A 72,089-nucleotide genomic window follows, 5' to 3' on the forward strand; every position below is an offset into this window, starting at 1 on the left:
TTAGGTGTTGTTTGCACTGAACTGGGTTAACAATTCTGTGTTATTTATCATTCTGTCATTTTCTTTCAGTTTTGATAAGTGATGTAAGTCAGCAGATATTATAACATCTATCTTGACATTGTGTGTTGTTAGGACATTTGTTTTGACATATGTTATAAGTGCCAGAATTTCATTACAAATATAATTATGTCATTTTAACAGTATCAAGTTCACTAATCTCTAATGTAAAATCTCTTCTAATATTAAATTTTACATTTCATAGTAAAAAGAGACATGTATTAAGAAATACACTGATAAAATCAATCAAAGATTTCAAAATAAATCAATCAAAAAATTCTTCTAGAGTTATTCTCATAAACTAATGGGTAACACTCGAATTTAACTTATCCTTCTCTTAAAGAAATGCACCAATAAAATGAAGATACTCTGATGCAAGAAACAAGAGCAAAAAGAATTTATTAGGACAACGTTTATTTTAGTGCACTACTTGTTTGTATTTTAACAACAAGAATACACATATAATATTGTTTCTTTTTAGGTCATATTTCAGTCATGCAATGAAAACACAATATTATGGACAATTTTTGTCACCAAGCAGTAGTACTTAATTGGAAACTCATTTCCACTATTTAGCATTAAAAATGTCTTAATCCTCAGCTAAATTAGTGTTCATTTCGTCTTCTAAAAAGGCTCAACATGGAGGATAAATATACTATCAAAAGGGTTAATATGGAGTAGTGAGTTGGAGCACAAAAGGTGTGTTCTAGAGGTTTATTTTCAGCCAAGTCAATGACCCAGTGCACGCCTAATAGAGACCCACATTCATCAACTAACATTTCTTTAATAGCCTTTTTCACATGCTTCTAAATATTGTGAGATCAGAATTAGATCATGTATTCATTGCCCTTTACCCACAACTTAATATTAATAAGTTATAAGACATATCATCTTCTAAGAGATACTTAAATTCATAGCTATCATTGAGCATTTACAAGACAAACTAAAGTACATAATCCAAAATTTAATAGTTAAATTGCAAGTTAAATAGAATTTCATACAATTTTTTATCACAGATGAATTGTAGTAAAATAAAACTTTTATTTATATAAACACAACCATAACACATGAATTTACACACAACCAATTATATTTTTTTTTATTAATTAAAAAATTGAAATAAAATCGTCTCTCTCTTCCATTAAACTAACCACTTCATGATGACAATTAAAGACGAAATTAAATTTTTAATAAATTTTCATTTTTTTTATTTTTTTTTTCATTTTTTATTGATTGTTCCTAAAAGTATGAATTTAGGTTCGTATTCATAAAAGGATTTCGATAAACTTTAGTTAACCAATTTTAGAAAACTTAAAAAGGTCCAACTGAAATTACACTCAAATCCATTTTTTTGTTTTTTTCTGTATAAATTTGATATTCTTTACAAGCAACTGTATAGAGTAATCCATCAAATCAAAGATATTACAATGGACGTCAAAGTTCTCACTCAAGAAAATCGTATCCAAAATTGAATTCGACCAAATATCTTTTAGTAAGTTGAAAGAGATCTCTTATTATCTAATTCGAGTGTTTTGGAACCTCTGTTTTTCTTTTAATGACAAAGAAATCAAATTACAAATGCACACGAAAGACGAAATACTTCTTACACATACAACTAAAATACAAGAGAGCAAAAAAACACTCCAAAAATTTTGATTGAAGTTGTAGGCGGCCACATTCCAAAAACTTTGATTTTATTATTTTTATTATTTTAGTTCATTTATATTTTATGTTTTTGAACAATTCAGTTTATTTCGTTTTTTTATTGAACAAAGACAAAATTTGAACATATTATTTATTTTGTCTAGGCACATGAAATATTCAAGTTTTCTCGAATGCATATATAACCATGATTTTGGATATTTTGAATATTCTAAAAATCATTTAAAAAAAATGAGATTATCATTTTTTGTCCATGATAAACAATGAGATTGTAACAAATTAGATGATTATATAGTTGTACAAGTCAGATGTATATGAATTTAGATGATACAGGTTGATGACAAATTAGAATCAGCTGCATTATAATCAAAGGTTTTTTTTTTTTATAAAATACTTTATTCAAAATTTAATTTTTATGTTTATTTATAGGTGATAATATATATATATATATATATATATATATATATATATATATATAATATATGAATTTAATTAGAATACACTGACGGTGTAAAGAAGTTTTACACCGTCAGTAAATCAAAACCGTTAATCTATTGGAAGTGTTTGACATTTATTTTAATTTTTTAAAAAGTAATATAATTGAGTGGTTGTGATGCATTGATAGTGTAAAAAATTTTACACTGACAGTGCATAGCAATTAAACTCATAATATATATATATATATATATATATATATATATATATATATATATATATATATATATATATATATATATATATATATATATATATATATATATATATATATATGGGATGTAATCAAAGTTCTAATTTGATACATCCCATTTATATATAAATATATATATATATATATATATATATATATATATATATATATATATATATATATATATATATATATATATATATATATATATATATATATATATATATATATATATATATATATATATATATATATATATATATGAGAACCGAGAAGTACTTTTAATAATAACCGTATGATTTAAAATCAATGTTCAGATTTACTTTAATGTGATATGTATTTAAACTAGAATCTATCTATTAATTACTGTCTCTTAAAATTTAAGTAAAATTTGAATCATTGATTTTAAATCGTACGGTTATTATTAAAAATTCTCAGTTCTCATAATAACTAAATTTCTCATATTTATATATATATATATATATATATATATATATATATATATATATATATATATATATATATATATATATATATATATATATATATATATATATATATATTATGATTAATGCATTATTTCGTATGTATGATGTAAATATGTAATGGATATGATGAAGGTAATGTTTCTTTATTGAGGAGAAATCATTTGGCTAAATAAAGTCTAGCTAGTGAGAGAATGATCTTTAGATAAACCCCTTTCCACAAATGTGAAAATTGTTATTTTTGAAAAATTACAACCCTTAACCTATGAAAAAGAAAAACTATGTTCATATATGTCTTAAAAATATGTGAGCATTAGAAAACTGAAAGGTATATCATAGGCAAAGTTGGGGAGAAAGGATTCAGTAAAAAAGAAAAAGAAAAAGAAAAAGCTAAATATGTAAAAATTAGTGATCAAAAGAAAAAGAAAAAGAATGATAGATACTTGGACAAAGTGAAAAAGTAAAGAAAAAGAAAGGAAAGAAACATGTCATAGAAAAATAAAGAGAATTTCTTCACCCACCTCCTAACCTTCTTGCTCACCCCTGGTGAATTTACAACACTACCCCTTGTTTCGGAAGTTCATTTCCGAAAAGGTACTTTTTTTTTGAAAAAAAGGTGTTTTCGGAAATGAACTTCCGAAAACGTGTTTTTTTAATATAAAATATTGATTTCGGAGATGCATCTCCGAAATAAAGTTACATTTTCAGAAAATGTGGTGTTTCGGAAGTTCATCTCCGAACTCACCCCCTTGGAGGAATTCGGAAATGCACTTCCGAAAAAAGGTCTGGACAGAAGAAAAATAACAAACAAGAACGATTCGCTTTATTTAATCGGATGAAGACGATGGAGGAGACGCTGCAACAGGTTAGAAAGTCCTGATCCTCTAGAAATCCATACCACATTGTAACTTACCAACATAATAAACAACAACAAAAAACTTATGAGCAAACTATACTTACATCATAGTGGTGTAGATCCTTATCAGCCACTCGCAACCCAAAATGATTAGCACGAACTTGAATTTTCCTTCCCAATTTTCCTTCCCAATTTTCCTTCTGAGACGACGGAGCCGACTCTAGAGTAGCCTTCTGTTTAACTTCGACAGTCAGGCTCTCGATGGAGATCAGAGCCGAACTCAAGGAAGCAACCGGCGCTGCGACAGATGGAACAAACGGCGCTGAAACAGATGGACGAACAACCGGAGCTGCAACAACAGACGGAGGAGAGGTAACTGGGGCCGGAGCATATGACGGAGGAGGTGGATGTCCGGAGGAAGAAGGATTGGAGGTACGTCCACCGCGAGAGCCACGGCCACCACCACCACGGCCTGATCCTGCAGCATTGATGGATGATTGTTGAGAATGTGCAGGAGATGGTTGACTCCGGCAATTTTCGGGATGATTTCCTCCACCGCGGCGAGACATTGTGATGAAAGCAGTAACAAGAGATAGAAAACTTTAAAGCAAAGAAGAAGACTTAGGATCGAAAATGATTTGGGATATTTTGAAAGAAAAATGGGTGAGAAGCTTTTAAATAGGAAAGTGTTTTAGAAGTTAACCGTCTGAGAGTGGTGGGGAGAAGGAAAAGGGAACTTCGAAATTTCAAAAGGTTTTTTATTCTTTTAAATAGGGCGTGGCTGTGGAGCTTCCCAATTTTTGTTACGTAGGCTTTTAAGTAGGAAAGTGTTACCACATTTCTTAGAAGGTAACCGTCTTAGAAGGCTTACGTAGGCACATGTGTCCACATTTCTTACCTGATCAGGGGACGTCATTACAAAAAAATCAAACAAAGGGGTGCACTGGGAAAGTCAAAGTTCTATGTTTATAATCCAGAAGATGGATAGTGTTCGCGGCGATGAAATCCAAGAATCTACATATTGAAATCAGAACAATCCAAAAACTAAGATGATAAATCCAATACAAAAACACTGTGCGATACAATCCGAAATCAGAACAAAACAAAACAAAACACGTCAAACAAAACAAAAACACGTTATTCTGCCCGACGAGCGTTACAAAATACACATCAAACAAAATAAAAACACGTTATTCTTCCCGACGAGCGAACTCCTCCGAATGAAGATAATTATATCAATCCTCATCCCACTCAGTATCAGAACCATCAGCGTTGATCACGCCTGAAGACTGAGTCTGCACGTCCGAGCCATGGACCCCCAGGGGACGAGAAGCAGAACCAGTCAAAACCTTCTTCTTCTCCTTCACCTCCTTCACCTCATTCACCTCCTTCACCTCCTTCTTTGAAGAACCCTTTCTTCCCTTAGCGCCACCCATTCCTGCGTAAAAATGAAGAAAGAAAGGTCCATGAGACCTCCTTTTATAAAAGAAGAAAGGGACACAAACTTCAAAGAAACAGGCACAATAAACAAAGGCGTTAAAAATAAAGTACTTGCAAATTAAAACGGACACTCCCTACCCTCTCTAGAAGACGCAGTCCTGCGTGCTGGTTGATTGTCTGACATGTTCCTGTAAACAATTGAAATCGATTAATATGCGAGACAAAATAAAAAACAAAAAAATTTGAACTTCTGATACATTTCGGAAGTTCATTTCCGAAAACTGGGATGGAGGTGTTTTCGGAAATAAACTTCCGAAACACCCCTGCGATGGAGTTTTCTGCAACTTCCATGGCAGACCCCTAAACCAAACTTCAAACCAAATCAAAATGCTTCTAAACAACCTAATTACTACTAACAACCTAACCATATATCATTTATGCAATTAAAACCCTAAATAACATGCATTTGAATAATAGATCTAAAAATTTCAAAACTTACAAAGTGTTAGGATTGAGGGCTTTTGAATGTTGTTTAGCAGTGTGATTGGAGCCTTGGTGCAGCTTTGGAATTCTGTTTGCACAAATTTTCGCCTTTGCCACTTTTTGTTTTGATTTAGGGTAAATGATTGGGGGAGGGGGAGTGTTTTGATAAATCTGCAGAAATCGCAGTATTTCGGAAGTGAACTTCCGAAATAATGTTTTCGGAAATGAACTTCCGAAATAAGTCAATTTTTTCAAAAAAAGACGCTTTCGGAAATGAACTTCCGAAGCAGGGGTATTTTGGAATTTTCGCTGGGGGTGACCCCCCATAGGGAGGTGGCTAAAGAAATTTTCAAAATAAAATCACCAAAAGGAAGTTATAAGTGAATAAAGAAAAATAAGTTTGTATTAGACTTTTCTCGAACACAACGAGGTGTAGATTTTGTGTTTGTTGTAGGAGACAAATTTTCTAAGGTGACACGCTTCATTGATTTTAAGAAGATTGCTAATGCGTCCAACATAGCCAAACTATTTTTCGGGGAGATTATGCGTCTTCATAGGGTTCCTAAGTCAATTACTTCAAACAGGGACACCAAATTTTTCAGTCATTTTTGAATTACTCTTTGGAGATTGTTTGGAACTGCAATGCACATGAGTTCTACAGCTCATCCTCAAATAGATGGATAAACGGAGGTAACCAACAAAACTTTGGGGAATATGATTCGGAGTGTTTGTGGGGACAAGCCGAAACAATGAGATTCGGTTTTGCCTCAGATCATATTTGCTTACAACAATGTTATGCACTCAGTTACAGGAAAATCACCATACTCTCTGGTTTATACTTTGATTGATTTGGTTAAAGAAGTTAAAGAAGTTGTCAAGGCTAAGTTATAAGCTATTGGGAAAAAGAATAAGAAAGTTGCTGATAAACGCAGAAGAGTTAAAATTTTCAATGTATGAGACAACATAATGGTATACTGGGAAAAAGAATAAGAAAGTTGTTGATAAACGCAGAAGAGTTAAAGTTTTCAATGTATGAGACAACGTAATGGTATATTGGGAAAAAGAATAAGAAAGTTGCTGATAAACGCAGAAGAGTAAAAGTTTTCAATGTATGAGACAACGTAATGGTATTTCAGTGTAAGGAAAGGTTCATAGTTGGTACTTACAGGAAACTGCAACCACGCAAGTATGACCCATTCAAAGTGAATAGAAAGACTAATGATAATACTTACGTGGTAGCTCTCATGGATTCCATGAATATATCTAATACTTTCAATGTTGTTGACGTTCATAAATATCAAGCAGATGAGGCTCTTTATCAATAAGAGAACTCGAGGTCGGGTTCTTCAGGGGTGGCGGAGACTGGTGTAGGAAGACTGGTTGCGTGTATAAAAAATAGGTTGTGCATCGAAAAGGTTCAGTAGAATTTTTGCAAGTTTAGTATTCAATGTCAGAATGACTATTATTATTATATATTTCAGACTCAAAAATAACATTTAAATAACATTTGACAGATTTATCATTTGCAAACTTACGTTTTTATTCTAAATTTAATGTTTGCTAATTTGCAGTATTTTTTTAATGTTCATTTAAATGAATCATGTCAAACTAAAATTGATTTCAAAATTTCTGATTAAATTCATAAACCACAACGATTTTAATATGGTTTTAACTTATAGAAAAAGAATTGATTAATTAAATAAAATTGTTGTGTTTATTATATTTTAATCATACTTTATACTAGAAAACTTGTATCTTCCTACGAAAAGACTTCCTGTCGCAAAAACGTGCCGCCGAAGGCTTCCCCTGTCTCGTATCCACCAACTCCAATGGGAGGAACAATCATTGCTTCCTAGAAATAGATATTTTCCTTCTCCAGAGTATGAAGCAAATTCAAGATCGGTGGAAAATTTTCGATCTAATTAAGATTTGGTGTTTCACAAAGTTTTCAACAAAGGAGTAACTATTATCATGGTGCATGAGTATTGTTGCCGACCAAAAAATAGTTTGACTTTGCTGGAATTTTAATTTGAAAGAAATTGAACCCACTTTATTTCTTTAACTCACAGTGTTACACATCATCATCATTACCTTAATTGAACTATTTTGAGAGACAAATTATTTTAATTGACGTTAACTTAGTTTAGGAGAGAATATCTTATCACACATCTTGAATCTCTCATCCGTAACGTGAGTTGTCAAAATTAATTATTTGTTTTTTTATATGTATCTTCGAAAATATTTTTTTTAAAAATAATTTTTTTAGGTGCATTTACGGAAGTGTTAAAACATAGAGAAAATCCCAAATTGAAATATTCCGTAACTATATCTACGAAAGATTTTGAAAATAGAGTGTTTCGTAGATGTACTCACGTAACATTCTGTTATATTTTCAAATTAACTACATTTCACTCCTAAACTCCAATTATTTTAACAAAAATGAAACATCAAATTATAGTAAATCAAAGTAATTGGAAAACCTCAATTGTACTACTTTGATATATTATAATTTGATGTTCCATTTTCATTATAAAAATTGAGTTTTGGAGTGAAACAGAATTGATTTAAAATTTAACAGAATATTACGTAAGTATATCTACAGAACACTCTATTTTCAAAATCTTCCGTAGATGTACTTACGTAACTTTCTGTTATATTTTCAAATTAACTACATTTCACTCCTAAACTCCAATTTTTTTTTTTTAAAATGAAACATCAAATTATAGTATATCAAAATAATTGGAAAACCTCAATTGTACTACTTTGATATACTATAATTTGGTGTTTCATTTTTGTTATAAAAATTGAGTTTTGGAGTGAAACAGAATTAATTTAAAATTTAACAGAATATTACGTAAGTATATCTACATAACACTCTATTTTCAAAATCTTCCGTAGACTTAGTTACGGAATATTGCATTTAATTTGGGATTTTCCCAATTAATTTTAAATTTTCCTAATTAATTGAGGATCTTCCCAAGTTTTACTATGTTTTAACGCTTCCGAAGATGAACCTACAGAAAAAACCAAATTTTTAAAAAAAATACTTTCAGAGATATATCTACAAAATAGAGAAGCATATATGAAATGTTGTCAGGTGGCTAAGAGATTCAAGGGGTGGATTGAGAAATTCTCTTAGGAGAACTAGTTGTATTTCTTATATTTAAAATCTTAAATTACCAACCACATACAATTATCTACTTCCTCTAATTCATTTGAAATTTTAAAAAAATTCATGTTTAATTTCTGTATTGTTTAAGATTAAAAAATATTTGAATAAAATGATAAGCAATCTCTGCTAATTTAATAAAAAATCCTATAGTTGAATTCAATCGCAATAATGTTAGAGAGAGCTTTGGCGCTCATTATTATCCTTTATGACTCAATGAATTAATCTTTGCAGTTCTGAACTGAAGATATTCAAATTTGCAAAAACAAAAATCAAATGTTAGATTAAATAACTTTTTCTTAATTTAACTTTTATACTTGACTTCTCTTTGAGAGTTTCTTTTTTTAAGTGGTAGGCTGAAGTCTAAGGGCGTTTTTCTTTGATAGGACATATCGTAGTCTGGATTATTTGGAGGATCCAAAATGAGAGTTTTTTCTAGTTCTTTAACAAACGTGAAAGATGTGGATTAGAGTATTATTTTTTAGCTTAAAAATGGGTTTTGGATAAATTAGTGAAAACTTTTACTCCTTCACATAATGGCTTTAGAACCCTAATTTTTTGGATTGATCGATAGCAGATCGAGATTATGGCTAGGATGAGAGTGTGTGTTCCTTTTTCTCTTGGTGGTTTTAGATCCGGTGTTGGTGGTCCATATGGCTTGAACTCTAACTTGATATTTCATTGGAGTGTAGTTCTTAGAGGAAGATCATTTTTCTGAAGTTTACTTGAGATGACTGGTTTGTTTTTTGCCTTATAGCTTTTTCTTCTTATTTTTGTATTTGTTTGGTTTCTTTGTTGTAGATTTTAATACATTGTGTGCCAATCTCCTAAGCTATGTATTTTATTTGGGCTATTTACCCTTTATTCGTTAATATATTATTTTGTCTTTGAAAAACATTAGGCAAATAAGAGGTGTTGGGTTATCAATCGGCTTCCTTATATTCATTAGTGGTAATTAAAGGATCTTCTTCTCCTCCCAAACCCTAGCTGTCGCCACTTTTCTTCTTCTTCTGTATCCCCTAGAGAGGGGTGATTTAGGATCAATTTGATTCAAAATCACCCCTCTAAATCGTTCTTGTTTCTCTATTAGTTAAATAAGTGATTTTCACATATATTTAGTTTTTTTTTGTGTTTTCTATGTGTCATTGTTTGTTTTGATTTCCCGTCTTTGTGCGGTGTATTTTGTTTTTCTGTCTTTGTGCGCAGTGTTCATTTGTTTCAGGTTGAAAGATGAGTTTCGATCTAGTGCAGATCCTATCTATGACTTTGGTGCCATTAATGCTACAGATCTGGAGACATGAATATTTCAGACATTTCAATATAGTGTTAGCTGAAGATTTCGTTTTGCAAATATATGGTTCTTCGAAGAATAAAAATTCGAAGAAGAGATGGTTATTGATGACCATCGTTTGAAGATAAGAAAATGGCTCCTGATGGCCATGCTTCGAGAGTGAAGATTTCTAAGTCACAGCGGAGATGATGAACACTGAAGCTCATAGGAGTGCATGTCTTCGAAGACTTAGGCAAATTTCATGAAATATGTTAAAGTATTACTAATTAGCGTGTTTTCGTAGTGTTTTAATGTTAAATACACTGCCACGCGTCGAAGAAGGACTTAGGCGGGAAGATTTGAAATTCGAAGACGGTTTCGTAACTGTCTAACAACAGATGGCATCCCTGGAGTTCTTATGAGAAACGTGGCATTAGATTAGCGTAGGGCCATTAAGGTCGAAATTAGTATAAATAGGAGTCTTAATGTTAGGATTCTGGGTGTTCATTTTGTACAAATCACTCACATATTACTCAAGTATCAAGTGTTAAAGAGAAAGAGTTCGCTGAGAAATGTACGTATGACACCACCATTTTAATACATGTGTATTCCCTTTTCGTTTTCAGATATCTTTTCAGTATTATTGCATTTCATTTACTTCTTGCCATTTACATTCTTGCACTGTTATTTTCATGTCATTTACTTTTGAAGTATTTAATATTTCTGCAATTTTAGATTCTTTGCACTTTAAACAGTTTTCGTTTCATGTCTTATTTTTACTTACCCTTTTGTTGAAGTTATACTTGCATATAACAAAGTCACTATCAAGTTTATTTGTTTTATTCGAAGAAACTCTTATTGACAAAGATAAATCATAACTATGGTTCGAACGACCATTAATAACAATTTTTTTGACTATGTGTCCTAGGATCAATCTAATCGATCCTGCGAGTAACCAAATCATATTTACTTATAGTTTGGAAGACTAGCAGTTGTTTACCGGAAATCACCGTAAACAAATTGGCACGCCCAGTGGGACTGTGTCAACCAGATTGTTTTTAATCAATTGTTTTATTTTTGTCTAGAAAATATCAAGACCTTGTATGAACCTTAGGAACGGTAAGTTAACGAACAGTGCACAACCGATTCCCAAACGAAGGTACAACAAGAAAATGGTTGTCACGACCAGTGCAGGGGGAGATCAAGATCCCCCACAAGGTTCAGGATCAGGCGCAGCAAATTCGACTTCCACTCAAGGAGCACGGAATATACCAGGTCCAAATGGGTCAAGACCTGCAGATAATTCCCAGACCATCCCTGAGAATAATACAGGACCATTAGGGACTGTTCCAGTTTCAGTGTCGACCACTGCACCTTCATCCACAAGCGCAGAGGATATACCGTTTTCCTCGACAAATGCTGCAAATAACTTGTTTAGTCAAGGCACAAACTCTGCTTTCGAATGGAGGCCAAATAACCCATACGGAATGTCATACCCATATGGAACAGGCGTACGAGGGGCTGGGCCTACATATGCTACAACTAATAATGCGACGTTTTCGCCAAATGTTGGTTCAGTGGGTCGAAGTGCACACAACACTAGTTTTTCTACCCAGATACCCATGTTTACCACAAGTAACCAAGCAGCATTCCGGCAAGAAATGGATGCAAGCAACCATGATATGTTAGGGGCTTTGGCCAAAGAGTTGGCTTCAATTTTGAACCCACTAGCGACGAATATTGCTAGTACAAATCGGGAAAACGTGGAGACTTTCCAAAAGATATCATCTCAAATGAATCGAATGGCAGATTTCATGGGAGTGCCACCACCCAGAAGAAAAGACAAACAACCTTCGAATCAAGAAGTGAGGCCTGTTTTGGAGCGTATACAAGATGTGGATCCCCCATCTAGGACAGCCACTAGGGATGTAGGCCCCTCACGAAGAACAGAAACGATCGAAGGAACTCAAGTGATTAATTTAGAGGCTTCGAATCAAAGAACCATTCCCATTCGACAGGAAACGGAAGAAGAAGAGCGACCCAGATTAAGGATTGTGGGTAGGAACGAACATCCAGATGAGATTGTCCAGAGAGTCAGAAGGGAAAATCTGGCTACGGAAAATAACCTAACTGCCATGATAGAAAGGGTTATGGCCAATAATGGCCTTAGTACTGGACTTCGACGTCCAAACTATACGTCCCCCATATCAGATTACATTATGCAGACAGAATTGCCTAGGGGCACTAAGGTACCTAAGTTTACAAAGTTTTCAGGCGAAACTAGCGAGTCAACTGTGGAACATATTGCCAGATATTTGACAGAAGTAGGGGATTTAGCAGGGAACGAGGATTTACGGATCAAATACTTCCCTAGTTCGCTAACAAAGAATGCGTTCATTTGGTTCACCACTTTGCCACCAAACTCGATAGATGCATGGGCATACTTGGAAAGGTTATTCCATGAACAATTTTATATGGGTCAAACCAAGATAAGTTTGAAGGAATTGGCTAGTATTAAGAGGAAGTTTACAGAACCAATTGATGATTACTTGAATAGGTTCCGTCTGTTGAAATCTAGATGTTTCACAACTGTCCCAGAACATGAATTAGTCGAAATGGCTGCGGGGGGGTTTAGATTATTCAATTAGAAAGAAATTAGATACTCAGTATCTTCGGGATATGGCCCAGTTAGCATATAGGGTTCGACAAGTCGAACGCTTGAAGGCAGAAAAGGTTAGGGCAAATAAAAACTATAAGAAGGAAAGGGTAGCGTATGTCGAAGCAGAGGACGCTGGTGATGAGTCTCTTAGCGACTCATACAACCCTGAAGAAGTCGAAATAGATGTGGCTGAATTAAGAGAAGCGCCACCTTATGCCTGCAAATTACTCAACCCTGCAAATGGAAAAAACCCAGTAGAAAATGATAAGAATGATAGGTTCCCTAAGAAAACTTACACATTCGACATCACCAAATGTGACGAGATATTTGATTTACTAGTAAAAGATGGCCAAATGATACTGCCTCCAAATTCCAAAATTCCTCCATTAGAACAACGAAAGAAGAGAGTTTTTTGCAAATATCATGGTTTTTTAGGCCATAAAACTTCACAATGTTTTCTTTTCAGGGATCTAATTCCAAATGCTATCAAAGATGGGAGGTTGAAGTTTGCTGACAAGACCAAGAGACACATGAAGGTCGATACCAATCCTCTGAACATCGCTGATGCTAGCCTCTGTGAGCCAGTGGATGTCAACATGGTGGAGGCATCTGAAGTCGAAGGTGCAGAAGCTAAGGCAGTGTTCGATGGAGAGCAGGCTACTGAGAGTCTGAATAACCATATAATCTTCGATACTGATGTCGAAGAATCTCCAAGGACAGAGATAACTGAAATTTCGAGGGGAGAGAACAGCGAGGCCACTGAAGACCTCAGAATGAAACTCCAGAAAATCCAGATCTCTGAAGTTCCTCCAGCAGTCGTTAACATGGTCAGCGCCAGACGTCCAGTTTCTGAATTTGGTGAGTTAGAGACATGGCTAACAAGGAAAAAAGGGGGTATTGAAGTTCCTTTAAGAGGAGAAAGCTTCAAGGACTACCTTTGGGGTTCTCATGAGAGGAACGGTGGAAAACAATGGATGTGTCCAAGGTGTTCGATCATGCTGAATTGAAGGGTCGAAGCTAACTTCGAAAGGGCTCGACGCGAAAGATGGGAACACCCAGGGAGAGAACCAAATCCCCTACTACAAGTGTACCCAAGGATGGAGGAGAGCTTAGTAGGATTTTTGGTCAGATGTCACAAAGGCAATACTGAAGTTGCACTATGTCCCAGATGTGGGGCAGTCTATGACGAAATGCTGGAACGATCCTTCGAACGTGTGTACTGCTACATGGGTCGAGAAACTCAGGGGTTGCGTCCTAACCTATACGGTTTCGACATATGGACTCCTACGAAGAGACCTGATAGTCCACACCCCAGGGCTCGAAAGGTAACATTCAAAGTCCCTGCAGATGCACCCATGGATAGATGGGTGCAAGCTGGTGCAAGAGAAAACAAATGGCGGAGTTGGGACCAAGGAGGAAGAACTGCAATGGCATACAGGAAGCAATTTCAAAAACCAAATCGAGAGGTGTATCGATTGGAGAATTACAAAGGAAAAAATCCTATGTCCCGATCCCAGTGGAGAAGGCATCAGAGAATAAAAAAGGCTCAAAAGGAATACAGGCCAAGAGAAGCTGGAGAGTCTAGTAGCAACCAAGTCCCACGCCAGGGGGCAAAGTCAGACAAACCTCCAGTGGAACGCAGGCTATTCGAAGCTGAAAAGATCTTGGATGAAGAAGAAAAGATGCATTCTAGTTCTTGGAAAGAAGAAGATTGAATGACAAATGACTTTGATTCTGATGGAGTGTCATCCATAAACCTCAACTGCAATGTTGTGTCCGTGCTTCCTCATGAGTTCAATCAGGAAACGGCAGTTGAAGACTGCGAGGAGGCTGACATCGAAGAAATGGCAAAACACAGACCTGTGTGTTATTATGTGCTGAATAACGGTGCAGTTGAAGAACAGAACGCTTTCTTCGAAAGGCCTGATGAAGGTATGCGAAATCATTTGAAGCCACTCTATATCAGGGCCAAAATTGAGAACGTTGGCATCAATAAAGTCCTAGTTGATGGGGGAGCAGCAATGAACCTAATGCCTCAATACATGCTAAAAAGAATTGGTATGTTCGATAGTGATATAAGGCCACATAACATGGTTTTATCTAACTACGAAGGCAAGATAGGACAAACACTAGGAGTTGTTCAGGTCAATTTGACAGTAGGCTCAGTCACGAGGCCAACTATGTTTGTGGTTATACCAGCAAAAGCAAACTACAACCTTTTGCTTGGTCGAGAATGGATTCATGGAGTGGCAGCTGTGCCCTCAACAATGCATCAAAGGGTGACAATTTGGAGGGAAGACGGTATAGTAGAGAATATCGAAGGAGATCAGAGCTACTATATGGGTGAGGTTAACCAGGTTAATAAAACTAACTTCGATAGGAATTTGGCAAACATAAGTCCTTGTCATGCGGCAGAAGAGATGTACACCCCAAATAAGAATGCGTTGTACTATTTAACTCTACACCCAAATGGATTCCAGTGGGATAGAGAGATCATGGATGGCCCAGCAGATCCAACACCATTGGAGAATTATCCAACAGAACGGCCGACAGGCTGGGACGATGACATTAATAATGTCTGAGTTTTCTTTCTTTGAAAAGATTTCGGCTTATGTGGCCGAGAATAAAAGAAAGGCGGCTCTCGAGGCCGAACTATCAAATGCGAAGATTGACACAGGTCTAACCAAGAAGGAAGTCACAGATTTAGAGATACATATGAATTCCAAATTTTCTGAAGATTCGTTTCAAGTCGAAAGAACCATAAGAGAAGAATCGAGTCAAAGGTTAGATCCAATTTACGATGAAGAGCCTTTGGGATTCGAAAAAGATCCAATGGCACCAAATATAAAGATGTTAGCTCAAGATCCACTCGAAGAAGTAAATCTTGGAGACAAAGATCAAAAAAGAATAACATATATCAGCGCGAAACTAGAACCAGAATTAAAGGCAACGGTCATCAAACTGTTGAAGGAAAATAAAGATTGTTTTGCTTGGGATTATGACGAGATGCCTGGTCTAGGAAGAGATTTGGTCGAATTAAAACTACCAATAAAGGAAGGAAAGAAGCCTATAAAGCAGACTCCTAGGAGATTCGCGCCAGAGATTCATTCGAAGATTAAAGCAGAGGTCGAAAGGCTTCTACGCTGCAAGTTCATCCAAACTACAAGGTATGTTGAATGGATTGCTAATATAGTGCCTGTAATTAAAAAGAATGGTTCATTAAGAGTATGCATAGACTTTCGTGATCTTAATGCAGCCACCCCTAAAGATGAGTATCCCATGCCTGTGGCAGAAATGCTAGTAGACTCAGCCGCAGGCTTCGAGTATTTGAGCATGTTAGATGGATATTTTGGATACAATCAGATCTTTATTGCAGAAGATGATGTATCCAAAACGGCGTTTCGTTGCCCAGGGGCAATAGGTACTTACGAATGGATTGTAATGCCGTTTGGTTTAAAAAATGCTGGGGCAACCTATCAAAGAGCAATGAATTCTATATTCCATGACTTCATAGAAACATTCATGCAAGTGTATATAGATGACATTATGGTAAAATCCACCTCAGATGTAACTCATCTCAATCATCTGAGCCAATCATTCGAAAGGATGAGGAAACCTGGCTTGAAGATGAACCCCCTCAAATGTTCTTTCTTTGTGCAAGCAGGTGATTTCTTGGGTTTCGTAGTCCACAAAAAGGGAATAGAAATTAACCAGAATAAGACGAAAGCCATAATGGAAACCAAGTCTCCATCAACGAAGAAAGAACTACAATCTTTATTGGGAAAGATAAACTTAAGGAGATTTATCTCTAATTTGAGTGGACGCACACAAGCCTTCTCACCTCTACTGCGGCTTAAGCAAGGAAAATTCGAATGGAATGCTGAACATCAAGAAGCTTTTGATAAAATCAAGCAATACTTGACTTGTCCACCAATTCTATCTCCCCCAAATGGGAAGAAGCACATGCGCCTATATATTTCAGCTTCAGATAAAACAATAGGCAGCATGCTGGCGCAAGAAGATGATAACGGCATCGAAAGAGCCATTTATTACTTAAGTAGAGTACTCAATGATGCAGAGACTAGATATACCGCTATAGAAAAACTCTGTCTTTGCTTGTATTTCTCTTGTATCAAACTTAAGTATTATATAAAGCCAGTTGATGTTTATGTTTCGTCTCATTGTGATGTTATTAAGCATATGTTATCCAAGCCTATACTGCATAGTCGAATCGGTAAATGGGCTTTAGCCCTAACTGAATATTCACTAATATTTCAGCCTCTCAAGGCAATGAAAGGTCAAATTGTGTCAGACTTCATTGTCGACCATGCAGTAGCTGAGAGTCATCAACAATATGTGGGTTTAAAACCTTGGAAGTTATACTTCGACGGTTCAACGCACAGAGAGGGAACCGGAGTTGGTTTGTTGATAATTTCTCCTGATGGAATTCCAACAAAGCTCAAGTATAAAATCGAGGGTCCGCTATGCTCCAACAACGAAGCTGAGTACGAAGCATTAATAGCTGGACTTGAAGCTTTGTTAGAATTGGGGGCAACTAGAGTCGAAATTAAAGGGGACTCTGAATTAGTCATTAAACAACTGACAAAGGAATACAAGTGCATCAAAGAAAATTTGATCATGTACTTTGTCATAGCAAATAGGCTACTCAAGAAATTCGAATATGTGGAATTAAAACACGTATCAAGGATGAATAACCAAGAGGCAAACGACTTGGCGCAGTTAGCTTCAGGATACAAGGTATCAAAAGAAAAGTTAGAAGAATTGATTGAAGTAAGAGGGAGAGCAATGTCTACTAAACTTTTCCCAAGTGATCTGGAGAATTCACAGTTGGGTTACGCCAACAAAGGAGAATTTGAAGTGCTAAACATAGACTCATTAGCAGATACAGATTGGAGGAGTCCAATAATAAACTATCTAAAAAGCCCTTCGACAGATACAGACAGGAAGATAAAATATAGAGCCCTGTCATATTTCCTTATGGGAAACGAATTATTCAAGAAAACTCCTGAAGGGGTATTGTTGAAATGCTTAGGTGAAGCAGAAGCATACTTGGCTCTGTCGAACGTACACAGTGGGGCATGTGGTGCACATCAAGCAGGACACAAAATGAAATGGCTTTTATTTCGTTATGGAATGTATTGGCCTTCCATGTTAAAAGATTGCATAGAGTTTGCAAAAGGGTGTCAAGAATGTCAAGAACATGCAGGTATCCAGCACGCCCCAGCAAACGAATTAAGTACAATAGTGAAACCTTGGCCTTTCAGGGGATGGGCGTTAGATTTGATCGGAGAAATTCACCCTAAGTCGTCTAAAGGCCAAAGATACATATTAGTAGGAATAGACTATTTCACAAAATGGGTCGAAGCAATACCACTAGCAAATGTGGATCAAGAGGCCGTGATTGAGTTTATTCAGAAACATATTATATATAGGTTTGGAATCCCAGAAAGTATAACAACTGATCAAGGTTTGGTCTTTACTGGACGAAAAATGCAAGACTTTGCCAAAGAAATAGGTTTCAAGTTATTTACTTCTACACCTTACTATGCTCAAGCAAATGGACAAGTTGAAGCAACAAACAAAATAATAATTGGCCTTATCAAAAAACATGTGGGAAAGAAACCCAAGAATTGGCATAAAACTTTGGACCAAGCACTTTGGGCTTGTCGAACATCTCCAAAAGAAGCTACAAACACAACTCCTTTCCAGTTGATGTTTGGGCATGATGCAGTACTCCCAATCGAGATATATCTACAGTCAGTAAGGGTACAAAGACAAGCAGATATTCCTCCCAACGTATACTGGGAGTTAATGATGAATGAGTTAGTAGATTTGGATGAAGACAGACTTCGAGCGCTGGAAATGATAAAAAGGCAAAAGGAAAGAGTATCCAGAGCATACAACAAAAAGGTGAAAGGTAAAACGTTTATTAGTAATGACCTAGTTTGGAAAGTTATTTTACCTATAGATCGAAAGAATCAAGCACTTGGTAAATGGTCCCCGCACTGGGAAGGACCCTTTCGAATCTTAAAGGTATTTTCGAATAATGCTTATGAAATTGAAGAGTTAGCAGAAGATCGTAGGATCTTGAGAGTAAACGGAAAATATCTAAAGAGATATAAACCAAGCATGTACGAAGTAAAGATTGCAAAAACGTAGACATTCAGGGGACTACGAAAGCCAAAATGGTCAGACATGTACCAAAGTATATGTGTTGCATTGATCAAAATGGCTTTACGATCAAAATAGATGGTAAATTAAGAAAAAGAGTCAGAGAAGCACCAAAATATTTTGTCATTGAAACATAGAAGTACAAGCATTACAAAAAGAGATCCGGGGACATGACCCAGGAACTCCTGAAAATAAAAAAAAAGGAAAGCATAAAAACCTAGGGCAAATATTGGCTAATTAATCCTCTGATCCAATCCTTCTAAGGACAGCACAGGCAAGCTTTCAGCCTCGAACATGTCCATGGATCCAGAAGTGCACATCCGCCTCACGACACCCTTCTTAAGGAATATATAAGAGAGGAGTCTACCATACGGAAGACAGGTTACGTTTCCCTGGCCGGCAGTAGCCACAGAAACGGCCTCAACAAGCCCTTTGAAAATCATCAAAGGGAAGTTAACCTTCTTCCCTCGAAGACCACAGAGAATAAACTCCAAGTCTTCGACCATGATGTTGTTTTCGTCAAGCCTCCGAGGACGGAAATTACCCACAAGCATTTGATGCCAGATCCTGATAACCTTGGCACTGAAAGGATCGTTGTCCATGAGAGTCCTCAACATAAGATGAGTAGTCATGTTGAAGCTGTTGTCATCAAATGTTTCCCCAGAGTTGTTGCATCTCATCAGGTTAGCAATGGTGGTGGGAGTGATGCTGAGATGAGCGTGTCGAACCTCAGAAACTATGGTGGTCCTCCCTTCAGGATCTATGCGTAGAGACGCAAACATCCAGAAATCTGCAAGCATGTTGGGGTAAACAGGACCTTCCAGGATGTCTCCAAAATAGAAATCCAGTTCTTGGTTAGCAAAGAGATTGCCAAGAGTGATGAAGTTGCTATCAAGTTCATCCTCACAAAGTTTGAACTCCTTCTTGATAACAGCCTTTATGTTGTTGTAAGAGAGAGGCGCAGCCATTTTTTTTGAAAAGAAAGTTTGAAGAAAAGGTTTCTCTCTTCTGTTGTTAGTGTTTGAGGAAATGTAAGAATGGAGAAATTAAAACGATCTTAGGCCTTTATATAGACCTGAGGTAATGAAGGGTGGTTTAAAGTTTTAATGATTGATTGGACTGCGGTTTGGTATTCCAAAAAGGGAGTTAAGGCTTCCGCCGTTTCCCGCCCTTAGAAGTTGAAAAGTAATCATGAAACTGATGCACGCACGTCTCAAATGAGCGTTTTGAAGAAAGTGACGTCACTGTTTAATAATGATTACGGCTAGAGAAGTAGAAACGTCAGGTCTAAGAATAAAGATACTGCGAAGAGTGGTCGGGGTTATGTGTTGCATTGATTAGAATCACTGTGGAAAATCTGAAGATATATATTTTGGCAGAATATGAAAGATTTGCTAAAAATAGTGCTTGCGAATATGGAAAACATAGACGAAAAATAGAGGTCAAGCATACAGATAGATATTTTTATAAAAGGTTCGATTACAAAACAAAAGTGCAACAAAATACAGAGTTCGAAGCAGCTAGTTGAAATCCCCAGGGAGACTATTTTTGATCTTCAAATATTGAGTTTCCCATGAAGACATACAAAGTTCGAGTAACGCCCGGTGTTTCTTCAATCCTTCAATCTCTGGCACTAAATTTTGTGCGGTTTCGAAGTGTTTAATCCCCAATTGCGCCACTGCAAGCAGATCTTGTTGATTGGCCTTTTGTATGGTTGCCTGACAATTCTCAGCTTCCTTTATCTTTTCTTCGAGAGCTTTTATCTCTTGTTTCCAGGAGTTGATATCCTTCTCATAATTATCATATGCCTTCTGATTTTCTGAATGTTTAAGCTTGAGGGCCTCACCTTGTTTCGTTGCATCCACAGCAGAGTTCCATGAAGAGTCATGAAAGGCTATTTTTTCAGATAGTTGCTTTTCGATATTTTGTTTTCGAAGAATATTAGCTTGAAGTTGTTCAACTAGAGAACCTAGCAAAACAATCACCTCTGAAACTTCTTTTGAGACTCGAAACAAATCCACTTTCTTCAAGAGTTGATTCAAGTTATGACTTTTAATAGGATCTTGGCTAAGAACATCCACAAGATTGACCCCAAAGAATCTTTCTTTTATCTGTCGAAGGAGGTCAGGAATGTCTTCCTTGTCACCAGATTCTACAAGGAAAGCTGGAGAGATGTCAAGTTCTGAAGGCGAAGTAGTATTCACATTCATCATAGCTTTGAGAAAGCTGAGAGGATCAATTTGCTTAAGCTGTTCCAGTTCCGAAGGAGTGGGCTTCGCAGGGGCAGGCATCGAAGTTGCCCCAGGAGTAGTTTCTGTGTCAAGAGTTGAAGTTTCTGGAGGATTGTGTTTATCTGGTTTAGAAATTTCCTCCATAGCATCTTGTTCGGATACAGTATCTTCACTACCACGTGGTTGTGGATTCACGTTGTCACTACCTGAGAATGGATGATTTTCTTCCAGGTTTTTATCTTGATGAGTAGCTGGGGATTCGTCAGTGGATTGGCTTTCTTCGACTGGCTCATTAGGTAAGGTGGTGGTAAGAGGCCTGGCATCTTCAAAAACTGGTGAGAGAACATGGGATTTATTTTGGGAAATATCTGCATTAAACAAACCAGACTTGGTCAGAACGATAAGGCCTTGAGAAGTTTATCGATGAAAGTGAAAGAGTTATGATTACCTTGAGGTTTATTGACATTAATGGTGAAATTGTAAGTCTTAAGACCTGAAGTAGCAGTGCCAGTATCATCCTGCAATGACAAGGTAAGATGTTAACTTAATCATGTAGTTAAAATTATGAGATGATTTTGGGTTGAAACCCAAATACCTTGGGTGGAATATTGTCTGGACTTGAGTTATGACTTTCGACAACGAAGGAATTACTGGCAGTTTTTAAAGGTGATTCCTCAGAAGACGCCTTGTCGCTAGGAGAAGCAACTTTGGAGGAACCTAGCCCTTTCTCTTTTCTCGAAGGAGTAATAGCTTTCTGTCTCTTTCTATGGCCTTGCCTGGTACCAGGAGGAGATTTGTCTTCATCATCTGAGACAACTGTTGAAGAGGCTTGTCGTTTCGAACCTACCGGGGGTTTCGAATTCTGGGAAATATAAAATTGAGTAAAATAAGCACTACTCACAGATTATATGAGATTAATGATATAAAATGGGTATGTACCGTGGGTTTCTTGCTAGTGGCAATGGAATCACTCTCACTTGGCTTGTTACTTTTAGATGCCCCAGAGTCCTTCTGTGTAGGAACTTCTTTAATCTTCTTTCTTCGAGCAACGGCTGTAGTTGAGACTGGAATCAGTATATCAACAGAAAAAAAAGAAAAGTCAGTCGAAAGATTGACCTTCAGGTATTGGGGTCAAGACACGAACATGTTCAAGATCTATATGAAGATGCCCTTTGAAAGTATCTAGGGTATGCTTAGTCGGAACCACTCGATCAGTACGTTTTTTAGTACTTTCTTGGAGATCTTTTAAAACGTTGCCACACACAAACCAATTTGGAAAAGGAGGGCTCAGAGCCACACCAAAAATCCGCACTTGGTAGTGGAGGGAATTTTGGAGGATTAAGTTTGAAAGCCACTTCATAGCGTAGTTCTGGTCGAACATGCGAGGGCAATTTTAACTTATCCAGTTTGGCGGAAAACTTTTCGCATAAAATAACTGCAGCTTCACGAACGGTCCGACTAAGATCATCAGGCCGATAGATAGTTTCAAAGAATTTTTGAAAAGCTTGGATTTCTTTAATATGAGTCGAGGTACCTTTGTGGAAATTCTCCTGCACATCATCAAAAGCTGTAGTTAGTTCTTGAGTGAGACTATCGGCGTCAAAGATTTGTGAAGTATAGTAATCCGTCCACCATTGGTGAAAGTCTGGTGTGGAGTAAAAGGCAGGTTCGAAGGAAATAGGAGAAAGATTGGTGACGCCAACATATTTGTTGATCTTTGATTCACACTCCTTTTCAGTCAGGTGCAAGGTATGGAAGCACAGATGGTTCCTTTTATCATATAAACACTTGGGTTTTACCTGCACCAGCCCAAACTGTCTCGAGACCAGATTTGGTTGGTAGCATACGAGAACGCATTGACTTTTTGATGGTCGAAGACGATGATAAAACAACCTTGGGGTCAGAAAGGCTTCCCAAATTTCCATAGACTCAGTTTGTTGATCCTGAGATGTTGATGGGAACCTTCGGGTGAACCATTCAGGACCGATTGTTCTGTGTACAAACGGGGCCATGGAAGGATCGAACTGATTACGCTGGGCGAACATCATTGTATATGCTAGAAAATGTTCACGAAGTTTCCCAGTTTCTTCTTTTGGCGTTAGGTAAGCCAACCTAGTTCCTTCTATAGTTCGATTCTTAATTTTATTATCTTCTTCATTGACGTTGCTTCGAAAGGGAAGGTGAGTTTCAAATGTAGCGTTAAGCCACAGTTGCAGTAGCCAAAAAGGACCAGCAAAAAGTAGAGTGCCAGTTTGGTAGTTTTTGGTAAGATTCGCGGCTTCGCTGAGGTTTTCATAAAGAAATCCTAAGAGTAATTGGCTTAGGTTGAGCTTTTTTCCAGCATGTAGCTGATTAGCCATGCAAAGATACCTCTTTGCAACCTGTATGGATCTTGAGCAGAAAGCGCATCGCGAGAGCCATAGTGCTAAAAAAGCAATATGTTCTTCATCAGAAACTTCTGCTTGTGTTGTGTTGTGGTACTTCTGGATGAATGCAGTATAAGTAACTGTTGATTCATTAAAGCTAATAGTATCAATATCCATATCATTGGGGTCGAAGGCCTCCCCAGTTGGTCGAAGTCCTGTAATAGCAGCTATATCGAAGAGAGTGGGGGTAACCATCCCACATGGAAGATGGAAGGTGTTGTGGGAAGCATCCCAGAAATGAACGGCTGCTACTAACATGGGTTGGTTATATTCTAAGCCTGTTTTTGATAATTGAATCAAATCATATATTCCTAATGATTTCCAGAAAGATTCTTTCTTTTTCTCTACTTTTTCTAACCAGGCATAGTATAGATCAGGATCTTTGGCTAAAGGGATTGACCTAAATACTTTTACAAAGTTGGTCATATAGTTTAACCTAATTTGTGCCAGAGCTAAAGGGGGTGCAGTTGAAGTTTCTTCAGCATTATCAGGTTCTCCTAAAGAGGAATGACCATCTTCATCTATCTTAATCTTACTAACCAAGGGTCTAGTTTTGTAATAAGAAGGGAAGAATTTGTTTATAGATGGATTACTTTCACCTGGCAATGGACCCATAAAAGCAAGAGGTTTTCCAGAAAGTTCAAAGGGGATGATTACCTGAGAAGCATAAATTGCGCGCACCTCTGCGGTGTTAGGGTTTGGAATGTGTTCTCGTTCCCCATACCGCGTTGTTGTTTGGAGCTTTAGAACAGGTTGAAGAACATTTGAAGATGAAGCCATAGAGAAGTTTGATTGAGAAAGTATTCTGTTGAAGAAGATGAAGAAATAGGAATGAAAAGTTGTATAAAAGTGAAGACCAGGTATTTAAAGGTTTAACGGGAACCTTTTTAAATCTTTTGGGTAAAACAAAAGGACACGCGGCGGGTTTTGATTTAATCCAACGGCGGTCAAATAAATTAGCTTTACTCCTAGTATGTAGGAATAATGATCAAGAAGTAAGGTCAAAAATGTGGGAATGTAAGTTATGAGAAGACATCTTTGAAAATGACAAGACGTTTTGAAAACAGGGTCATCAATGATTATGACGTTAGTCAGCAATCTTGGAACTTTCAAAGAGTAGCAAGGAACGAAATCATACAATGACAAGAAACGCCTATTTCTCTTGTTTTTTCGAAACAGGCATTTATTGGGGGCAATTTGTTAGCTGAAGATTTCGTTTTGCAAATATATGGTTCTTCGAAGAATAAAAATTCGAAGAAGAGATGGTTACTGATGACCATCGTTTGAAGATAAGAAAATGGCTCCTGATGGCCATGCTTCGAGAGTGAAGATTTCTAAGTCACAGCGGAGATGATGAACACTGAAGCTCATAGGAGTGCATGTCTTCGAAGACTTAGGCAAATTTCATGAAATATGTTAAAGTATTACTAATTAGCGTGTTTTTGTAGTGTTTTAATGTTAAATACACTGCCACGCGTCGAAGAAGGACTTAGGCGGGAAGATTTGAAATTCGAAGACGGTTTCGTAACTGTCTAACAACAGATGGCATCCCTGGAGTTCTTATGAGAAACGTGGCATTAGATTAGCGTAGGGCCGTTAAGGTCGAAATTAGTATAAATAGGAGTCTTAATGTTAGGATTCTGTGTGTTCATTTTGTACAAATCACTCACATATTACTCAAGTATCAAGTGTTAAAGAGAAAGAGTTCGCTGAGAAATGTACGTATGACACCACCATTTTAATACATGTGTATTCCCTTTTCGTTTTCAGATATCTTTTCAGTATTATTGCATTTCATTTACTTCTTGCCATTTACATTCTTGTACTGTTATTTTCATGTCATTTACTTTTGAAGTATTTAATATTTCTGCAATTTTAGATTCTTTGCACTTTAAACAATTTTCGTTTCATGTCTTATTTTTACTTACCCTTTTGTTGAAGTTATACTTGCATATAACAAAGTCACTATCAAGTTTACTTGTTTTATTCGAAGAAACTCTTATTGACAAAGATAAATCATAAATATGGTTCGAACGACCATTAATAACAATCTTTTTGACTATGTGTCCTAGGATCAATCTAGTCGATCCTGCGAGTAACCAAATCATATTTACTTATAGTTTGAAAGACTAGCGGCTGTTTACCGGAAATCACCGTAAACAACAGGTCAATGGAGTTAGGTCAAGAATGGTTTCCATACTTTCTAGAGAGCATTTCTTTCTTTCAATTTTTCAACTACCACTCCCTCTGTTTTAAAATGACTGCGTTTTGTCAAATAAAATTTATTTTAAATTGAATGTTATTCTCACTTTTTAATATATAAATAATAATTATTTTTCCAATGATATTATTTAAATATTATTATATACACTACTTTTAACATAATTATAAAAATAATTTAATAAAAATATAATATCTTATAACAATATTATTACATTCATCGATCTTTATGTAAAAATCTTAAAATTTTAAAACAAATGCACTATTAGATTAGCTAGCGAAGGGTGAATTGATGCCTTCTGCAAATGGATAGTTAAAAAAAAAAACGATTTATTAAGAGGAAAATAAACTCAATGATTCTATCAAATGAAGAGAAAATACCAACAACAAAATGGTATAAAATAAAATCAGCCGGTTGTGTTTCCTTAAAAAAAAAATTAAATAAGCAAAATGAAAGATCTCGTGAAAAGGAGAAATCGAGAACTAAAATTTCAACATTTTTAAAAATAAAATTCAACATGTAAAATTAAATAACGCGAGACGCTCCGTGAAAAAAAAAAACGAATTAACATTACATGTCACGCACGTAATCGTTATCACCGGTGGCACAGCACTTTAGAAAAGAGAACCAACTCAGTCATAACCCACAAACCACCACAAAGAATATTCTTTTCAATTTCAATTCCAGGTAATATACTCTTTCTCTTCGTTTCAAACCAGCAAAGCAAAGGAATCAATCAAACACCACCACAAGATTAAACCTAGCTAGGGTAAATAAAGCTTCTCCATGATTTCTAACGCTGTTCTTTGATTTCGGCGGTTAAAGTTCAATGAAGAAACCCATGGAGAGTGTCAATGATCTGATCCAGGAGTTCAAGCTCCGTACTCTCTGGTGGTTCATCTCTATTTTCGCCGTTTCTTATTTTCTGACAAGTAAGTTTGATTTAATTGTAATTCTGATTCATTTTCTCAGTTTTTTGTTGTTGGAATTCTTAGCTCAACTTTGATCTATTTTGCTTGCTTAGTCTTGTTGATGAAAGATGCTACTAAGTATTAAGTTCATTGGCAATAGTCATTAAAATGAAATTCCATACATGCATCACGTTTTTGTAATAGTCATTGTTCTTTGTGGTTTTGGACTTTAGTTGACTGCAAATGTAGTGTTTTGTAGCGTTTTTGTTTGTTTTAAGCAAATGTTAATGGTTAGTTTCTTAAGGGGAGGGTCATTTTATTAGTAGTGTAGCGGAGATTATGCTCTGGACCTTTTTTAATACTTCATCAGCGTCCCAACCCTATACCACTAGGCTATACACCTTTCTAGGACAAAGTGTCTTTGTCAAGGTTGTCAAGATCTCAATCTAGATTTTAAAATCTTACGATATTGCGATTTCACTCACCCCCAATGATCCTAATCTTGAGTAAAATCGTGTGTTGTAGTCAAATTGTGAAACTAATCGTAAAACCATTGATTATGTACGATCTTGGCCAGTCTCGGCCATGATTAGCCGTTTTCTGGCCACCATTATTATAAGCCCAAAAGGATGACAAGATGCCCAGGCGCAACAATTATGGTTCTGTGGAGGCCATTTTCCCTTTAATACACTTGCCTACCAAAATATCAAGTAAAAAATCCAAATATATAACTATGTAGTATTATTTTTTGTGTTAGTATTAGTAATAATATCTTACAATTTTTGTTACGATCTTGCTACCCCCTCTCGATCTTACAAAAATACTTAGGTAGGATCTTCCGATCTTAGTAACGATCTATGAAGCACGGACACCTCTAAGAGTAGGCGTGTTGCGGTGTCCGACACTTGTATGACACTCGTATGACATGTGTCAGAAAGGTCAAACAATTGTCGGAAAGGTCAAACAACTGTTGGAAAGATCAAACAACTGTCGGAAAAGTCAGACTAGTATCCCCAAATAAATTTATTTTCTTTGCTTTGACACTCCTAAAATCAGTGTCCGACACCCGTTTAACATTCATACAACACGTGTCGAACAATTATTTTAGACAAGTGTTTAAAAAAGAATTTGTTTTTTTCTTTGCTTCCACACACCTTATACATTTTTAAGACAAATCTCACACACATCTAAAAGGGTTAAACGTGGAGTGTCCGTGTCGTATCGTGCTTCATATGTAACGATCTTTTGTTTACCGATTTTATTATCCTCCCAATCTTGACAACCTCAGTCTCTATCTATGTTAGAAGGAAACAAGAAAGACAATTGTGTTTGTAATGTGGTTCAGTTGGTGTTTTTTCTTTCGTTGTACTCACATTATGCATGTTGATTATCTGTCACAGATACGAGTAAATCGATGTGGATGAATGTACCAATGTCAATTCTATTTGTTTGTGGTCTGCGCATTATTGTAAATAATGTGGAATTTCGTTGGAAGGTTCGACAACCTAGATCACATACATATCTAGCTCATTTAGAAAAAAAACAGCTGTCTTTGAATGATCCACGCCTCTCTAGTGCACCTTCCCCGGTTAAGTGGAAGAGGAAAATTGATTCTCCTGTTGTTGAAGAAGCAATGGGTGATTTTATTGATAAGATTTTGAAGGATTTCGTAGTTGATTTGTGGTACTCGGAAATTACTCCGGATAGGGAGTTTCCTGACCAGATACATGCTATAATCATGGATGTTCTTGCCGAAATATCAGCAAGAGTTAAAGAGATAAACCTTGTTGACTTGTTGACTAGGTATGTTATTTTTCATCTCCCATATCTGCCGGCAAATAGAGTATTACAGAAACTACTAACCGCCTTGTATTCCAGGGATTTAGTTGATTTAGTAGGTGAGCACTTGGAACTTTTCAGAAGAAATCAAGCTGCTATAGGTGTGGATGTTATGAAAACATTATCTTCAGAGGAGAGGGATGACAGATTGAAATTTCATTTGTTGAGCTCTAAGGAGCTTCATCCAGCACTAATATCTCCTGAGAGTGAGTACAAGGTGTGAGTGGATCAGTGGAGTGTTCCGATGTTACATATGTTTCATTTGAGAGCTATTTATTTTATCTTATCTGACGAATGTTCTTTTTGTAGGTTCTTCAGCGGCTAATGAGTGCACTTTTAGCCACAGTACTAAGACAACGGGAAGCTCACTGTCCTGTGATTCGTTCAATAGCTCGGGAACTTATGACTTGCTTGGTGATGCAGCCTGTTATGAATTTGGCAAGCCCTGTGTACGTTGTTGAATATTTTGTCTTACATTTATTTTTGCAATTATTCATTTTCGGGGTGGTGGATCTTAACAATGTGGGCTCTATGGAAGGTTGTTGCTGCATCATATTCAAGATTTTGATTACAGTCTTTTAAGTAATGCATGTTTAATAGGGAGTCAAGTTTTTTTCCTTGGTTAAAAACATATTCATGGCTCACTTGGTTAAGTAGGCAGAAAGCAGGAAGATAAAGAAGAGAGTAGTGACAATAATTGTCAAACATTGTTATAGTGCAGAGTAGGCTCTGCTTAATTGTCCCCCTTCTCCAATTTATGTTATGTCAAAACTGTCTAACAAGTCCAAAGTGATTGTATTCTGTTTTGACTTTTTTTTTTGGTTAAAGTTGTGGATTTAAAACTACGAAGCTAGAAAAAGTAAGGCCATTGATGATATAAACTTGAATGATGTGTGCATAAAAATGGAAAAGAATACAAGAAGCTGTGAATTATAATGAGATTTTGTGGCATAACTCTAAGATGTGCTAATCATAATCATTTTATTTCTTTTTAAACCAATGGTTTTAGGTTCTTTCCATCTATCATATCCCTGTGTTTCATGAAAACCTAATTCCTAAACTATAAGATAGGTTTAAAATAGTAAATATCGTATTGTTTAATCAAGAACATGTTATTTAACTATATCATAAAAATTTAAGCTGTTAGGTGAGGACACGTGAATGATTTTATACTATATATGTCTAGCTCACTCCTTAGAAACTAAGAGAGATATTCAATTGATCTCTGAATTCTATTTCCGTTGCGCTCATTTCTAGTACAATTCAATTACAACACTTGCTTTAAAAGAAGCTAAGTGATCGCCTATAATAGCAGGTTACCTATGGGTATCTGACAGCTGTCAGTGAACTGTACAACTATCATAACTAACTTTCTGAGTTAGCTATTTCAGTGCTAACTGCTAAGGTAGTGAATTATCTTTAGTCTTATATATCCAATAGTTCTCTGAGTTAGTTATATCAGTGCTAAGGTAGTGCTAGTGTATGAATTATCTATAGACTCATATATGCAATAGCTCTTTGAGCTTGCAGAGTTGATAATGCATAGGTGTACCCACCTTGCTCTGAAATTCAACTTTTTTATTGAATGAATGTGTTAGATAGGAGCCCTTAATTTGGATAGTAAGGGTCTTGTTAATAGGAGGCAATTTTATTATTAGCAGACAGTTTGTATTAAAGATAATGGCCATATGTAACTGCAGTAACTGTCATTTTTAACTGCAGTAACTGTCATTTTTAACTGCAGTAACTGTCATATGTAACTGCAGTTTTAGAATTGGAATTAATTAATTAGGAGAATAAAGGTGTTTCCTGTAAATAGAGGGAGTGATTGAGAAAGAGGATATCTTGGAATTTGGTTGGCAAGGGGTCATTTTGGCATTAGGGGAGGAGGTGCATACCATTGAAGTTCTACGGTATTATTTTGTAATTCTAAGGGATAGGAAAAAAACGAGAAAATAAAAATGGAGTTGGCATCAAGAATGGAAGGAATGTTTTGGTATTTTTCATGAAGTGTTGAAAGAGCTTAGAGATTGGAGAAGAGAACTTACAATTACGACTAGCAATACCAATCTTTGAAGGAAGAGATTCTGTTGGGTGGCTGATCAAGGTTGAGAAATATTTTGATGCAGGAGGTGGATGTAAAGAAGATCAAATACCAAAAGTTGTGCAGTGGATGGGTGGTAGAGTCGTCCATGGTACCAATATGGGTTTCAACAAATCAATCGCTACTTGGGGAAATTTTACATAGGCAATTATCAAACAATTTGGGCCAGAAACTGATTCAATAGAGAACGAAGATTTGGAATCAAGGAACTTATCAAGAAAACATAATATCTATGGTCAAATAAGAAGGAGGTTGTGAGTTTGTTGTTTTGGATCGCTCAAAGATAAAAGCAAAAGTGAAAAAAGGTGAGCGAAAAGAGAAAATTGGAGGCGTGCAACAGAATACAGTCAATAAAAAAAGAAAAAGAAAAAATTTCTGTGAAAGAAGAACCACCAAATGTAAATCTAATCAGTGGAGAGGAAGGGTTTATAGCCAAGAAGAGTAAAGGGAATTTCTTGCATGTTGGTTGTATTTCCACCGATGTAACCATCAAACGAGGGCGTTGTTGTGTGTCGCACAATGAGAACGAAGAGTTTCACCAAGACCAACAAATGCCGCTGCAATAATTCCAAAATGTTTGGTGATCTGTCCTCCAACTATGGGACCGCAGAGGTTAAATTGGGCTGCAATATTGTGCAAACACTTTAGTTTTAATGTCAATGCCGATAGAGTAGCTATGTTATTGCTTTGATTTTATTCTCTTGTAAATCACCTTGAGGACAAGGTGATAAGTTTAGGAGTGGAGTATTTTTATACATGAGCGCTTAATTAGGATAGTAAGGGTCTTGTTAGTGAAGGAGACTGTTTTTATTAAAGATAACTATCATATGTAACTGCAGTGACTGTCATTTGTAATTGCAGTATCTGTCATATGTCTCTGTAGTTTTAGAATAGGAGTTAATTAATTAGGAGAGTTCTCTTTAGGGGGTGACTGAGAGAGAGGAGGTGCAAATCCTCGAAGTTTTGCGGTATTATTTTGTAACTCAAAGGGATTTCCCTATTTACTTTTGTGTATCAGTTGGTTTTTATCAGAATGGTAATGGCAAGCAGTATAGTCAAGATCGAGTGCTGGGTCTTAAGATCTTACGATCTTACGTGCTGAAGTTGCCTTTTAGTACTACGATCTAAGAAAAAACTTTTTTCGTGCCCTTTGTGGTCAAGATCGAGTTTTGGGTCTTAAGATCTTACGTGTTGAAGTTGCCTTTTATATGACTATCATGATATGGGAATACATAATATCTTAGATGATCAGACTTGTTGGTTAGATTTATGTTTTTTGAGCCCCATGGCGGATTGCATAGTCCCATGGAAAAGCCGTGGCATTGTGGGTTTTAAATTGCGGCACCATGGCGGCTTCCTCAAGCTTAATGGTCATTGCGGTGTGGTATTTTTTACCCCAACCGAAAACAGGCCCAAAAGGGTTAATATCCTAATTAAACACTACTATTTACGTTTAACCTTTTGATTCTCCACCGTTTATTTTCTTCTTCTCCGTGTTCTCTTCCTCTTGCAACCTTCTTGCATCCTCTACAAGAAATACTAGGCGACAAAGTAGGAAAAGAAAGGTTACAATTGCTCGAATCACAAAGGAGAGACTTCTATCACAAACATCAACCTCTAAATGAAAACGAAAGGAGGTTGTTAGCTTGGTTGATGAAGAAGAATTAGAATATATATAGACAATGGTGATGTATCAAGTGGCAGAACAGGAGGAGGAGGGGTTTGCTAAAATGATGGAATTTGGAGATTCAGGAGAAGAAGTTTAGATATATTACCTTATAATGTCTATTTTGAAGAATTGGATGAGAAGTGTTTTGTTTTTTCAAGTCTTTATAATTCTGTTTTATTTTGATGTTTGGAACTTGAATAGAAGTTCTTTTATTTTGAAAGTTTTAAGAAGTTCTTATATTTTGAAGTCTGGAACCAATGAAGAGCACTTGAATTCTGTTTTATTTTGAAGTCTGGAACTTGAAGAGAAGTTCTGTTTTTCTATTTTTCAATATATTATTTTGTTTTTCTGTGATTGAGACCTCAATTCTACTTTTTTTATTTTCAATTCTATTTTTCTAAGTCTTATGAATTCTGTTTTTTTGGTTTTCTTGGTGTTGTTTCTGCTTTTTGTGAGTATATGTTATTTGGATTTTGGTGAAGACATGTGAATGATTTTATGCTACATGTTTAACTGCAATAGTTGAAAACATTTTAATACAGAATTTGTAGAGCATTTGCTTCCTGATTTAATAAAGAAAAATATCATATTGGTTTAGCATTTTCATCTTTGTGTTTCTTTAAGTTTTTACAACATACTTGTAATAAAATATGTATATATTTTTATCAGGTTTATAAATGAGCTCATTGAAACCCTTCTACTCCTCCTTAATGATGATGGTAAAAAGTGGACAGGCGGTGATCAGTCGACTAATATAGCAAGTCATGGCCCCGGCCGTTCTGTTGCTACTGGGGGCGGGCTCGACAATCTTACAGCCTCTAGTAAGCATCCATCTTTAAATCAAGAAACTGGTATGACATTAGCTAAAACGAGTGACCGGGGAGAGACATCATTACAATATAATCCACTCCATCAAGAATCTTCACAGGCCAAACCTGCTGATTGGGCACGAATGTTGGAGGTTGCAACTCAGAGGAGAACTGAAATTCTCATGCCTGAGAATCTTGAGAACATGTGGGCGAAAGGAAGGAATTACAAAAGAAAAGAGAACAAAATTGTCAAACCTAGATCTAAGGATCTTCCCACTAAGAGTCCTGCTACTGACAGCTCATTGCCAAATATAAAAATGGCCCAGGAAACATTAGTGGGTAAACGTGGAAAGTATGAAGTTGCAGAAGTGAAGTCTTCTCTACCTTCAACGCATGACTTGGCTTCGGATACCCTACAAAATGTTGCAAGAACAAATAGGTCAGAAACTTCTCCAAACCCTGACAAGAAACTACCTTTTGATGGGCAGCTTAGTGTTGATAAAGTGAAGGGTACAAAGGATGTTGCTTCAGATGGGTATAAAAGTTCACTGAAGAGGTCTAGCAGTGCTTCTGCCTTGGGAATTCAACCTAATCAAGAAAGCAGCTCCCTTATTTCAGAGTTTTACAACCCGGAATTTGAGAGGCATAGTGAAAGATTTCGGGGAAAGAGTTCTTCTGACATGATAGTTCGGAAAGAAGGGCAATTAGCTCCAAAGCTCAGGTGCCGGGTATGCATTTTGGCTTTAATAGCTTTGAAATATACTAGTATTCTAAAAAGCACATTGATCTAGAATATGCTTTCTTTACTCGTGTGCTCTTCTATAAATCAGAGTTGAACTGATAGTATTTCTGATATTTCACTGTGGGTACTTGTGGATTATTGCTTTTGTCTACTTAAACATTGCAGGTTATGGGAGCATATTTTGAGAAAATTGGGGCCACATCTTTTGCTGTCTACTCAATTGCAGTTACTGATGCACAAGATAGAACTTGGTTTGTAAAAAGAAGGTTTGCTTTCTTGTCTAATCTTTCTCTTTTCCCTATCTTTCTTGTCCTCACCTTACAAGCCGATTTACAAGAATCTTCAAATCTCAAAATTGCTTGTTCCGTCTTTATCTTTGTACTTTGACTTTATCGTAGATGACGACCATAATTTCTTTTGGTTCTTTAATGACTAAATAAAATGCTAGGATCATCGAATAATATTTTCTTGTCTAATATTTCTCTCCTTTTTTGAGTTTAAACTGCTCCACAATATAGAATAAATATGATAAAGTTTCTCCATCTTTAAATCTCAAAATTGCTTGTTCTGTCTTTATCTCTGTGCTTTGACTTTACAATAATATCTTTTGGTGGCATACAGATATAGAAATTTTGAGAGATTGCATCGACATCTTAAAGATATTCCAAATTACACATTACATTTGCCTCCTAAAAGGATATTTTCCTCAAGCACTGATGATGCCTTTGTACATCAGCGTTGCATTCAGCTTGATAAATATCTCCAGGTATTTTATTCCTTGTTCAAAAAAAGTAATAATCTTTAAATAGACGGATTCCCTTTCTTTTTTTTACTGTTTAATTCTGTCTTTCGTTAAAATTATGATGTCTTACATCAGGATCTTCTATCAATAGCTAATGTTGCTGAACAACATGAAGTATGGGATTTTTTTAGTGTTTCTTCAAAGGTGTGTATCTGCTTCATGTTCCTTATCATTGTTTTTGATGAGTTACCTTTTTAAAATCCCTCTTGGTAATTTTTGGGTTTAAAAAATGAGAATCTAACAAACTATTGTTTCTTTTATTCCTGAAGAACTACTCTTTTGGGAAATCTTCTTCTGTGATAAAGACCTTGGCAGGTATATAATTTTTAGCTGTAACATTTTGGTTTTATGTCATAAGGAAGTTTAAGAACTCAGGCTGTAGCTATTCTATGTATGGTGGTTTCTCTTGTCAATCTTCTCTGAATTAATAGCATGTTTGATTGGTAATTCTAATATAAAACATGTGAAATCGTTAAAAGCCCAGTTACCATTATAATACATTAAGAAGAAAGATTGAATAGAAGTGGAAAAAAAGAGCATCATGCTCTGTCATTCTTCTCCTTGATTTGGGATTCAAGCCTTTAGACATAAACTTCTCCGTCATTGTTGTGGTGGGTATGAGCAGGATATAATAGTAGGCCATGCAGCTACTATGATGTATTTTATGATATGACTTTTCTGTTGATAGAAACTGTTTTGTGCTAGAGCTTTTTCTTTCATTTTCTTTGTAAAATGAACTGGATTGTTCTTTAGCTATTTATAAGAGGAATAGTTCTATCTTCTTTAATTTATATACCTTTTTATTTTATTTTTTGGGTTTTTCTGTGTACTGATTCCAAACACAATGTTTGAATGTTTTATATCAATAGTCAATGTAGATGATGCTGTGGATGATATTGTACGCCAATTCAAGGGGGTTTCAGATGGTTTAAGGCGAAAGGTTAGTGGATCACCAACCCTCTTCAATGAAGGACCTACTACATCTACCACATTGTACTTGTCCTGGAATGCAGATGAATTGGATAAAAGTACCCCACAGCGAAGTGCCGCAGAAAGCGTGCTAAGCTCTGATACCGAGGAAGGTGATGGGAACAGTAATTTAGACCATGATAATATTGACAGAGAAGAAGTACAAGATAATGGATGGCAATCTGACAATGCATTGATCTCGAAGGGTCACCCACCACTTTCAACAGACCATACTGACGAGTCCAGCAACTTGGATTTTGATAGAAAGCGTGATCTGTCGGTGGAAGCTAGGGTTAGCAATGATGTTCCAGCTGCAAATTTAGTTCTTACTCGCAATAATTTGGAGGATCCTGTTAGAGTGCCACCTGAGGTCTGTGTAGTTTGCTGAGTTTGCTTTTCTAAGTTACTCTTTACATTTAAGTATTTAACCGATGGTTGAGAAACTTGACTTTCTGCTCTAGTAATTATTGGTGTGTGCTTAAGATTATTTACTAGCTGGTTATTGTTTCTGGAATATATTGCAGTCTAGAATGTGACATGCTTTGTCAAGGAATATCGTTTATAACCGAGCCGTGATGAAAACCATACAACATTAATACTTCTGTTGCTTTGTTTTCTCCCTTTCTGACAAAAAAACTTCAAATGAAAAGAAAAAAGAATCTGTATTTTACTAAGTTCATTCATTAGCACTCTAAAAGCTTGATTCATTTTCTTGTGTTTGCTATTGCGTTGCCCATCAGGTTAATCCACCAAATATTTGAAGAAGCTGAACTATTATTGGGCATCCTAACTTTCACATACTTGTTCTGGTCTTTAAATCTCTTTTACCCCCATATTTGTCAAATGCTTTGGCAGGAAGCTGTTTTCAATAACTTTTTTTTTTCATAAATCAAAAAACGAGAAGCATTAGGCAAACATACTGGTGTTCAGGAAAGTATTCTGGAAACATGCTTGGCGTAGCCCCTCGTTTTACTCTTCTTTAAATAATAGTGATTTGAGAACTTGGAGAGAGAGCAGGGAGGGAGTTTCACTCGGGATTACACGGGACATTTTTGGATTTTTGCATTCATTTTTTATGCAAACACTTCTGTTTTTGGTTTAAAACACATTTTATAAACATTAATAAGTTTGATTTTTTTGCAGTGGTCCCCATCTAATGTCAGTGTCCCTCTTTTGAATTTGGTTGACACGATATTTAAACTTAAGAAGAGAGGTTGGATAAGGTATATTACTATCTGGTCTTTCTGTTTATTCAAGTCAGTAATTGCTAGAAACAATGCCTAGCACTGTTTTGTCTAAATTTTTTTATTCTTATACCAATTTGCAGAGCCTTCCTTTGGTGTTGCCTTTTTTAAATATATTTTTAGTTTGCAAGTGATCTTATTGTATCATGTAACGGTGTAGAGACCCGACTCATTCCTAAACTTGCATTGCACCTCATAACTCATGATTTTAAAATGATAGGCCCTTTTGAATTTTGATATGGTTTGGAACCACCCGGTGAAGTGAGTTAGAGTTTCATGCTTGCACCTCTCATTGTTGTATTTAAATTAAGTTTTAGCTCAGCATATCAAGCCTCATTTTGAATTCTTTTTTCAATTTGATATCAGCAGGTTTCGACACTCTTAAACTATTTTAAATTTTGTTTCTTCTAATCTGAGTGGATTTGACTACACAAAATAAGTATCATGAATTATGATGCTATTAATTTGTTTAATTTCACAGCCTTGGAAGTAGCTAATATCGCCATTTCTGTTAATACAGAAAATAGGTCATGACACTGTTGATCTGTTTAATTTCCTGGGCTTAGAAGTAGCTAATATCACTGTTTCTGTTAATGCAGAAGACAAGTCTTTTGGATGTCAAAACAGATATTACAGTTGGTGATGGAAGATGCTATTGATGATTGGCTCCTGAGGCAGATTCATTTGCTTCGGAAAGAGGATACTGTTGCACAAGGGATTCGGTGGCTCCAAGATGTAAGGATTTTCAAACGTCTTTTACTAGGACATTAAATGCCGACTGGGACATTATATGCCAACTCGGAGTAATGAAGCTTTTTATACAAATTAATAGTGTAAACTAGGTTACTTGGTTATCAATAGCCCGGTTAATTGCCATATATCTATTGGATGGAATTTTTTTTTGATTTTATAATAAAATAAAATGAATCTAGAACCTTTTAAGTTTTAACCAGATATCATTGACTCGTTATTTTTCTCTTGTTTGCCCAAAAAGGTTTGAACTAGCGCATCTTTTCATACAAGAGCCAAAGATTACTGGTCAAGGGATATGCCTTAAATTTACAATTGCCTTTTCTTGAATTTGGGTGGAATCATCACGCGAAAAAAATGAAAGAATTATGTTAGGGACATTGGCTTGTGTATATGTTTCATGTTGTGTGGCTGTATTTTTCAGTTCCTCTGGCCTGGTGGTACATTTTTTTTAAGAATTGGGACACATCAGATGACAAATGGTGACAGTGATCAAAAGTCTCGAACAGCAAGTGGATCCGAGGGGCGCAACATCACGAAACATGAATCAGGGTCTTTCGAGCAACAACTTGAGGCTGCACGTAGAGAAAGTGACATTAAGAAATTGCTGTTTGGTAAGTTTTATTTTAAGTAGAAATCTATGTTGATTAATTTTAGATTGGTTGTTAATGGATATATTCTTCCACTTTTGAGGCTTTGTTTATTCTTCTTACCTGTATATTTTGTTATTTTCTTCGAAGTAGAGTCTGAGTAATAAACACCCTGTTAAGTCTGACTCATTTGCACCGACAGCTCATGGTTTATTTGCACTCATTTCTTGTCAACGTATTTTTTACACAAAATTGATGGTAAAAAAGTAATATTATAATGATATGACCCGGGATGAGAAGATTGATGCAAAGAGACTAATAGTGATTAAATTTATTATTTAGGTGTTTTAGTAATTAGTTGGATATCTAAGTAATATGAATATTTTATTGTTATTCTAGACCTCAGAGAGCGTGTTAGTGTAATTGCAAGCTTGCTATAATCAGAACTAGATGGGATAGTTGAACAAGGTCACAGTTCAGTCAAAGCATTTATCGAGTACTATTTTGGCAACCATAAAGATATGATCACTGATTTGTTCAAATTTATGATTTGTCTACATTTTAGACTCTGTTGAAGAGATTTTATAGTGAACTTAGTGCCATAGTTGCGGAAGAAGGCCTTTAAATGTTATGGTATTTTGAAGTTTCTTTGTATGTCAATAGAATCTTGTGAAGGTTGAAATATAGCAGTTCCATTCTCATAATTTTCACCTCAAACTTTTACATATGAAGTTATCTTATCTCCATTTTCATCAGATGGAGCTCCAACAACTTTAGTCAGCTTGATCGGACATAAGCAGTACAGACGTTGTGCGAGGGATATGTATTACTTCAGTCAGGTTACATTCCTACTCCATTGCTGTATTCACTTGTTGCAAACTTCCTTCTCCTGTTTGCATTTACTATTGGTGTCTGCTTGAAAAAAGTTCTGCTAGACTAACAGTTCTATGTTTTGTTTGCTTTTTAGTCTACTGTATGTGTGAAACAACTTGCGTATGCAATTTTGGAACTTCTACTTGTCTCCGTCTTTCCTGAGATGAGGGATGTTGTGTTGAGTGTTCATGAGAATGTGAATGTTCACAGAGCCTCATGAGTGCTTATGTTGTACATGAAATTTGGAAGGCCAGGTTTTGGTTGTAGATTGTAGATGCAAGAACAGGAGCAATGACCGATGATTCTGGAAATCTGCTATTGGTTTTGAATCTTTTACCAATTGTATAAAACTTTTAGATTAGATATAGGTTTTGTATAGAGACAATGGTGCTGTATCACTGTCTTTTGTTAATGCGTATACCTCATTTTCACGGGGATTTTGTATTGTTACAGATAGACTTAAGAGATGCATCTAGTTAATATTCTTTATTTTTTAGTCATTGGGATTTGAGACTCTTTTGCTCAACTTTGTGTTTTCTATCGTTACAATACAAAACAATCAATAAGTTCAAATTCGAGTTATGACACATAAAGATAGATAAATAGAATTCACATCCAACTACTTCCTAATAACTATCTTCTATTTCTTTATCAAAGTTTCAAGTTAAGCAAGCAAAACTCCATTATGCCCATGTGATCTAATCATTTATCAAAATTACTAAAATTCCAAGACATGTTGAATGTCGTGTCTGATAGTTGCTGCGTGATATCAGCTTGAAATGAATCAAGAAAAGAAGCATGAATACTTGAGCGACAGGAGTTTAATTGTTGTGAAATGTTTGGATATGAGAAAAAAAATATGCACTGACAGTGTAAAATGTTTTTACACTGTCAACCAATGCACTACCTTTAAACTCTTTGGATATTACTCCCTTCGTCTCATAATAAGTGTCTCATTTGTACTTTTTTCATGTCTCAAAATAAATATCTCTTTATTATAATACCAATACGAGTAATTCTTGCATGGACACGACCCTAAATCCACATTCTTAGACACAACCAATAAGAAAGAGTATTTTTTAAATTTATTTTAACTTTAATTTTGTTTTTAATTAGATTCATGGGGTGATTGAGATTAGGAAGAAGAGAGAAAAATCTGTATTTATTTTTTAATTAATTAAAATTTTGTGATTGGTTGTTTGTAAAACAATTTCTTAAGTATGTGTCTACCTAAGAATTTTTCTACCAATACAATATTTAATTTTTTTTTTTTTAGGTTTATCACCACCGGTATAGTCCGGTTCGGGGGATCAGCTCTGGCATCAAGTGGGTCAAGTCCCCTCCCGATCGCAGCTGCGGGGAATCGAACCGTGGTTCTCCCTACCAAGTCCAGCGCCAATATTTAATTTTTTTATCACTACTTTACCTCTATTTATTAACTTTCATGTTTTTCAATTACTCCACTATCTATAATAAATAAGGGTATTTTAGTAAATGATATTAATTTTGTCATTAAAATAAACACATCTAATCATTTTCTTAATAATCGCGCAAAACTCAAATAAAACACTTATTATGAGATCGAGGGAATAATATTTTGTATCCATAACATAATTAAGAGAATCTTTTAGACAAAATTTTGGAGTAGATTTGGTGGAGTCAAAATGTTAAGTGTCTTTGGCTCGATCATGAAATAAGAAGTTAAGAACACTAAGTTTGTTTATCCCAGAGTTTCCGAAACAGATTTTTTTGGGTTATTTTTGACAATGAATGGGAGGAGTGGACAAACAAATATGATATTCATCGGCTTTTACGAATTATTTAAAGATTTGTTTGTATGCTATAATCCTAATTCTATTGAGAAAGTTAGTCATGCGGTCAAAGGCAAAGTTAATAATAAGATGAAATTAATGTTCAACAAAGTTTATTCTTAATTCTATTGATTAGTTAAATGATAAGGAAAACTTTTTGTTGTTCAGATGCTCTCCCTACCATTTCTGCCAGAATTATTGAGATATCATTGGTAGTCATACGGATGGAATTAACCATAATTAGGAAAGATTTTCTTTCATAAAATACTTTCTCTGCTCCAAAACTTTACTTCTTTTTTTTAATCTATCTATAATATAAGAAAATTAGTAGTTCTGGTTTTTACAAAACTACCCATCCTTACTTTTTATACACCTATTAAAATTGTTGGTTTTTTTGTCTATCTACACAATTGACCATTATAATCTTAATATTTTATTCAACTATATTATAACTTACTTTAATCATTCTTTCTCTCTCTTCACCTTTTTAGTTTTCTACCCTTATCTCTATACTTCATTTATTTTTTATAAGAAAAATGATATTTATATCCAAAAATTTAATTCAAAAATGATATACGGGAAAAAATCTATTATTGATTTAAATATTTTTATATACGAAAATTTACTATTGATCCATATATTTTTGTAAATGATACCTAAACATAAATAATATTTAAATACGGGAAAAATCTATTATTGATCTAAATATTTTCATATACAAAAAATGATATTTATGATCCAAATTTTTTTATCCAAAAATGATATACGGAAAAAAATTCTATTATTGATCTAAATATTTTTATATACAAAAATTTACTATTGAAATAGATATTTTTGTAAACGTTACCTAAACATAAATAATATTTGTATACGGGAAAAAAATCTATAATTGATATAAATATTTTTCTATATAAAAAATGGTATTTTTGATCCAAAAAATTTAATTCAAAAAGGTATACGGGAAAGAAATCTATTATTTATCTAAATATTTTTATATACGGAAATTTACTATTGATCCAAATATTTTTGTAAATGATACTTAAACATAAATAATATTCGTATACGGGAAATAATCTTTTATTGATCTAAATATTTTTCTATATGAAAAATGGTATTTATGATCCAAAAAATTTAATTAAAAAATGGTATACGGGAAAAAAATATATTATTGATTTAAATATTTTTATATACAAAATTTACTATTGATCCAGATATTTTTATAAATGATACCTAAATATAAATAATATTTAAATACGGGAAAAATCTATTATTGATCTAAATATTTTTATATACGAAAAATAGTATTTATCATCCTAATTTATTCAAAAATAGTATACGGGAAAAAATCTATTATTGATCTAAATATTTTTATATACGAAAATTTACTATTGATCTAGATATTTTTGTAAATGTTTCCTAAACATAAATAATATTTGTATACGGGAAAAATTCTATCATTGATCTAAATATTTTTCTATAAAAAAATAGTATTTATGATCCAAAAAATTTAATTAAAAAATGGTATACGAGAAAAATATCTATTATTGATCTAAATATTTTTATACACGAAAATTTAGTATTAATCCAAATGTTTTTGTAAACGATACATAAACATAAATAATATTTGTATACGGAAAAAAATATTTTATTGATCTAAATATTTTTCTATATGAAAAATGCTATTTATGATCCAAAAATTTTAATTCAAAAATGGTATACGGAAAAAAATCTATTATTAATATAAATATTTTTATATACGAAAATTTACTATTGATTTAAATATTTTTGTAAATGATACCTAAACATAAATAATATTTAAATACGGGAAAAATATATTGTTGATCTAAATATTTTTATATATGAAAAATGATATTTATGATCCAAAAAATTTTGATTCAAAAATTGTATACGGGTAAAAATCTATTATTGATCTAAATATTTTTTATACAAAAATTTACTATTCATTCAAATATTTTTATAAATGAAACCTAAACAAAAATAATATTTGTATACGGAAAAAATTTATTATTGATATAAATATTTTTATATACGAAAAATGGTATTTATGATTTAAAAAATTTAATTAAAAAATTGTATACGGGAAAAAATGTATTATTGATTTAAATATTTTTATATACAAAATTTACTATTGATCCAGATATTTTTATAAATGATACCTAAACATAAATAATATTTAAATACGGGAAAAATCTATTATTGATCTAAATATTTTTATATACAAAAAATAGTATTTATGATCCTAATTTATTCAAAAATGGTATACGGGAAAAAATCTATTATTGATCTAAATATTTTTATATACGAAAATTTACTATTGATCTAGATATTTTTGTAAACGTTTCCTAAACATAAATAATGTTTGTATACGGAAAAAATTCTATAATTGATCTAAATATTTTTCTATATAAAAAATGGTATTTATGATCCAAAAAAATTTAATTAAAAAATGGTATACGAAAAAAAATCTATCATCTAAATATTTTTATACACGAAAATTTATTATTATTCCAAATATTTTTGTAAACGATACATAAACATAAATAATATTTGTATACGGAAAAAAATCTTTTATTGATCTAAATATTTTTCTATATGAAAAATGGTATTTATGATCCAAAAAATTTAATTCAAAAATGGTATACGGAAAAAAATCTATTATTAATTTAAATATTTTTATATACGAAAATTTACTATTGATTTAAATATTTTTGTAAATGATACCTAAACATAAATAATATTTAAATACGGGAAAAATCTATTGTTGATCTAAATATTTTTATATATGAAAAATGATATTTATGATCCAAAAAATTTTGATTCAAAAATTGTATAGGGGAAAAATCTATTATTGATCTAAATATTTTTTATACGAAAATTTACTATTCATTCAAATATTTTTATAAATGAAACCTAAACAAAAATAATATTTGTATACGGACAAAATTTATTATTGATATAAATAATTTTATATACGAAAAATTGTATTTATGATCCAAAAAAATTTTATTCAAAAATGATATACGGGAAAAAATCTACTGTTAATCTAAATATTTTGATATACAAAAATTTACTATTGATTCAAATATTTTTGTAGATGATATCTAAACATAAATAATATTTGATTACGAGAAAAAATGTATTTTTGTCTACATATTTTTATATAACAAAGATGATATTTATGATCCAAAAATGATATAAGGGAAAGAATTTATTATTGATCTAAATATTTTTTCTTTTTAAATGTTCTATTTAAAATAAATGTATTATGTAAACAAATGCGCGTATCAGAGCAGAACCCGTGCGTATGCACGGGTTTATTACTAGTTTTATTAAAAAAAAAATGTATCTGACTTTTCATCTGACCATAATTATAAGCAAATATTTTTTTTTTAAGTTCATTGAATAATGAATATATCTAGTCTTTCATGTAGACCAGATTAGGGGTGGCAATTGGATCCATTAAGTTAAAATCCATCCAATCCATCCACCAAATAAAAAAAATAAGTTAATGGATGTATTCCATCCATGGATGGATCCAATCCATCCAACACATTTTGATAATCCAATGGATTATTTTTATTTTATACTTTAAATGGTTTAAATTATTTACGAGTTTCTTCAGAAAATTGAAAAATCAAGTTTCTTCAGAAAATTGAAAAATCGAGTTTTTTTCCGAAAAAATCGCGTTTTTACAAAAAACTAAAAAATCCAGTTTTTTCGAATTAACGAAAAATCGTGATTTTCGGAAAGACAAAAAGTCATGGTTTTTCAAAAAAACAAAAAAATCGAGTTTTTTCAAAAAAACGAAAAAAAAAACCGAGTTTTTTCCGAAAAACGAAAAAAACCGTGTTTTTCCGAAAAAACGAAAAAAAATCAGGTTTTTCCGAAAAAACAATAAAGTCGAGTCTTTTATGTAGACCAGATACATGAATCTCAAAAGAGAATTTTTGCTTATAATTATGTCGAAGAGAATTAGTTACTCAATATCTAAAAAAACAAATTTTTTCTTATGAATATGATGAGAGGCAGTAACATATAACAATTTCTTTTATATAAAAGATAACTTTATTTTTAAATTGGTGGGAAATGACTAAAAACTTATATATATATATATATATATATATATATATATATATATATATATATATATATATATATATATATATATATATACGAGAAAAATATATTATTTATTCAATTGTAACACACTACGAGAAAAATATATTATTTATTTAATTGTAACACACTACTATTATCTATAGTCAAATTCTCTTTTGGCTAAATTACAGTTTTGGTCCCTCTGTTTTGGGTTTTCCACGATTTTGGTCCCCATATTTTCTTTTTAAACAGTTTTGGTCCCCATCCCAATTTTGATGCAAATGTTCATGCACTGTTCATGTACAGACATGTACTTTTCATGTACGAACATGTACTGTTCATGCACTGTTCATAGACAAAATTGGGATGTGGGACTAACACTGTTTAAAAAGAAAATAGGGGACCAAAATCGTGAAAAACCTAAAACAGGGGGACCAAAACTGTAATTTAGCCTTCTCTTTTTAAATTCATTGAATAATCAATGTATCTGGTCTTTTATGTAGAGAAAATTTTGATGAATGAGCCATATCTATATATATTTTTTTTATATAAAAAAATATATATATAATTTTTTTTTTAATCTCTACTTTAAATACTATTTGGCTGAGCAGTGAAAATTGAAATTTAGAGTATAACATTTTGGAGGTAAAATGTAGAAATTGAAATTTTATTTCATTTTGAATAGCGAATATTGAAAATCCCGCCATTTCACTGGACCTTTTGTTGCATAAAAGAAAATAAAACCTTCAAAAGTCACAAACACAGATTGTATTTGTGAGAATGGGAACTCGTAGAATGAGAAGCGCAGAAGAAGAAAGATCATCTTCTTCAGACAGTGATAATGGCTCCTTCACCAAAACGGCGAAAACAGAAGGCGACACTGTTGCCGTTTCGTCTTCTTCATCGCATTACGAACAGATTAGGGAACAGAGGATGAAAGAGAACGCTGAGAGAATGCAAAAGCTTGGATTATTGAACCTTTCTCTCAAGCTCAAGAAACCACCACGCACAATCGTCAAGAGAATCGCGTCACCGACTAATCAATCAGAGAGACGTTCTTCTAGGTTTTCTTACTTACTTGCTTCATCTGTTCAAACATGCATTACATTATCTCATTACTGATTAATGATTGTAGTATTAATTAGGTTACAATATTTATTCATTATATGAGGGAAATCAAGCTTGGAAAACCCTAAAATCATGCTTAGCATTTAACCTAATTTATGTTTATTAGTTCCAATTCAAATGTGGTTGAGTTTTGGTAGTATATTATTAGTGGAACTGATTTTTCATTTATGATTGATGAGTTTACAGATTAATGACTGTACCACCGGTTGACTATTGTTTCAAGCTTCCTAGAGGGCAGGGTAAACAAAATTCAGCAAGTAAGGAAAAGAAGGAAGTGGTGATTTATATAACAGAAGGTACAAAGCCTGAAGTTTATACTGAAGAGCATGAGAAGCTTCTCGGAGATTGCAAGACTGATTGGGAATTGTACGTCGATGGATATGACGAGGATGGGGACCGTATATATGATCCAACCAAGGGAGAGAAATGTCATCAATGCAGGTATTGATATATGTCCTTACCTTTTAAGGGCTTGTTAGTTTCTATACATTGCAATTTAATTTGAAACAAGGAATATTATTCATGTTTTGTTACACACAAAGAAAATACATGCATTCTTGTTCACTAGCATGTCATAAGAAAGAAAAGGGAAGATCATGGTTTATGTTGCTGATTTTTGCTGCTGTTTTTGTCGCATTCTGTAGTTCTATGCAGTGTTAAATTGAGGCCATGTCAAAATGGCTTAACAGTTTAATGGTTTATATGCTTTTACAATGTTTTATATTAGGTCAAACAGTTTAATGCATGTGTTTTTGATTGAAGAACTATTTATCTCCTTTCTGTGGTTAATGTATAAAGTTGGCACATCAATTCTACCATGTTACTTGTTTCTCTGACCATGAAGTTTTACTAAAATCATTTGTTTGCTTGTAGGCGCACAACTGTTAGTCAGATGACCAGTTGCAATAAATGTGAATTACCCCAAGGGATGCTTTGTGGAGATTGCTTGTACACAAGGTAACAAAATTGTGTTAGCTCCATCTAAAACTTAACAAGTCAGATTGAGAAAAGGACCTTCTTTTTTTTTTTTCATTTCAAAACTTAATGCAATGCCAATCTGTTATTCTATTTCCTCAGGGTGTTAGCTCCATCTAAAACTTAACAAGTATAGCTTTTGTTAGCTTCTGTGCCTGTCAATTATAATAACAGTAATTTTCTACTACTGCATTATAGATATGGAGAAAATGTGACAGAAGCGGATTTCAACCTCAAGTGGACTTGCCCTTGTTGTCGAGGAATTTGCAACTGCAATATTTGCCGTAGGAAAAATGGTTGGATGCCTACCGGCAATATATACAATAAGGTTAGTTGTACAATTTGACATTTGTATTTTCCCTCTTATATCTTCATTAGTCATGAAAAACTAATCGTAGCTCCTCACAAATGAGTACTCTATTTTCTTCACATTCTTTAAATGAATCTTTCCCCATCATTTTTCTTTGTTATTTTTGGTTTGTTTTGTGTGGCCAAGATACGGATTCTGGAACTGATTGTTCCCTTTTCATTTGTATATAAGGTGACAAAATTGGGTTTCAAATCTGTTGCTCATTATCTGATTAAGACCCGTCGCCTTGAGAAAAACATGGAAGGTTCAGATGCTGAAAATGTTGTTGCCCACGAACCACCAGAGACCTCTCCAGATTCAACACTGATTGGACCAACTCGGACCAGAAGGGCTTTTAGAAGGTGATCAAATGAATGCAAAGTACATCAAAGAACAGAAACATGTCTCAATGGCTTGTACTTTTAAATGAAGATGGTGATACCATGTTTTAGATATGTAGACAAGTTGTTAGTTTTCGTAATTTTGTTAGATATGCGTACAAGCTTAGGCCATTTAAAATAGTTTGCAGCCCTATACCATATTCTTGTGTGGTAGCTCTTAATTTAAGCATAAGGAACATTACGGGCTGTGTGAAGAAATTTATACATTTCTTTAAGAAATGTAATCTATGTTGAATTTGTTTTAACAGCTAGAAGCAACTTGTTTGATACAAACAAGGTGAAAAAGAGACAATTAGACAACTGACAAAAGAGGCTAAAACCTGTCTAACTTGAATTTGCTTTTATGCATGTTTATTGAAGATACCATTAAAGCCAAGTGACAAGACCTAACCCAATGGTAAGGTTGAATGATTGGAGACCTAAATTCTCTAGCTGTGTGCATTCTCTTATGATGTCTATGACCGTTTTCGGCCCTTGTTGACAACTTAGGCATATATATATTGTCTTAAAATATGCATTTTGTACCTTTTCTCATTAGTGAACAATCTATCATAATCTGTTCTCCAAAGGAAATTATAGATCTAGTTAGGACCTCCCCATGTACAAACCAACTGAAAAAGCTTTGAAACATTTCTTTTTTATGATAATTCTATCCATGGTGAGAGACTAGAATGATTTTAGAGAAATTTTCATCATTGGGGGGCAGAGTAATGATGAAACACAAATGGTCCGGGAGCTTAAGAGCATGCACAGTCTGCATTTAAAAAAACCAATTGATACACTTATATGTCTTTTCTAGATTCAATTTAATAACATGTAGCAGGTTTTATGATAGAAAGGGGCTTTGCAATTGTTATCAAATCTAGGGTTTACCATTTGACCAAACACAAAACAAGAAAAATAATAAAATTTAGAATTCTTTCTTTATCTCTTCTAAGAGGATAAGGAGAATTTCTTTGTAGACCTTCCTATGAGAAGAACCTCCAGCGAAAACCCAAAAATATCCATACTCCGGAAATGTATTTGCGAAGTAATTTTTTTTCTTTAGATTTTTTTAGCATTCAAAAATGCATATCCGAAAACATCAATTAAGGGTGTTTTCGGAGATGCATTTTCGAAATTACTTTTTTTTTAAGAGAGGATGTCTTCGGAGATGCTTATCCGAAATATTCCAATTTTTGGTCTCGGATATGATATCCAAATTAATCAAAATATCAAAAAAAATTAAATTTTTTTGGATATTGGTTAATTCAATATCATAAAATTAATATAATTTATAAGTTATGAATAGTAATAATGATAATTATACAGTTGATATTTCTTTTCTAATTTCAATTATAAATTAAAAAAAAAACTCATAAAAATTTAATCATTTTTTCATAAACTTCATATTAATAATTACTAAAATGATAACTAATACAATATAATTATAATTATATAAAAAATAAATATATTAATAATTATTCAACAAAAATTTAAAATAAAAGATAAAAGAGACCAAGTAAGAATAACATTATTTATTACTTTATTTTTATTTTAATATAAATTTCAATGACATTAATTTTTCAAATGATTTTTTTATGTATCATAAAAAAATAGTAAATAAGGTGTTAATTTAAATATTTATTAGGATAATATTATTATTATTATATCTTGATTATAATGATATATATTTAATAATAAATTTTGATTAATACAATTATTTATACTATTAATTTCGAACACAGTTTCTCTTCCTCATGAAACACATGCTCGACCACTTGGCTAGTTGGTTCACTTTGTTAGATGATTCGCTAATATATCTAATAACAATATAAGAAAGTAATATACTATCAATATTACTAAATTATTCTAATAACCCCATTTAATTTGCACTAATTTCTGTCCATAATCGTCATTTTCAATCACTAATCATTACACACCATATTTAAATTTAAAAAGCAAACAATATTGCAAATAATCTAATTTATCACATTTTAAACCATTCATATAACTACTACATTAATTATCCCATTTTGAATCTTGACTGCACCAAATTAATCATTATTTCTTATATAAGTAAAAAACTATCGTGTGACATTTTCCAATACACATTGAGTCATGTGAAACGAAACTGAATTCATCAATGTAAATATTCGTCCATTTCAACCTATTCAAATCCATTTTGAAATTAAACTGTGCCCTAATACCGATACAGATAAAATTTGAAAACGACAAAGCCCTAAAAATTAATATTTTTGAAACCCTAAACATTAAAGAACCAAATGCATATAATCCTTAAAAAGATAAAAATTATGACAAATACCAACAACATAAGGAATATTCAACAATGGTGTCTTCAATAACATCTTCACTTTCCTTCTTTGATATCGTCTTCAATTTTTCCTCCAAACACACATTTGATTTTGCAAATCACCTCTTCTCCTCTTCGCCTTCACAATTTTTCTTTTCTAGGGTTTGTTCAATATCCCTTAAGCTTTGTTTGGGAGTTTGGAGGGGATGGAAGTGAGAGTTTTGAAAAATAGGAAGAACTGAGTGGAAAAAATAAAAAGATTTTGGTTGGGAGGGTTTAAGAGAGTTTATTTTTCTTCATAACACAAAAAATCACTGAGAATAATTCAAAATTTGTATTGAATGAGGATTTCTGAGGGTTTACAAAAATTTTCCAAATATCCTTTATGTTGTTATAGTATTCTGAAAATTAAAAATACTGTGATAATAAATACTATTTTATGGTTCTATATAAAATCATTTTTATAGTTTTTTAAAAATTTGGTTTTGGAAGTGTTCACTTCCCCTAAAAACTCACAAAGAAAGCCTTAACGATTTCTTATTCCTAAGGGATTTCTGAATTTTTTTTTGAGATTTTTTTATTATAATGTTATTTTCACATCAGCACTACGTCTATGTCAACTAGACTTTTTTTTACTTTGACTAACGAATCTAACAAAAAGGACTAACTTAAAGTTGTTTTAAGAGTTACATGATCAAATGGGACTTTTAAAACTTAAGTACCGAATTGGTGGAAGTAGGGGTGGGCAATCAGTCAATTTGGGTCAGTATCAGGCCTAAAACTTAAATCCGACATAAACCGCAATTTTATTATTGATTATTATTATGTTATAACGTTTCTAATATTATTACTATTATTTATGTCATTATCACACTTTAAACTACAAACTATATATCATTCAAAATTCAAAATTTTATAGTATATATTTTTATATTAGTATGATAATAGAACTTTATCGTTAAACTATAAAAATGATGCTGATAATATTGTGAATTTTATTTTTATAATATGTTAGTCTTATAGTATTAAAAATAAATAAAATAAATATTAATTGAGTTCGATCTGATTAAGTTTTTTACAAATTCAAAATAATCATTCGAATAGACTGAAACATCTCTATAATATCTAAATTAAACAACTAAATCAACCCATTATTTATTCCGATCCAATGGCAAAAAATAATTAACCGATTGGTCGGTTTAAATTTGGCGGATAAAATTTGTCCCAGGTAGAAGGACCTCAACGTAAAGTCAAGGGTAAAATGTATTTTGCCGAGGTAGCATGTAGAAATTGAAATTTTGTCTGTATTCAGTGAAAATCGAAAGAATTTAATTGAAAATCCTGCCATTTCAGTTCACCTTTTGTTGCTTAAAACAAAACAAAACTCAAATAGTCACAACACACAAACAGTGTGAGAACTGAAAATGGGAACTCGCAGAAGGAGAAGCGATTCATCTTCTTCTGACAGTGAATATGGCTCCATCACCAAAACGGCGAAAACAGAACGCGACACTGTTGTCGTTTCGTCTTCTTCATCGCATTACGAACAAATTAGAGAACAAAGGATGAAAGAGAACGCTGAGAGAATGCAAAAACTTGGATTATTAAACCTTTCCCTTAAGCTCAAGAAACCACCACGCGTTTTCGTCAGGAAAATCGCGTCACCGACTAATCAATCCGAAAGACGTTCTTCTAGGTTTTCTTACTTACTTGCTTCATCTATTCAAACATGCATTACATTATCTCATTACTGATTAATGATTGTATTATTAATTAGGTTACAATATTTATTTATTATACGAGAGAAATTAAGTTTGGAAAGCCCTAAAATCATGCTTAGCATTTAACCTAACGTGTTTGAGTTTTGGTAGTATATGATTAGAGGAACTGATTTTGTATTTATGATTGATGAGTTTACAGATTAATGACTGTACCACCTGTTAATTATCGTCAACAAAATTCATGGAGAAACGAAAAGAAGGAAGTGGAGATTTATATAGCAGAAGGTACAAAGCCTGAAGTTTATACTGAAGAGCATGAGAAGCTTCTTGGGGATTGCAAGACTGATTGGGAATTGTATGTCGATGGATATGATGAGGATGGGGACCGGATATATGATCCGACCAAGGGAGAGAAATGCCACCAATGCAGGTATTATGGTTTTATGTTTGATTGATTGAAGAACTATTTATCTTCTTTCTTCTTTTAATGCATAAAGTTGGCACATCAATTTTCCATACTTACTTGTTTCCTTGAAGTTTTACTAGAAGTTTGCTTGTAGGCTCATAACTATTAGTCAGATGACCAGTTGCAACAAATGTGAATTACCCCAAGGGATGATTTGTGGAGATTGCTTGTACATGAGGTAACATTGCTTTAGTTGAGACTCAGATTGAGAAAAAGACCCTTTTATTTTCATTTTGAAACTTGAAAAAGAATGCAATGCTGTTCTGTTATTCTAATTCCTCAAGTGTTAGCTCTGTTTGAAACTTAACAAGTATAGTCTTGAGTTAGCTGCTGTCAATGTCAATTTTAATAATAGTGATTTTCTACTACTGTATTATAGATATGGAGAAAATGTGACAGAAGCTGATTGCAATATCAAGTGGACTTGCCCTTCTTGTCGAGAAATTTGCAACTGCACTATCTGCCGTAGGAAAAATGGTTGGATGCCAACCGGCAATATATACAATAAGGTTAGTTGCACAATTTGACATTTGTATTTCCCCCCCTTATATTTTTATTATTCATGAAAAACTAATTGTAGCTCCGAGTACTCTATTTTCTTCCCTTTCTTTAAATGAATCTTTCTCCTTCATTTTTTTCTTTGTTATTTGTGGTTTGTTTTGGGGGTCAAGATATGGATATTCCGGAGCTGATTGCTCTCTTTTCATTTGTCTATGTAAGGTGACTAAATTGGGTTTCAAATCTGTGGCTCATTATCTGATTAAGACTCGTCGCCCTGGGAAAAACATGGAAGGCTCAGATACTGAAAATGATGTTGCCCAGGAAACACCATAGACCTCTCCAGATTCAACACTAACTAGACCAATTCAGACTAGAAGGGCTTTTTGAAGTTAAAAAGGGTGATCAAATGAATGTAAAAATGGCTTGTGGGTGATCCCGTGTTTTAGATATTTAGACAAGTTGCTAGTTTTCTTATTTTTGTTAGATATGCATACAAGCTTAGGCCATTTGACTAAAACAGTTTGCAGCCCTATGCCCCTTGTTTCTATAACTTTTTGTGTGATAGCTCTTAACTTTTAAGCAGTTTTACTGAGCATTTTGGGCTGTTTGATGAAATATGTATATATTTCTTTAAGAAATTTTATCTATGTTGAATTTTTTTTAATAGCTAAGAAGCAACTTGTTTGATACAAACAAGGTGAAAAAGAGAGACAATCAGACAACTAACTAAAGGCCAGGCCCTGTTTGACATTAACTAGTAGAAGCTTTTATGCATATGTATTGAAGATGCCATTAAAAACATTTAAACTTTTCCTAAGATTCCATTCAAGCCAAGGGACAAGGCCTAACCCAATGGTAAGGTTGAATGATTGGAGACCTAATATCTCTAGCTTTGTTGCATTCTCTTATGATGTGCATGACGGGTTCATGCCCTTGTTGACAACTTAGGCATCTATCATCATAAAAATATGCATTTTGTACCTTTTCTCATTAGTCATCAATCTACCATGAACTGTTCTCCAAAGGAAAGGATAGATCTTGTTATACCTCTCCATACTTTGTCAAGGAAAAGATTTTGTACCTTTTTATGAACTAACCACGAGTAAAGATGGTGCTACTGACTGATAGGATGAGGTAGAGGCTTCCCAACTACGGGCTGGAAGACATCTTTTGACTGATTCTCACTGAAAACGGTTGGCTAAACACGCGCAGTTCAGCGCACCCCGACACCAGACTGTTAGAATTGCTACTACTAAGGAGTTACCTGTGCGTGTGGCTAAGCAGGTACCTGTGGAGGAGTCAGCAGTAACCTAGAATCCGAATACAATTGTAGTTTAAATATGGAAATTGATCTAAAAAATCTAGTTTACTTATATCTTCAAAGTTATCTCAAAATAGAACATGATCAATTACAATTAAAGAATAGGATCAATAGCCATTGAAACTAAGTAGAAGGGAACCAGCATCATCATCATTAAATGCATATAGTTTTATAAACGAGTGTTGAGTAAACTTGTTTAGAACTCAATGCTTTCCACGGTTTACTATTTTTATACATCCAACTCTTTTGTTATTCCAAAATATGCAAATCAATTTATTGAATGACAAAAATATTTATAAAGAAGTTTTAATAATTTTTTTTCTTCTGCCCAACATTTATTTAGTTGGCAAAATTATTTGCAAGGAAAGGTTTGCTATGCCCTTTTTTATTTCACTTCATGCGAGCCAAGTTGCGTCAAGTCGCCCAACGAAAACTATCAAAGAAATTATCTCGTTAATAAAAGATATCTCTTTCTACAATGACTGGATCATCCGATAAATGATGATATTGCTTTCGGTAAATTTTGTTATAAATCAGTCATGTGATTCTTTGCAGTTAGTCAATCATAGTGTGCTTTTTATGAAAAACATTCAATTCAAAGCAAAAACCACCCAGCACGCGTGTATGAAACCATATGCATTGAATAATGATGATAGAGTCTCATCCTATTTAGCTTCTAGCATACTGATACCAATATAAAAGTAAACTAGATATACCATATCTAAAAATAAACTTGTTATGGTTTTTGGTGGTGGTAACGTTTGTGTTGGTAATCATAAGATACCATATCTATGGAACCCTAAAATTGGAAAGATAAATGTCATTTCTTCCCCAACTTCATCCAGCATGTGAAGCATTGTTGTCTTTAAGTTTCATGGATTTGACTTCATTCAAAAAATTGAGGACTCCATAATAGACTACAAACTAATTCAATATGTGACACGATATAACATTTGATTCTTGTAGGAACATATATAGTTTACATTGTGACTTATGGAAGAATCTTAAGTTTGATATGTAAAATAAGCGTTAGGACTTTGAAGGTGAACTATTATTGAATTCCTTGAATGTAATGTGCCCCTAATGGGGTAAGAATAATGTTGACATTACCTATGTAGTGTTTTTGACCCATAGAAGGAAGAGTCTAAAAAAACATCTTCACGGTCCAAGAAGATGTTCACCGTCAAAATGTTATCTTAGTAGGGTCAAATGATGCATTATAATGTTTAAAAGATTGACATTGTGTTTTAAAACAATCAATAATACATCATTTAATATTGATTAGTTAACACATGAAAGTGAGAGACATTTAAATAAAAATGTGTGTTTGAACGACACTACGAAATTTGTATTATATAGTGAGATTTATAGCTTATCGTATTAGTTATATAAGGAATATGAAAGTGAGAGACATTTAAATAAAAATGTGTGTTTGAACGACACTACGAAATTTGTATTATATAGTGAGATTTATAGCTTATCGTATTAGTTATATAAGGAATATGCTACGATATGTTATATTTAATTTAGATAAGGAAACATGGTAAACTTACTAGTGGCCTCATATCAACAAGAACCACGTGATTATCACTACTACAAAAAAAACAAGTTTATTTAGATGCATGCTCGCTAATAAGCTGGAAAGAGCTTTGCTGGGTCGGTTAGCGGTCTTTGTCCAACCCTAATTAGGGGTGGCAAAACGGGCCGGCCGCCCCGCCCGCCGCCCGCCCCGCCTTAAGCCCGCCAAAAAAAGAGAGGGACGGGCATGCCCGCCAAGTGAAATGGGCATGAAAATCATGCTCGCCCCGCCAAGATGGCGGGTTGGCGGGCGGCGGGCTTGCCCGCCTATTTTTATATTTTTTTTTTCATTTTTTAATAGATTAATAGGTTTTTTTACCTTTTAATTAAATTTTTCACTTATTTTTTAAAACAATTTTTTATAAAAGCAACTTTTTAACAAATTTTACTTAAAAAAATTACATATATTTATAAATAAATATATAAAATAAACCATCAAGAATTAAAATTACTAAAATTAACTAAAAAAGAGGGAATTTTGGAGGAGAGACGGGCTTTGGCGGGAGGCGGGCATTGGCGGGGCGGGCTATGGCGGGCGGCGGGTTTTGGCGGGGCTAGCTTTGACGAGCGGCGGGCCTAAAATCCCAACCCAACCCGCCATTTTTTGGCGGGTGCGCGGGCCGGCCCGGCGGGCCACGGCCCGTTTTGCCACCCCTAACCCTAATCATGACATGCATGGGAAGTACCAGTGGCATTGGACAAAAAACTGATAGAAGTTAAAATCCCATACTATTATAGAACTTGTTATATTGTGAGCTAAATAGAACAATTACAATTTACATCATAATAAGAAGTAATAATAAAAAGTAACAACATCATCGATTACTAATCAGATAAAACTATTTTTGCCTCTAACCTAAATTCTAAGTTAGAAATTATTTTACAATCTTTTTAAGCATGGGAGCATGAATAGCAACAAGATAACCATTCTCAAATTTGGTTGTATAAATACCTACCACCTACCTTTTTTATTATAAATAGGGCTACCTGAGCATAATCAGGAGTAAACCCATTAATCTGGTTTAGAGGCGCATTTGACTCTAATTGTTGAAACTCATGCGTATGGATTGTAAGCATGCCACATCTGACAGTATTTTGGCATCTCCACTTCATGAAATAGTTTGTCGGGACAATACTATTCACATGTCATTCCACCAAAAGTGCACTTATTAAAATAAGGGTAATGAGAATAACCATTGAAACACATGTATTCTGTATCTAAACAAGATAACCTGTTTAGATTCAGAATACATGTGTTTCAATGATTATCATTATTACCCTTATTTTAATAAGTGCACTTTTGGTGGTATGACATGTGAACAGTATTTTTCCGACAAACTATTTCATGATGCCAAAATACCGTTAGATGCCTATAATCAAGATGCATGAGTTTCAACCATTAGAGTATGCGCCTCTAAATCAGATTAATGGGTTTCCTCCTCATTCAAGATGCTTAGGTAACCCTATTTATAATAAAAAAAGAGGTGGTAGGTATTTACGTGCTTAAATCTAAGAATGGTTATCCTTGTAATCAATGTTGTTACTTCTTATTATGATCTAAATTATAACTGTTCTATTTAGCTCATACTATAACATTTTCTATTGATTGTAGTATCCCTGGTATGGAAGTTTTAGAAATTGTATATACTTATTGGTTGAGTGAAGAAATTGTATATACTTATTGGTTAAGGATAAGATTTGAATTAACCTACCATCTCAAATAAAGGGTATTTATAATGCCCCTAACGCATGACCATTAGTCTCTATTTTGGGCTGGGAATCCAGGATCCAGGCCTAAAAATAGGTGACAGCCAAGAATTCTGCGTGAAAGCATGGGCGGGTAGCTTGTGCTAGTCATCCTGGAAGGCTGCCCGGACAATGAAAACTAGTCGTTGGTGCAGGCAGAGTTGCAGTTAAGGGAAGCGATGAATTATTTGGCATAGGGGTCAACCGACCACGCGTGCCCAGCTGAGGAGAAGAAGGGAAAACACCTTTCGTTGGCCCCACCAATTAAACCAAATCTTTTAAGTCGTCCTGGACTCAAAAGCGGATTGGGTCATGCTTAACCATTGAGTTATATATATATATATATATATATATATATATATATATATATATATATATATATATATATATATATATATATATATATATATATAAGCACAACATAACCCTTAACAGTCATATCATTTATTTCAACATATAAAAGCAATGTACATGTAGTCTAAATGCAAACTCGGTTTTTTTTACCACAATGCCCCATTTTTGAAAATATAATACCACGATGTCACATACTTAAACTAAAATACCAAAATGTCACACTTTGCAACATTGGTTCGGCCAAGGGGTGGACAAACTGATGTAATTTTTTTCTCCTAGTTTGGGTTCGGCCAGGGGTTGGCCGACCCATAACTAGGGTTTTTTTGTTTTTTTTAATTATTAATTGATTTAATGGAATTTTTAATAATAATAATTCTTTTTTTAATATATTAAATGGTTAAAATATAATAAAAAATTAAAAAAAAATAATAATTTTAATAATAAAATAAATAAATATATTAATAATTTTTTTAATAAATAAATATACTAATAATTATTTAATAAATTAATTAATAAGATATTTTATTAAATAAATTTAATACAACATAATATGGTAGGTGCATCCGTTGGTCGATCCGTTGAAACGAATATAAGAGTAAGGCATAGGTTGGACGAGCATGTGTAGGTTTGGCCAATAGATGGCCGAGCGCATATATTTTTTTTGTTGCCTATAGATAAGATAGGATTGCTCATTTGCACTCACACCAGTTACAATCAAAGGCTTAGTGTTACTATTGAAGATGTCTTCAGAACCCCTTCCAACGTTTCCATTTATGAAGAGAGATGCAACACTATTTTTTCAGCAACAAAGTCTCCGTTGAAGATCAAACTCTCGAACACACAAACATTCGAGCATCTACAGAGGCACTTGATCGGTTGGCTAGACGGAAACATTCTCGAGGGTGAAAAGATACGGAAAATTGAAAGCTTACAATCGTGCCATATATTTCGCATCTCTTAATGCTTATCTCGTATGGAATGTTTTGCATCTCCTAATGCTTATTTTTGTGTTACAGTGTTTGTGGAGGCCCTACACAGATTACCCATGTTGTGTTCGACGAGATGCTCGGGTGTGGAGTGCGACTACGTATATTATTTGTTTTCATCTGGTGGAAATGCATCACACTGACAGAGTCAGACTTCAGTTTGGGTTTGCTCAAACCATCCCTCCTCCACCGAGATGTCTTCAAGAACACCATAGATTAAATAAGAACGATACAAGGAATGATGTGTATACCAATTTGAATATCAGTGAGAACAACAAATGGAAAGAAAGAAAAAATTTGGTAATGTCTGGTGATGTGAGTACCACTTTGCAAGAATAGTTTTTGGCAGACCCGCGTCAATATGCCTCCTCTTCCTCAACACCACAAACAGCCCCACCTACCTTTCATCAAGAATTCTCACAAACGAACCAAACATAATTCCAACCCCAAACATCTTCATTCCCACAACAAACATACCATCACACACAAACCACACAACAACACACATTTATTGCCACAACATCTCATGATCCAAGTCCCTATACCCCACCCACCCAAACTAACTACTACTACCACCAACAACAATATCAACAACAATCAACACTTCGACCACCATTACAATTCACCCCAATCCCTCAACCCAACTTCGACCACCCATTCCCCCAATCCCAACTGCATTCCTCGGTCCCTTCACTCTCTCAACTCTAATATACATTTGACACTACAAATGTCTACTATCCAGAGTTTCAATCACATATGCCACAAACATTTGTTTCTTCAAATCAACTAGTACCCAACATTCTACTCACTGATGACGAATTTCTTAATTTACGCACTCCAAATGCGGTAGAAGTGGCTTTCGTAATGGGCATCGGTTCATCGCAACAAGACGATATCGCAGCAAGACGATGATCTTTCAAGCGACGATTCTCCATAAAGACAACCTCCACCTCCACCTCCACCAAATGATGACCAACAGGTAGGCAAGGGTATGCAGAACAAGAGACCAACCTACTGTTATAGAGGGGGTCATAAAGTCCAACAAAAGCCAAAACAAACAAAAAAATAGGTTTTTTTTTCCTTGTAATTGGTTCATGTCATTAATAAAAAAAATTAATATTTAATTTATTTTTTTATTATTAAAAATTATTTAATAATTAAATATTATATTTTATTCATTTAATGGATTAAAAAACAATTATCTATATTTATAAATCATTTTAATAAATTATTAAATCACAAAACAAAAAAAAGCAAAAAAGTCCTAGTTATGGGTCGGCCAACCCCTGGCCAAATCCTAGGCGGAAAAAATTTCACCAATTCGTCCATCCCCTGGCCGAACCAATGTGCAAAGTGTGACATATTGATATTTTATTTTTAATATGTGACATTGTGGTATTATATTTAAAAAAATGGGACATTGTGGTAAAAAAATCATGCAAACTCTATCGGTGTGATATACCAATTTAGTATCAAAATGCAAGCACGCATCTCCAACAGGGGACACAAGTAGCACACATCTCCTATGGGCCACACAATCATGCATACAAACATACATTCAATCACATATAATGTTGTTAGAGTGTCCTTACCATTGCGAGTAAAATTCCTGCGCAGCGATCTTTACTCCAAGGATTCACAAAGATTAAACGATTTTTGCGTATACTTTTACTCCCGGTCGTAGCTTATGTTTCTTGAGCCAGAGTCCACACTCCTTAATCATTGGTCCATAAAATTGATTAGATAACACCAAGTTGAAGTACCATAAAGCATTAATATAAAAGCCTTTTACATAACCAAAAATATGCCATAAGTGATCAGAAAAGAAGCTACTCAATTAGATGTCAAAGGTTTCACCTTTTCTCACAGATACTGCAGTATATTCACATGTTTTCAATTATCAATTCAACAAAAGAAAAAAATATACCATACAAGATAAGTTAAAACTTGTTTTTTTGTAAAAAAAAATTGTCTACTAGTAATACAAAAAAGACTAAGAACTAAGATTCAAAGACAAACACTACATTACCTAAATTATGACTAAACCAAGTGCAGGGCATCAAAATACTGTCACCATCACAATGATTTCTGTTTATGAAGATGATGAATGAGTGAGGGTATGAATGAGTGAATGTTTATTATGGTTAATGTTTTCTTGTTTTATTTTTCTCTCACTTTCCAGAGTTCTTTGTATATCAGCAAAACATGAAAGCAAAATGCCAAAGTTGTATGGAATTGTAGCAGTCAAGGTTGCTGGAAAATGCAGATTTGACTGTCAGGGTTGGTTGGTGGTTGCAGAATGATTCAGAGCAGTTGAGCTTAGAATGGAGGAGAGGCAGAAAGTGAAATTGGATCGTTCTCAAAGTAGAAGTATCTATTTTGAATTTTTTCATGTAATGTTGTAATTATTAGGGACTCTAATCTATCATATAAGAAAATACAATGTTCTTGAAATACCATTTCTGCCCTTCTTTCCATTTAGCCTATCCACGTGGCTTGTCTCATGTCTCAGCTAGCTTTTTTATTTCTTTCTACTTTCTTATTTCTTATTCTCTCTTCTTAGAAATCCCAACCTCTTTCTCTCACCATTATACTTCATTTTTCTTCCAAATTTCTTCTTTCAAATCTCTTCTTTCAACATTTCATCATTTCAATTTAACATCAGGTCTATTATTCAAGAAAAACAAGGTAAAAATGGGTTTCAAATTGTTTTTTGATTTCTTTCTTCCAAATATCTTTTTTCCACTTTATCTCTTTCCACCTAAATATTTTATTGTAGTCAAAGCTTCAAACATTCTCTAATCGACTGTTCATCTGGTTCTAATGTATTTTGATAGTTTTTTATAAAGTAGATCTGGTTGATATGGTTCAAATGTGTTGTTGCAGGTTTCGAGAAATTAGATCCCTTTGATCTAAATTGTTTCATTAGCGTGTTGTTGAGAAGCTACATGGGTTACTTACACCGTAACGACATTGTTTTTTGTTTTGTTTGTGTTTCCTGGTTTTTTATTATCTAAGAAGTTAGATCTATAGTTTGATTATGTAAATCTAATTTTTTGCTCTTATTTTGCAGTAAGTATGTCTGAGGTTTGAAACTGGAAAATAATGGATCTACTTATTTGATGTTATTTTTATAAACTTTTATGGATTGCTTATTTGATGCTCTCATTTATGCTTTTTGATGTTTATTCATTTTATGCTTTTTTATTTTTGAAGGTACCGTCTAAAGCAACATCGATCTAACTGGACAGTATAGAGATGATGAGATATGGAAGGTAATTTCAATTTCAATTTTTATCTTTCTAAAGTCCAAATAATAAGGTTTGTATTGATGTATAGTTTAATTTCATATTTCTAAAGTCTAATTTTACTTTCATATTTCTCTTATTGACTCTTCTCTAACCTAAATTCTTATCAACTCTTCATTTTCATAATAAATCTCAAACTCTGAATTTACTTCCATATATCTCATTCTTTCTTTTTTCTCCATACTGCAGATAGATCTGGAGATAAGCAGAAGGAAAGATCTTATTTCTATTGTTTTAAGAAAATATTTTATTATTACATTTAAAAGTGAGATATTTGATTTATAATATTTGTTTTCTATATTTGAATCTGATTAAACCTCATAAATGGACCAGATTATTGAATTTATAATATTAAGTTTTAAATAGATGATAAAATTTGAATTTATGTTTGCATATTTTTTCTCCATTTTATCTCAATTTGAAACTAATAGTAGTATCATATCAAACATGAAAAGTTTGAAAATAATGAATGTAATTAAATTAAATTAAATACTTTAATATTGTGTGGTTTCAATAAACTAGATAATAGAGCTATAAAAAAAAATAGGGAATGAATTGGACTGTGTCCCAAGCAATTTTTATTGATTTGACATCTTTGTAACTTTATATTTAAAAGATGAATAAATAGTAAAAATATATTATTTATTAAAAAAATTGATTTGAGAGATGAATGAATCATAAATCATGAGTTGTAGATTTGACTATAAATATTTTTTATTTCAAAAGAAATTAATTATATTTTTTTATTAAATTAGATTTGAGGGTAAATAAATTTCTCTTGCTCTCATGCATAGTTTTTTTCGCTTCTCTTATTTATTTATTTTAATAAAAAATTACATTTGTTTTTAATAAAAATAAATAAATTCAACTTTATAAGTTTTTTAGATTTTCGTTAATAAGTATTGTAATGAAATAAATTAAAGAATCAAATATTGAAAATAAAACCTCTTCCTTTTTTTTCTATTTTTATATATTCTTGAAAAAATATTATTCAATAACTTTTACCTATTATATTATTATCATTATTATTATTACTACCATTAATACCATGTTTATTTTTAATAAAGTGACAATAAATAAAATGTAATGATATTGAAATATAGACTATAATAAAATTCAAATTTTGATAATTAAGAGTATTTAGTTAGTACCTCTAATATGATTTCAACGAATTCACCTATATATAAATTTTTAACTAATTGGTTTGTTTAGTATATTATCCAATTCAACTATAGTAGTAACTCATATCAATATACAAATTTGTTTTATTTTATTTTAATGTTTTATAATATTATTTTTTTTCAATCTATTTTTAAAAAATTACAATTATTCTACTTTCTAAAAACAACTATCTTTAAAACTTATTATATTTCATGTACTAAAAAAACCAATAAAATATAATAATTGATATTAAATTTTAGACTTATGGTATAATATTAATATTATTTTGGATTACGGTTATTATTACAATAAGGTGAAATTAAAGAAAATAAAAGTAAATATACTTAAAATAATATATAAATTTAAATGGCTTTGGCTTACAATTGGAATATTTGGATTATGTTGTTGTTCTTTTACGTTGATTGATTTAAATGAGATTAATTTATTTTTTTTCTATTGTTAAAATAAAATTAATGCATATATGAATGTTTCTCTATTATATTTTTAGACATAAATTTGAAGTAAATGTTGTAATATTTTTAAGAATAAGAATAAAAGGATTGTGGAACGGTTAAGAAATGCACTATAAATATTATAATTATGTGATAAATTCGTTCATAAACTACTATTTTTAATTTATTTTTCATCTAGATAATAATGGAATACTTAAATTCAATGTATGACTAAATAATGATGAAATATATTATCTTTATTAACTATTAATTCTGTAATATTAAGAATAATTTAATTGAATTTAATATGATGATAATTTATCGTTTCAAAAATTATTATCTTTGTAATCATGACACTATTTTTGTACTATGTCAAGGTAAGCTACAAGTAAACTACAAGATCTTCAACTCACAAATTAAACTTGAATGTAAAATTAGAGTATCTTTGAATTGAGATTGAGACAAAATAGTGACAATGATGGAATCAAACAATGATGTTTTCTTTTTCTTTACACTTTCTTTTCTCTTTCCAACCTAGAGTATCTTTGGATTGAGACAAAATAGTGACAATGATGGAACTAAGTAATGATGTTTTCTTTTTCTTTACACTTTCTTTTCTCTTTTCAACCTAGGTATGCTATGATTTGACATATATAATGTAATCTCATAAGTGTATCTTATATCAATTTTTTTACACATTCAATTAAGTTTTATCTTTATACTCTATCATATATATTTCATTAATTATATATGTCTCATGTTTTTTATTAAATATGTTGATGATTATATTTTATTTTTTATTAAATGTTTCATTTTATATTAAATAATAGACTTGTAATGTTTATAAAATTATTGAAACTCGAAATATTTTATTACCAATTTTAATATATGTTTTTCTTACAAAAGTTGATAGTAGATATTTTAAATAACTTTTTATGACATGATAAACTGTTAAAATATTATTAAAATTATAATTTTAATATTTAAATATTAATTAATTTAAATTAATAAATTTAACAAAAAATATAAAAAATAAATAGTTAATTTATTTTTTTAAGTCTATGATTGTTTATTTGATGTTCCTTTTTCTAAAATACAATATATTAACTATAATGACTAATACTAACACATATTAAAATATAATTAATAATAATATTATTATTTTTGTATAAAACTATTTTGGCATAAAAAAATATTAACTTTAAATATATGGCAAACTGGTACTATTATTTTGTATATTTTTTACTATACAATTATGATTATAAATTTATCTCTAATTGATATATATTTTTCAAAGAACTTTATTACATTATAATGTACAATATGTTAAATTTTTATTAAATTTTAAATTTGTTTAGTTGCTATTACTTTTTAAAAAGATAATAAATATTATAAAATATTAAATATAATCTTTGTTTATTTCTACTGCCATAACATTATTAGGGGTTTGATATAAGGTTTGTCATAGAGTAAATAGGGGTAGTTGGTTGGTCTTATTTCTCTAAAGTTTTTAAAACAAGTATACGATGGTTCATTGTATTTATATTTTCTTCAGACATTTCTTAAACCTATTGTTTAATATAATTTTTCTTTGCTTTCGCCTTTAAAAAAAATTAATTGAATTAACTTTAATTACTATATAACAAAATTATGATTATTATTATTATAAAAAAATAACAAAATTTTAACTATTATTATTATTAGAAAAAATGCAGAATTAACACGAAGATAGTTCATAAAGCCTTCATTTTATTTTTCAACTTTTGCGTAGAGAAAGATGTTGAAGAGTGATAGAGCAATAAAATAAAATACAAGGGAGTTTCACGCAGAACCCCATGAGCTGTCCAAAGGTGTAGATGAAGGCAACATGATACTGTCAAGTGCAATCCTTACATTATCACGTCAGTATCCAACAGTGCTATTGGTACCATCAATGATAAATTTATTTTTCTTCAAGACAAAATACTTTATCTTATCAAAACTTTATTAAGTGTTTTAACATAATATTTTTTCTGTTATAAAATTCAATTGGTGTAATAATATTTTTTCTGTTATAAAATTCAATTGGTGTAATAATATTTTTTCTGTTATAAAACTTTATTAAGTGTTTTAACATAATATTTTTAAAAATGGGTTAATGAAGTTTTTGGTCCCTCTAAATATTGCAGATTTCGTTTTTAGTCCCTCCAAAATTTTCCTTTAAGAAATCGTCCCTTCAAAATTTTTCGTCTAAACTATTGGTCCCTAACGTCAAATTTGCTAGAGGGACCAAAAACTTCATTAACCCTTTAAAAATTAAATATTATTTTAAGTGTAAATTAAGAATTATTTAAAATGATTAAAATAAACTTTCTCTTTATAATAAAAATAATTTTTTTATTGTTTTTTCTTAATATACAAATTATATGAAATAGGAAAATTAAGCCATTGAGATAGAATTGAATAATAATGAAAACAAACTTTATTGTAAATTAAAAATATGCGGGAACAATAATACTATTTAATTTAAATATTTTTATGTCACATTGATAAATCAATACACGTAAAGAGAAATAATATTATTGTCATAATGTTGATAACAAATAGGAGTATAATATATTATGATAATTATTTTGTATCTATATTCCTTATCAATATCATTGTACAGGTGCACAACATAAACTTTTATGCATTTAATGGAAGCAATTTTACATATTTAAATCCATTACAAAATCAAATGATACTTAATGACCATTATTACAAAATTAAATACTAATTAATAATCACTATTATTATGTTCTCTATTTCTTATTTTATATACAAATCTTTTTTTTTAATATTTTATTTTATAGTATTTATTTATAATAGTGAAAAACACATCATTCATTATTCAATAATTGTTATTTCAAATTGATAGTATTTCTAAATTTAAATTAATACAATTATTGATATTTTTTTAATAAATAGAATAATCTTCATAATGTTAAGAATTTTTGTTCTAGATATGATTGTAAATATATGAAAATAAAAATGTTAAATATTTATATATGACGGTTGAATTTGATAATTTTTTCAAAATTAAAATAGTTAATACAAGTATTCTTAACAAAGACTCTTAACTTAACAAATAGAAAAATCGTACATGATTAATAAATAAAAATATATTTCAGATTTGTAATAAATAATAAAAATATAAAATGTAATATCCTAAACTAAATATATTTAAAATTAATGTATCAATCCAAACACGGAATAAATTTTTTTGTTTTTATAATTATTTATATTACTAAATTTTTTAGTATTTATTTTTGGATATATTATCATAGTCTTATTGATCTAAATATTTTTGCGGGTACCCGACCTTTTTCTAAACATTTAATTATTATTTTTCACGGGTACCAGACATTTTTCTATACATTCAATTATTATTTTTTCACGGGTACCAGATTTTTTTCTATACATTCAATTTTTTTTTTTTACGGATACCAGACATTTTCTATTAAAAAAATATAAATTTAAAACAAATGCGCGTCCCATACCAGAACCCGTGCGAACGCACGGGTTTGTTACTAGTATTGTAATTAAAAACTTGTGTCCCTTATTGGTATTCATCGTCGTTAATTAGTTACAGTGCACCAGCATTTTCAAAAGAACAATAAAAAAAGGATAATAATAATTAACTGACAGCACAGCGTAAAATATCTTACACTATCGCATGAGTATATATATATATATATATATATATATATATATATATATATATATATATATATATATATATATATATATATATATATATATATATATATATATATATATATATATATATATATATATAGAGGTGAGGGCATATCATATGAGAATGTCTTTTTTATATGAGAATGTGAAAATGAATCTGAACCATTAGATTTTAAAATAAATGGTGGAGATTATGTGTGAATACTTTTTCATCTCTCCTCCATCATTAAAATAAAAGATTTAGGAGAGAGAAAAAAAAATTCACACATAATCTCCACCATTTATTTTAAAATCTAATGGTTCAGATTCATTCTCACATTCTCATATGATATGCCATATATATATATATATATATATATAATGGGATGAGTATATATAAAATATTCCCTCCAATTTCACTACTATTTTGGGAATATTTACTAAATCCACTAAAAAAAAGAAACAATAAAAAAAAAATAGATAATATCCAAATTTGTTTAAATTGATTTTGTACCTTTTTATTTATTTTAGGAATGATGATAAAAATGTAGAATTTTGTCAATATATATTTTATTCAATTTTTTTATTATTATTTTTTAATCAATAAATAAAAGGTTTAATGGACATGCACTGACAGTGTAAAATAGTTTTACACTGTCATCCAATAGAAAACAAGCAATCTGCCATGTCATTAAAAAAATTTCAAAATAAAAGTGTGGTGTAATTAGATGCATGAGTGTGATTGGTCGACAGTGTAAAATTAAGTTTTTTTAAAAAGATTTTACGATTAAATGAAAACGATGGTAAATATCATGATAAATCAAATTAAAAGATTAAATTAATTTTTAAGATATTTTAAATTCCTTTTATAAGAATAAAAATAGAAATTACTTTAAAATTAAACATGATAATCCTTTTTTAGACAAAATTGAGATACTGCAATTGCTCTTATGTAATTATATTTTATTAGAGAATATGGATGACCAAAGTCTTTATATAATCGTTGTAAAAAATAATTAAATATAAATGACTCAAATTTTATTTTTTGAAAAACAAAAGAAATTTATCCAACAAGAATATAAAAGACCGTCTCTAAATTGCATGCTAATGCATTGATCGACAAGAAAATAGATGATCGTCATTAGTCAAAAAGTGAATATTTAGATCGACAAAAAAGTAAATGATCGTCATTAGCCGAAATGCTAATATAGTTGGATTGACAAGAAAGTAAATGGTCATCTTCAGGCGATACATTGGTTCTTAGATCGACAAAAAAAGTAAATGATTGTCGCCATGCATTATGTTGGTTCTTAATCAACAAAAAAGTAAATGATCGTCGTCAGGCGGTAAGTTATTCTTAAATCAACATAAAACTAATTATTGTTGGTTCTTATATCGACAAAAAAGTAAATGATTGTCTTCAGGCGATACACTGGTTCTTAAATCAACAGAAAAGTAAATGATCTTTGCTAGGGCGGTACGTTGGTTCTTAGATCAACATAAAAGTAAACGATTGTCGCCATGCAGTACACTGGTTCTTAAATCAACAAAAAAGTAAATGATCATCGTTAGGTAGTACGTTGGTTCTTAGATCGATAGAAAAATAAATGATTGTCGTCAGGCGGTACGCTGGTTCTTAGACTGACAGAAAAATAAATAACAGTCCGTAGGTGGTAAGTTGGCTCTTAGATCGACAGAAAAAGTAAATGATCATCGTTAGACGGTATGTTAGTTCTTAGACCGGCAGAAAAGTAAATTATTTTCACCAGGCAGTAGGTTGGTTATTAGACCGACAAAAAAAGTAAATGACCGCCTTTTGGCGGTACGTTGGTTCTTAGATTGACAAAAAAGTAGGTGGTTGTCACCTGAAGATAGATCGGTTATTTGGTAGTGACCCTCATGCCATTTATCTGGAGTATAAGGAGATTACTTCAAAGGAATGTGTGTGGCAGTGACCCTCGTAGGGGCAGAAGCAAACATCTTCTTGTACCATACGATCAAGAAAGACTCTAAATGGCTTGACAACACCATTTCCCGTGTACATAACAAATGTTGTTGCATATGAACAATCCTCATTGTAGTGAGGTGCAGCTTCCGACCCGATGATGCTAGGGAAGTGGGAGATGATTCATCCCTCAAAATAGTTCAGATACAATATTAATAACAAGTGTAAGAAATGAATTATGAAAATATTAGTAACAAGAAATTACTGTAAGCAGCATACAGCTTCCTGTCATTTGTTTTGTCTTCTAAAGACAACTCCAGTCCAACTTCGAGTACAGGAAAACCAAAGAGACGCCCCTCAGTTGTACTCGGGAATCGCATATATATCGGTGGAGTACTTAAAGTAGACCACATTGATATAAGTTGTACTTTTTCACAAACATGGACGTGTCAACCAAGAACAAGAGGTAACACCTTAATGCGCAATATCAGTGGTACTAAACCTACACATCATTGCCTACGGAATCTAAGGCCCAATGCATATGGTTTTTATAAAAGCTTTACCAAAAAACTAAACCTAGCATGAGCACCTCTAGTGTCATGTATCTCATGTGCGACCTCATTTGGGTCAACCCCCAATTGGGTGACCATCAAGTTAGCGCCTTCTTGTCAACTGATCCTCTTGTAGTTCAGTAAACTCCCCTTGATGGGAAGATGCATGAGGCAAGAGACGTCATCCAAGGTGATTGTTATCTCTCCTATAGATATTGAAAATATTACGTCTCTGAGTGTACCTCTACAAATTTCGCTTGCATGTCGTGGTTTATGGTCATGTACGTAACACAACATAAACTAGCGAAACCGAAATAACAGATAGCGTCGACGAACCAAGCAGCAGTGGATTGTTCCAGCTCTAAAATCTTTCTGCTGTGGCTAATCATTTTCAAACAATCACGCTCCTGTAAAAAGAAAATATAACCATCAGTATGAATTTAATTAGTTGACAACATATGTATTGTAAAAGAAAAAATATATATATATATCTCCATACCAAACATGCCTAGCAGCATTATCTAGATAATTATAAAGTGAGAAGGTGTTAAATGGCCCTCCAAGGTAACTCGAGACCAATGCAGTTTGAGACACACGCCCGAGGCTAATCCGACTAGCGTTGTTATCTTCCATTGCACCTGTGTTAGAAACACAGATAGATATAAACAAGGCGTCCGAAGAAATTCAAAATTCCACAAAATCACCCAATTTTTTTGCCCGAGTCAAATCCGGAGATGTATCTCCGAAAACTATACAGAGCAAATCCAGATATGCATCTTTAGACAAAGCTGTGATTTTGCTCCCATGACAAAAACTCATTTTCTGCCCTCCCAGTTCCAAAACAGCTCAATGCATGTTCTTCTAGACAACCTATTTTGCTTACATTGCTACCTAATGTACATAAAACAACTAATGCAACATAAAAAATTAACTACAAATCAAAACATAAAAAGAAACAAAAATTTAAAAAACTTACCAAATGATATTGATTGATGAGAAGAAAAAGCTTTAATGTTGTGAGATGTAGGAAAAAGCTCCAATGATATATGCTTGATTGGATGGATGCAGAACTCAAATGAATTTTTTTGAGAACTTTTTAGAAAATGAATAAGGTGGAAGAGGGAAGGGTTATGGCAAGGGATAAGTATCAAAAGTATTCAGAGATGTATCTCCGGACCACTCACAACTGTTTGAATAAATGGTGTTTGTATCTACACTTTTTTTACACACACGGCGATGAATATCCAAATTCAATTTTAACGTAAAAAAAGTGTCTCTTCAATTTGGTTTGAAAAATGACAAAAATAAGTGCGTCGAAAGGGACATAATTGACTTTTTATGATGTTGTGGGATAACAACTAAGGATGGAAAGAGTATCCCCTTAATTCTTCAAAAACATACCTATCTAGCTCATTAAAAAAATAAGCATTTTTGTAAACACTTGCAATAAGAGTTTTCTATTCCAATAATTTTTTTTCTATTAAATTTTTTTATTACAATAATAACACTATTATTTTGGATAAAAATCACAAAAGTGAATTAAGTGATTGGAATTAAAGAATGATGGATTGTTCTCACACTTTTCGCATTTTCACTTAAACAAAATAAATAGTGTAGTTCTCTTCCTGGGCTTTGGTCCTCTCTTTTATCAAAAAATAATAATAATAAATTAAATGTTTATTTTAGTTAAAACAAGATCAGGCAGTTTAAATTTAATATAAAATTAAACTTTAAATAAATAAGTAAAATAATAATAAAATAAAATAAAAAACACCTATATAAATCGTCCAATCTCAGGCTAGCGATGCCAAATTCACGGATTGCATGGATGCCTAAGAATTTGGAGATGGAAAATCATGTTCCATGGAACTACACTACAGAATTTGCCTAAATTAAAATCATAAAACAACATCCTAAGTTTCACTGTGTTTCCACTTTCCATGAATCAGCTATTTTTAATTTTTAATCAACGAATCATACTAATAGAAAATAAGGAGTAAAAACATCAATGCACTGGCCTCAATTTAGCAGTTTGAATTATAATATACAAAATACCGCCTATTTATGCTTTCACCTTTAATAAAAA

General features: G+C 32.7%; 4 protein-coding genes and 1 long non-coding RNA gene across 7 annotated transcripts in view; 4 read left to right on the forward strand and 1 right to left on the reverse strand.

The window, feature by feature from the left end:
• Positions 1–26,379: 26,379 nt before the first annotated feature.
• Positions 26,380–39,637, forward strand: LOC131623595 (uncharacterized). Of its 2 annotated transcripts, XM_058894596.1 has the most exons (16): positions 26,380–26,526; positions 26,665–26,771; positions 28,151–28,553; positions 28,629–28,806; positions 28,899–29,038; positions 33,032–33,899; positions 34,079–34,179; positions 34,535–34,679; positions 34,791–34,859; positions 34,985–35,030; positions 35,585–36,054; positions 36,828–36,907; positions 37,528–37,663; positions 38,103–38,292; positions 39,025–39,107; positions 39,236–39,637. In XM_058894596.1, the coding sequence occupies exons 2-16, from the start codon at positions 26,669–26,671 to the stop codon at positions 39,359–39,361; spliced, it is 3,138 nt and encodes a 1,045-aa protein (XP_058750579.1). In that variant the 5' UTR covers positions 26,380–26,526; positions 26,665–26,668; the 3' UTR covers positions 39,362–39,637. The 2 variants fall into 2 exon arrangements, 1 of the variants encoding a protein (XP_058750579.1); XR_009290265.1 differs by lacking the exons at positions 36,828–36,907; positions 39,025–39,107; positions 39,236–39,637 and having other exon boundaries at positions 26,386–26,771; positions 38,103–38,243.
• Positions 39,638–45,837: 6,200 nt separating this feature from the next.
• Positions 45,838–48,436, forward strand: LOC131623583 (uncharacterized). Its single transcript, XM_058894582.1, has 5 exons — positions 45,838–46,135; positions 46,386–46,640; positions 47,073–47,156; positions 47,373–47,502; positions 47,716–48,436. The coding sequence occupies exons 1-5, from the start codon at positions 45,852–45,854 to the stop codon at positions 47,887–47,889; spliced, it is 927 nt and encodes a 308-aa protein (XP_058750565.1). The 5' UTR covers positions 45,838–45,851; the 3' UTR covers positions 47,890–48,436.
• Positions 48,437–51,557: 3,121 nt separating this feature from the next.
• LOC131623584 (uncharacterized) lies at positions 51,558–54,039 on the forward strand. The gene is made up of 5 exons (XM_058894583.1): positions 51,558–51,913; positions 52,138–52,368; positions 52,499–52,582; positions 52,784–52,913; positions 53,125–54,039. Exons 1-5 carry the CDS (start codon positions 51,642–51,644, stop codon positions 53,236–53,238), a joined length of 831 nt encoding a protein of 276 aa, XP_058750566.1. The 5' UTR covers positions 51,558–51,641; the 3' UTR covers positions 53,239–54,039.
• A 7,399-nt stretch (positions 54,040–61,438) lies between these two features.
• On the forward strand, positions 61,439–62,836 carry LOC131623585 (uncharacterized). The gene is made up of 3 exons (XR_009290263.1): positions 61,439–61,578; positions 61,777–62,165; positions 62,388–62,836. It is a non-coding gene; the product is annotated as an uncharacterized LOC131623585 (long non-coding RNA).
• Positions 62,837–71,987: 9,151 nt separating this feature from the next.
• LOC131623596 (uncharacterized) overlaps positions 71,988–72,089 on the reverse strand; it is an 11,035-nt gene continuing 10,933 nt past the window's right edge. For both annotated transcript variants that reach the window (XM_058894598.1, XM_058894597.1), the window contains one exon: positions 71,988–72,089. This exon is cut by the window's right edge and continues 306 nt beyond it. The gene's annotated coding sequence lies outside the window, so the exon portion shown is untranslated.

Source organism: Vicia villosa, unplaced genomic scaffold (assembly GCF_029867415.1).
Source record: "Vicia villosa cultivar HV-30 ecotype Madison, WI unplaced genomic scaffold, Vvil1.0 ctg.000074F_1_1, whole genome shotgun sequence".
NCBI classification, from domain to species: Eukaryota; Viridiplantae; Streptophyta; class Magnoliopsida; order Fabales; family Fabaceae; genus Vicia; species Vicia villosa.

What these genes read in the sequence shown, in the direction of transcription:
- LOC131623595 (XM_058894596.1), top strand. Translation starts at nt 26,669, where the DNA reads ATGAAGAAACCCATGGAGAGTGTCAATGATCTGATCCAGGAGTTCAAG. An exon ending in CGTTTCTTATTTTCTGACAA is followed by an intron (nt 26,772 to 28,150) that starts GTAAGTTTGATT and finishes TATCTGTCACAG; the next exon opens with ATACGAGTAAATCGATGTGG. An exon ending in CTCCAAAGCTCAGGTGCCGG is followed by an intron (nt 33,900 to 34,078) that starts GTATGCATTTTG and finishes TAAACATTGCAG; the next exon opens with GTTATGGGAGCATATTTTGA.
- LOC131623583 (XM_058894582.1), top strand. Translation starts at nt 45,852, where the DNA reads ATGGGAACTCGTAGAATGAGAAGCGCAGAAGAAGAAAGATCATCTTCT. An exon ending in GAGAAATGTCATCAATGCAG is followed by an intron (nt 46,641 to 47,072) that starts GTATTGATATAT and finishes GTTTGCTTGTAG; the next exon opens with GCGCACAACTGTTAGTCAGA. An exon ending in CCGGCAATATATACAATAAG is followed by an intron (nt 47,503 to 47,715) that starts GTTAGTTGTACA and finishes TTTGTATATAAG; the next exon opens with GTGACAAAATTGGGTTTCAA.
- LOC131623584 (XM_058894583.1), top strand. Translation starts at nt 51,642, where the DNA reads ATGGGAACTCGCAGAAGGAGAAGCGATTCATCTTCTTCTGACAGTGAA. An exon ending in GAGAAATGCCACCAATGCAG is followed by an intron (nt 52,369 to 52,498) that starts GTATTATGGTTT and finishes GTTTGCTTGTAG; the next exon opens with GCTCATAACTATTAGTCAGA. An exon ending in CCGGCAATATATACAATAAG is followed by an intron (nt 52,914 to 53,124) that starts GTTAGTTGCACA and finishes TGTCTATGTAAG; the next exon opens with GTGACTAAATTGGGTTTCAA.